Source organism: Macaca mulatta, chromosome 3, assembly GCF_049350105.2.
Source record: "Macaca mulatta isolate MMU2019108-1 chromosome 3, T2T-MMU8v2.0, whole genome shotgun sequence".
In the NCBI taxonomy this organism is placed as follows: Eukaryota; Metazoa; Chordata; class Mammalia; order Primates; family Cercopithecidae; genus Macaca; species Macaca mulatta.
Genome location: NC_133408.1, coordinates 45,818,903 through 45,890,311, shown reverse-complemented (window position 1 = coordinate 45,890,311; position 71,409 = coordinate 45,818,903). Strand labels below are relative to the sequence as shown.

General features: G+C 48.2%; 1 protein-coding gene across 1 annotated transcript; it reads right to left on the bottom strand.

Annotated features, from left to right (window-relative positions):
• Window positions 1–51,212: 51,212 nt before the first annotated feature.
• NPTX2 (neuronal pentraxin 2) lies at window positions 51,213–64,098 on the bottom strand. Its single transcript, XM_001111081.5, has 5 exons — window positions 63,496–64,098; window positions 61,588–61,804; window positions 56,262–56,506; window positions 53,756–53,935; window positions 51,213–52,636 (listed from the first exon to the last, which is right to left on the bottom strand). The coding sequence occupies exons 1-5, from the start codon at window positions 63,919–63,921 to the stop codon at window positions 52,409–52,411; spliced, it is 1,296 nt and encodes a 431-aa protein (XP_001111081.3). The 5' UTR covers window positions 63,922–64,098; the 3' UTR covers window positions 51,213–52,408.
• Window positions 64,099–71,409: the final 7,311 nt, after the last annotated feature.

Sequence of the window (71,409 nt, the reverse complement as noted above, 5' to 3'; positions counted from 1 at the left end):
ACACAGGAAGGTGGGTGGCTTGTGGATAAGGTCAAGCGGCTGTAAGTGTAGAGCTGGAATCATCAGGCTGAGATGAGAAGAGACCTGGAGCATTTGAGAGGGAGGGCAGTGCTAGGAAGAAAGAGCACAGAAGACCTGGGTTCGAATCCTGACACTGACCCGTGATGTAGGCTTTGGTAAGTCTATTTGTGTCTGGGCCTCAGTTGTCTAATCTGTAAAATGGGACCCTTTCATCCATCCTGATAATATTTACTGAGGACCTACTATGCACCATGATCTTTTCTAGATACTGGGGCTACAGTGGGAGGAGAAGGATATTATGATAACGTGTCAAGGTAAGTGCTGCTAAAGAATAAAGCCTGCAGCCGTAAAAAGGAATGAGTTCATGTCCTTTGCAGGGACATGGATGAAGCTGGAAGCCATCATTCTCAGCAAACTAACACAGGAACAGAAAACCAAACCCTGCATGTTCTCACTCATAAGTGGGAGTTGAACAATGAGAACACATGGACACAGGGAGGGGAATATCACACACTGGGGCCTGTTGGGGGATGGCGGGCAAGGGGAGGGAGAGCACTGGGACAAATGCGTAATGCATGCCAGGCTTAAAACCTAGATGACGGGTTGATAGTTGCAGCAAACCACCATGGCACATGTATATCTATGTAACTAACCTGTACATTCTGCACATGTATCCCAGAACTGAAAGTAAAATGAAATTTAAAAAAAAAAAAAGGAATAAAATCATGGGGCCAGGCACAGTGGCTCATGCCTATAATTCTAGCAATTTGAGAGACTGAGATGGGAGGATCAGTTGAGGCTAGGAGTTCGAGTCCAGCCTGGACAACATAGCAAGACCCTCCTCTGTACAAAAAATAAATAAATTAGCCAGATGTGGGGGCTGTGCTTGTAGTCCCAGCTACTTGAGAGGCTGAGGCAGGAGGATTGCTTGAGCCCAGAAGTTTGTAGTTCGAGGCTGCAGTGAGCTATGATGGCACCACGGTGCTCCAGTCTGGGCTACAGGGTGAGACTCTCTCTCTAAAATAAAATTTTAAAAAAGAATAAAATTGTGAGAAAGGCAGAGAGGGCGAAGAATAACTGGGTGGCTACTCTGCCTTAAGAGGTGACCCCTGCAGAATGAGAAAGGAAGGGCTCTGGCCACAGAGTTGGGAAAAGAGCATTTCTGCTCAAGGAGACAAGACGGCAGGTGCCAAGGCCCCAAGGCAGGAACGATCTTGGAGGTTAATGAGAAGCTCAAACCAATAAGTCAAGTCAGGGACCTGCTAGGAGGAGGAATGGGCTGATGGACAATTATCCCCAGGCCCAGCTTAGCCCAGAGGCTTCAGAAGAGGACACCTGTGTGCCAGGCAGTAGTCCTCCAATTTCCTCCCTGAATCCAACCCCCTTAGGTGGTGCTGATTTCCCAGGAGGGTCAGCTGTTTGGTGTCTGCTTGGATTGACCTTTTAGGACACTGATACTCCAAATTTAATTTTTCCTTCGTGTCTCTTTCCAATTGATGAACTCTGAGTCATCTCTAAAAAAACAAACAAACAAACAAACAAACAAAACCAAAAATCATCCTAGAGGGGAGAAATCAGCAGATTTCAAAGCAAAATCAAGAGCTGCATTCAGCACTTGACCAGGGCTGTCTCTAACACTGGTCTGGCCCAGGGCAGCGCATGCAGTCGGTGCATTATGTATGCTCAATATGCATGAATGGCTTCACCAGGCAGGATGTCCTGTTGAGTCTCTCCTAGGCTTCCCTGCTGCCGGAGTACTGGGAAGGAGACAGGCAGCCCCAGGAGGACACAGGACAGATGGACACTCGTGTGAGCAACACTAGCCAAGCCCGGTCAAGCCAGCTCCATACCATCCGTATGCAGATTTTGGAGTGGCACCTGGCATCTCCCACCCATTTCTGGGACATCTGTGCTTCCCTAGACGTTGCACCAGCTCAAATGACCCACTCAGGACCCAAGGGCTGAGCTGCTGCCTGCACAGGGCCCTGGGACATGCCCACGTGACTTTCCCAAAGCCCAGGACTGATAGGGCTCCTTGGAGACCAACCTCAAGCAGAACAGCCATGGGGGAGGGGGGGCCATGGGGGTCTTGTCCACTCTCCTGCTTGTGGACCATGACCCTCGGAGGCTCTCAGAGTCACCTGGGCTGGTTAAACAAGGGCTGGAACCTCCTCTGTGCAGAAATCTGTCTACTTGACCTTTCCAGTTTTCATCCCCATGGGACACCAGGAACTGGGGCACCCCCTGCTGCAGCCCCCAGCTCCAAGGTGAAGCCAGCTCAAGTGATGGTCCCAGCTCTCAACGTCTGCATATTCACCTTGCAGCCCGGCCCCCCCACCTCCAGCTTCCATCCACTTTCTGTATGCTTAACAACCAAAACGATGCATCACAGAAAGTGGGTGGGGTGGGGAGAGGGTCCCAGCTCCACCGAGGAGAGGGCAGCAGGTGAAAATCTGAGTCATTACAGTTCTGGGAAGTCCCTATCCTTGCTTGTCCTGGCAGAATCACAACCTTACCTAGGCAGAGCAGGCTCCTGGCTGTGGCCCTGTGAGCTTCCTGGTCTACCTCCCTCCTTCTCGATTTATTCCCCCAGTGGGCTCTTCTGACAGGCTCCAAAGAAAACAGATTAGCAATTTCCACCTTCCTCAGCCTCAGGACTCTTCAAGTAAAACTCTAAGCTACCTCTGCAAGGATGGTAGAATATATTTTGGAATACATTTCTGTATAATTTGGGATAGTTCAGTAATTTTCCAGAATGACGTTAACTGGGGCTGTGCCTGCCTTTTTATATAAATATTGTTTCCCTATTATAATAATTGCAATGAGATTTACCATTTATTAAACTCTTACTGTATTCTAGGCACTGCAACCCTGGGAGGGAGATACTCTTATTGCCCTCATTTTCCAACTGAATAAGCTGAAGTTCCAATAAATAATATATGCAAGGTCACATTCTAAGTGGTATTGCCAAATCTGCCTGTCTTGGGTAGACGGCAAGGATTGGATGCCCAGTGCCATTTCCAACTCCCTTTTCCTTATCTTCCTCTTCTAGACATGATGGAAGCCTTATCTTGCCAGACTTCCTTGCAGCTAGATGTGGCCAACTGACCAGTTTGGGCCATGAAGACGTAAGTCAAAAAGGGAGAGGCTTTGGAACAGATTCAGCCAATCAGATTCCTCCGTTTATTCTGCCTGGAATACAGATATGATACCTGGAGGCACAGCAACCTTTCTGTGGCCATGAGGCAGTCAAATCCACATGCCAAGGATGGCAGAACAAGGAGGTAGGGGTAATCTGGGTTTTGATTACATCCATGGATTGTCTTCCCCCGTCATTATCGCATGAGGCAAGTAAACTTATTTAATATACCATTCATTGGGTTTCTGGTTTCTCACAGGCAAATACCACTGATATAGTTTGGATATGTGTCCCCTCCAAATCTCATATCAAAATGTGATTCCTAATGTTGGAGATGGGATCTTGTGGGAGGCGTCTGTGTCCTTAGGGTCAATCCCTCATGAACAGCTTGGTGCTGTCCTTGCCGTAATGAGTGAGTTATTGCTGTGTTGCTTACCACGAGATCTGATTGTTAAAAGGAGCCTGGGGCCAGGAACAGTGGCTCATACAGTGGCTCAAACCTGCCTTGGGAGGCCAAGGCAGGCGGGTCACTTGAGGTCAGGAATTTTTGACCAGCCTGGCCAACATGACAAAACCCCGTCTCTACTAAAAATACAAAAATTAGCCAGGTGTGGTGGCAGGCTCCTGTAATTCCAGCTACTCGGGAGGCTGAGGCAGGAGAATTGCTTGAACCCAAGAGGCGGAGGTTGCAGTGAGCTGAGATCTGAGATCGTGCCACTGCACTCCAGCCTAGGTGACAGAGTGAGACTCTGTCTCGAAAAAAAAAAAAAAAAAAAAAAAAGGAGCTTAGCATCTCCTTTTCTCTCTCTCTCTTGCTTCCTCTCTTGCCATGTGACATGCCTGCACTCCCTTTGCCTTACACCACAATTGGAAGCTTCCCGAGTGTCCTTACAAGAAACACATGCTGGCACCACCCTTCCTGTGCAGCTTGCAGAACCATGAGCCAAAACAAACCTCTTTTCTTTATAAATTACCCAGCCTCAGGTATCTCTGTATAGCAAGGCAAATGGACTAACGCAGCCATCGTAACTGAGACCTGACCTCCAAAGTCCATGGTATTGACCCAATTTGGGGGCTGCCCATGAATCAGGGGGCTTTGGGCCGAGCCCTGGGAAACAGCATTAGAATGAACCTTGATTTGTCAAAAGCCAAGGGTTCATACCCACAAACACCACTGGAAAATGTCCAGGGAGTTTCAAGGGTGGCAGCGAGCGTTTCCTCAGTGGGCCACAATCATCACCGTTGTTTCAAAGACTTTGAGATCCCCCATGAGTAGCTACTTCCCACAGAACTGGGGTCTCCTGGTTGGAGCACAGTCAACCCACAAATCTTGTCCTGATTTTAGTCTGTGTGCTGATTGACTGCCTTCATCCCTGTCCCTGTACTACTTTGGGGAAACTGAGGCAGTACCATGCTTTCTGGCCTATCTGGGCCCAACAGACATCGGGAAAATCAGGCACATTACTCAGCAAAGAGAATGCCATGGTGCAGTCCCAGACAGCTCTGGGAGATGCCAAGAGGCTTGGAGACTGTTCCCTGTTATCCTCATGAATGAGGTTCTCCTGGAGGTAGCACTGGAGGATTGGTGGTACAGACCTCAGGTAAATCACTTCATTTCTCTGAGTCTCAGTTTCCTCTTCTATAAAATGTGTATGAAAAGAATGCCTGCCTTATAAGATTGCTGTGAGAGTTGAATGACTTAACATGTGCCATGCTCAGTACAGCACCAGGATGTCAGCAGCCACCTTGAGTGTGTTATGACTATTATTGTGATTACCAGCTGTGGGAGGCATCAGGGCTACTCCCCATCATCCCCACCATCTTCTCTGTCTGGATCCAGGGATCTTTGCACCTCCTTCTTCCTTTGAATCGGGCACGGATAGGTGGATTGTTGGGAAAACACATAGAGGATTGTCCTGAATAGTCACCCAGACCAGCAGTAAAATGTGCATGAACAAGAAATAGACATCAACCGAGTGAAAGTCATGAGACTTGGGCATTGTTGTTACTGCAGCAGAGCATAGCTTAACCTGACTAATACCTCTTTCAGGTCAACTACTCAATAAACTCATAAGCAAGATCTACAATCAGGACGGGGTAGCTGCTACAATTGAGAATGAAACTTTGCTCTAAGCCTTTTGCTTAGAGTAAAGGTGGGACAAGATGATCTTCTTTTCCCAAGAGGGAGGGTTGAGGACAAGTCAAAAGAGAAATGTTGGTTCTAAGCCTCCCAGGATTCACGTCTGTAGTCCCAGCACTTTGAAAGGCTGATGTGGGAGACTTTCTTGAGGCCAGAAGTTTGAGACCAGCCTGGGTAACATAGTGAGTCCCTGTCTCTATGAAAAATAATTCAAAAATTAGCCAGGCGTGGTGGCATGTGCCTGTAGTCCTAGCTACTGGGGAGGCTAAGGCAAGAGGATCTCTTGAGCCCGGGAATAAAAGGCTGCAGTGAGCCAAGAATGTGCCACTGCACTCCAGCCTGGGCGACAGAGTTAGGCACTGTCTCTAAAGAATAATAATAATAATAATAATAATAATAAGCCTCTCAATAGGGCCCTCCCAGGCACACAAAAGGTGGCAGTTACAGTAGGTGCTGATGCCCAAGATGCACAGAGCCACCACCAATGGCCAGCCCGGCCAGTGAAGAGCATTGCCCAGGGAGGCTCTTGTGGGTGTCCAAACCCAGTGGGCAGATTCTGGTGTCCAGCTCAGGGCAGAGATGGAATTCCTGTTCCTGGGAGATGGAGCAACAGGGCTGTGTTTTCTGGGCCAAGGAGCTAGGGGAGGGCAGATGACAGAGGCAAGGGCACATTGTGCAATTTACTCTCTACACCGAGAAACAGAGACGAGGCAGTTGCTCCTTCTGGGTTTGTAGCATCATCACTGTGAGGAGTGCAGAGGCTTCATGAGGCAGGTTCCAGGAGCAGCCTTGGCAAAAGGCCCTGTAACAAGGGGCCACACAACAGGGTGAAACTCCCTTTCATGAGCTAGCTCAGAAGACGCTCCCATCTCCTCTTCCCAACCATGATCTCCAGATGAGCACTGGAGGAAGGGAAGAAATGACATCGTTGATTCTAATCAGAAGATGAGAGACTATACCAGCCTGTATCCTGGCCTCATCTCTGTTCATTTATTTTATTTATTTATTTATTTTTTGAGATGGAGTTTCACTCTTGTTGCCCAGGCTGGAGTGAAATGGCACGATCTTGGTTCACTGCAACCTCCGCCTCCCGGGTTCAAGCGATTCTCCTGCCTCAGCCTCCTGAGTAGCTGGGACTACAGGCATGTGCCACCACGCCCAGCTAATTTTATATTTTTAGTAGAGACGGTGTTTCTCCATGTTGGTCAGGCTGGTCTCAAACTCCTGACCAGTGATCCACTTGCCTTGGCCTCCCAAAGTGCTGGAATTACCAGTGTGAGGCACCTCACCCAGCCCATATATTTTTTTGAAGAGACAGGGTCGTTCTCTGTTGCTCAGGCTGGAGTGCAGTGGCACAATGATAGCTCACTGCAGCTTCCAACTCCCGGGCTCAAGCGATCCTCTGGCCTCAGCTTCCTGAGTAGCTGGAACCCACTGGGGCACAGCACCATGCATGCCACCCAGCAGTGGAAGCGCCCAGCACGTGCAGATGTCAGTATTTCTTTCAATCTCATGACACCCGGTAGCACACTCCACCTTCTCCATTCTACAGATGAGGACACCAAGACCCAGAGATGCCAAGTCTCTCAACCAAAGTCACATGGGCCATTTTGGAGGCTGGAATGGGGGCTTCCAGATCCAGCATATTCTCCTTCCAGCAGATGACTCGTGGGTGTCCAGGCAGATACAGGGCAGCATCCAGTCAGCCTGATACCAGGCTGGACAGCTGAGGAATTCCTACTTCAGTGGCCCAGGGGCTTGGCAGCAGGTTCAGAGAAATGACCACAGCCTCGAAGGGGGTCTCAGACAATAATGTAGGCATGAGTCTGAAACCCCAGTAGCATCCCCAGGGCTCTAAGTGAGACTTAGTTCTGGGGAGGCAAAGGAAAACCAGGAAGACAGAGTTGAGCGGACCCAGCCCAGGCTCCTGAAATCCTCCCTGCAGGGAAAACTTTGGCTCAGGCACCTGGCAAACCCTCCATGCCTGGCCCTTCTCCCAGGCCTGCCAGCCGAAGGCAGGACCCGTCTCCCCGGGTACCTTGGCATTAAAATATTGTCCACATATGGTGGGAAATTAAAGTCCTCTTTCCTTTTCTTGCTGTTTTAATGACTTAATATGCAACAAAAGGAGAGCTTTTCTCCTGGGAGTTTCCAGCAGATGTTGCTGTTTATCCTGGCTGTGCTTCCCCTTCCAGCTGCCCATCCCAAATCATGCGGATGTTCGAACGGGAGGCTCCACATCAGAACACAATTGAGATGTGGCCCAGCCATGTGACAGGGACCATTTGATCCAATCTGGGCTCTTTTGGAAGGGGGAGTTCAAGTTTCTGTCAAGTATTGCTGGTTTTCTCCCAGATTGAAATAACAGTGTAATCAACACGGGTGCCAGCTCATGACAGCCCTCTCAGGGACACTTCGTCTGGCTGGAGAAAGCTGCATACAGCCCTTCTGGCTTCCACTCTGGTCCCACCTGCAGCCTGTATCCCAGCCTCATCTCTGTTCATGTGTGTATATATATACGTTTGAGATGTATATATCCCAGCTCTGCCACCCAGGCTGGAGTGCAGTGGCACAATCTCGGCTCACTGCAACCTCAACCTCCACCTCCCAGGTTCATGCGATTCTTTTGCCTCAGCTTCCAGAGTAGCTGGGATTACAGGTGCCCGCCACCACGCCCAGCTAATTTTTGTGGTTTTTTTTTTCAGTAGAGACGGGGTTTTGCTATATTGGCCAGGCTGGTGTCGAACTCTTGACCTCAGGTGATCCACCCAACCTCGCCTCCCAAAGTGCTGGGATTACAGGCATGAGCCACCGTGCTGGCCTCATTTTTTTTTTTTTTTTAAGAGACAGGGTCTTGCTCTGTTGCTGAGGCTGGAGTGCAGTGGCACAATCAGAGCTCACTGCAGCTTCCAACTTCTGGGCTCAAGCAATCCTCGTGCCTCAGCTTCCCAAATAGCTGGGATCACAGGGGCACAGCACCATGCATTGATAATTTTTAATTTTTTTGTAGAGATGAAGTGGATAAGGTCTCGCTCACCATGTCTGGCTATGTTGCCCTGGCTGGTCTTGAACTCCCGGCCTCAAGCGATCCTCCCACTTCTGCCTCCCAAAGCACTGGGATTACAGGCTTGAACCACTGCAGCTGGCCCCTATTTGTATATTGATATTCTCAGTGACTTCCCTTTAAGTTCTTCTCGTGTTGCATTAGCAAGTATTTTGCTGCAGAGAGGAAATTTCATCCTATAGCAGCTCAGGGTGAGGGTTCTGAGATGAGCTCACCCAGGTTTCAAGTTCCCAGCAACTTTGCATGAATTCCTGTATCAATCATGTGTTTCGGATGCTTTGACATCTGGAGGCCTTGCTGACCCTGGAGAGACGGTTTCTCCCAGGGCTCCTTAATTCCTAGGGATAGTAAAGGACTGGCCTCTGAACTTGCCTTTCACATGCAAACCAACCACTCCAGAGCACCCGCCCCACCCCCTCCGTTGTGGGACCCTCACACTCTGAGCCACTACTCCCCTGCCCTAATCATTCCAAGGCCAGGCGCCAGACAATGATGGGCAGCCCCTAGACTCCAGAGCCCGAGGTTCTGAAATTTTCAGAATAACCAATCCTAAGCCTTCTTACTCTGCCTTGCTTGTTCCCTCCAGAGGAAGTCACAATAAAGGCTCTTGCTCAACAGGCTGAGTGCACTGGCTCACGCCTATAATCCTAGCTACTTGGGAGGCTGAGGCAGGAGGATCACTTGAGCCCAGGAGTTCAAGACCAGCCTGGGCAACATAGTAAGACCCCATCTCTACAGAGAATGTGAAAGAATTAGCCAGGCATGGTGGTGCATGCCTGTAGTCCCAGCTACTTGGGAGGCTGAGGCAGAAGGACCACTTGAACCCAGGAGTTCAAGCTGCAGTGAGCTGTGATCACACCACTGCACTCCAGCCTGGGCAACAGAGCAAGATCCTATCTCAAAATAAAATGAAACAAAATAAAGGCTCTTGTTCATGCTTTTCCCTGTCCTTCTGCCTCCTGCCTAACCCCAGTGCTTCCCTGCATGGCCCTGTGTGGCGTGGCAGGCCCCCTGCCTCTTGGGATCTGTGAGTAACAAACTATTTATCCAATGTCAATCTTCTCCTGATTGGTTGGCCTCATTGTACTTGAATAATAATCAAACCTATATTTTTAAATAGTTCCTTACCCATCTGCACCTTAATTTCCTCATCTTTAAAATGGTAATTAAAAAGAGTACTTGCCTCCTAGAGTTGTAACTGAGATCAAACGAGTTAATACCTGTTAGTGCTAAGCACACTGCCCTGCACATAGTAAGCGCTCATTAAATGTTAGTGATGATAGGCCGGGCGTGATGGCTCACACCTGTAATCCCAGCACTTCAGGAGGCCGAGGCGGGCAGATCACTAGGTCAGGAGATGGAGACCATACTGGCCAAGATGGTGAAACTCTGTCTCTACTAAAATTACAAAAATTAGCTGGGTGTGGTGGTGTGTGCCTGTAATCCCAGCTACTCAGGAGGCTGAGGCAGGAGAATTGCTTGAACTAGGGAGTCGGAGGTTGCAGTGAGCCAAGATTGCACCAAAGCACTCCAGCCTGGGTGACAGAGCGAGACTCTGTCTCAAAAAAAAAAAAAAAAAAAAAAAAAAGTTAGTGATGACAATTACAACTGATATAGTCACTGTGGTGGAATTACAGTAGAAAGGGCAGGATTCTGAGGTCAGAGGTTCAGTTCCTGACTCCAACACTCCCTAGAAGGATGACTGGGTTACTGAACTTTTTTTTGTTTTTAATTGAGACAAATTCTCACTCTGTCGCCCAGGCTGGAGTGCCGTGGCACCATCTCAGCTCACTGGAACCTCTGCCTCCCAGGTTCAAATGACTCTCCTGCCTCAGCCTCCTGAGTAGCTGGGGTTACAGGCGCCTGCCACCATGCCCGGCTAATTTTTGTATTTTTAGTAGAGATGGGGTTTCGCTATGTTGGCCAGGCTGGTCTCAAACTCCTGACCTCAGGTGATCTGCCTGCCTCGGCCTCCCAAAATCCTGGGATTAAAGGTGTGAGCCACTGCACCCAACCATGGGTTATTGAATTTTTTGGAGCCTCACTTCTTATAGGGAAGATGGAGATTAAAAATATCCAGTGCATAATATTGCTCAGAGGACTAAGTCATGGAAAGGATGCTGAATGCTAGCACTGAGACCTGTTCTTAGAATAAATAAGGCACTGGGAACAGGGTCTCTTTTTTGGCAAAAACCGAAGAAGAGGTTTCAAGTCCAAAATACTGATTGAGAAATTATTTGGATCTGAGCTCACAAGGAGAAGAGTTGATCCTTCTTTTATCACTGGGCCTGATTTTTGCCACTTGGGATTTTTGAAGCCAGACGGCTAAGGTGCGTGATCATTCCCACTTCACAACACTCTGTGGTTATAAAAAGCTCTCACCTTCTGTAAGAGTGACTCAGGCTGCTTGCTTCAAAAGCACTGGGACCTAGGTTCAAATGCTGCCTCCATCACTCTTCGAAGGGTGCTGCCCTGGGGAAAATGGCTTTATCTCACCATGCCTCTGTTTGTTCATCCATAAAATGGGCTCTTGGCCAGGCATGGTGGCTCATGCCTGTAATCCCAGCACTTTGGGAGGCCGAGGGGAGCAGATCACCTGAGATCAGGAGTTCAAGACCAGCCTGGCCAACAAGGCAAAACCCCGTCTCTACTAAAAATGCAAAAATTAGCTGAGTGTGGTGGTGGCTGCCTGTAATCCCAGCTACTTGGGAGGCTGAGGCAGGAGAATTGTTTGAACCCAGGAGGCGGAGGTTGCAGTGAGCTGAGATCATGCACTGCACTCCAGCCTGGGTGACACAGTGAGACTCTGTCTCAATAAATAATAAAATAAAATAAAATAGGTTCTGGTGAGGATCATACAAGACAGTCCATCCATCGTTATAAAGCCCTCAGTGCAGGACTGGTCTGTTACAGTCCCTTGCGAACACGTGTCATCATATTTTTCTGACTTTCTTGCTGTTCTGCAGAAACTCTAAGCTCAGAGAGCTGCACGGGGCCAACCTGGAGGTCAGCCTCCTGACCTAAGAGGGAAAATGAAGGAACTGGGGGTATTTAGCCTGGGGAAAAAAAAAAAGCCTTCTGGGAGAGACATTCTTGTCCTCCCACCCCAACCCACAAATATTTATTGAGCACCTACTATGCACTGAGCACTGTTCTGGGTTCCACAGATGCAGCAGGGAGTAGGATGAGCCCAGTTTCTGCTCACAGGGAGGAGATTTTCTAGTGGGAGAAGACATACAACAAAGAAACAAGTGAAGGCCAGGTGCAGTAGTTCATGCCTATAATCCCAGCACTCTGGGAGGCCAAGACAGGAGGATTGCTTGAGGCCAGGAGTTTGTGACCAGCCTGAGCAATAGAGCAAGACCCTGTCTCTACCAAAAAAAAAAAAAAAAAAATTAGCTGGGCATGGTGGCAGGTGCCTGTAGTCCCAGCTAGTACCTGGCTGAGGTAGGAGGGTCATGGGAGTCCAGGAGTTGGAGGCTGCAGTGAGTCAAGATCACACCACTGTACTACAGCCCGGGTGACAGAACAAGACCCTGTCTCACAAAGGAAATAAAGAAGAAAGAAAGAAAGAAAGAAAGAAAGAAAGAAAGAAAGAAAGAAAGAAAGAAAGAAAGAAAGAAAGAAAGAGAAAGGAAAGAAGGAAGGAGAGAGAGAGAGAGAGAGAGAGAGAAAGAAAGAGAGACAGAGAGAAAAAAAGAAAGAGAAAGAAAGGAAGGGAGAGAAAGAAAGAAAGAAAGAAGAAAGAAAGAGAGAAAGAAAGAAAAAGAAAGAAGAAAGAAAGAAGAAAGAAGTGAAACAGTCAAAAGTATCATAATGATGATGAGCTGTGGAGAAAAGAAAACTGGATTCTGATAGAAACGTAGAAATGTGGCCCAGTAGAGGGACTTTCGGATGATGAGATAAGCAAAGAGGATGGCCGGGGGCTGATGCTGGTACGTCAGCTAGGATTAGGAGTCTGCATTTTATTCTAAGCTTGTCCTAGGAGCACTGCGGGATCAGGCAGGCCAGAGCAGGGAGGCCGGAAGGCCCCAGGAGAGTGGGGAGAAGCCCCTCAGAGTTGTTTTAATTGAAAGATCGCCTCTTCTCTGTGTTCTCTGCAGGCAGCGGGGGCTTTGAATTAAACATGAGGAGTAATTTATTTATCAAGTCTTTGAAAAAGTCTCTCTCTGACTGTGATTCAGCATACTGCTCCAGTTAACCCTTCCCGGCGTTTGACCAAGGGTCTTGGAGCATCAAATGCCAAGTCCTAATGTAGAGAGGGGCAGGGAGGAGGAGATGGTGCAGACTCTCCTGGGCAGGAGGTGAGATGGGGAGGCGGCAGGCACAGGATTTGCCCTACTTCTTGCACATTGCCCCATCAGTCTCTACCTTCCCTGGGCTTCTGCAGCCTGGATCTGTGGACTGCTTCACCCCACTCCATAAGTGACTAACTTATTGGTCACAGTTCTGTACACCTCTGTGGGAGAATACACATTCACACTCTTGCTACAGCTTGATAACAGGTGGAGGGGACTTTACCACCCACTGACTTTGGGCTTGACCATGTGGCTTGCTATGATGCATGGAGTATGAATGGACATGAGACATCAGAGGCTTGGAATGTGCTTGTGCAGCTGGGTCTGCCACTGGTGTGAGGAGGATGCACCCAGCCTGGCCAGAGAATCAGACATGAGCTACGTAAAGCCAAGCTGCTCCCATGAGCCATGCACCCCTGAGTGTGAGAATAAATGGTTGTTGTTTTAAGCCACTAAATATCGGGGTTGTTTGTGACCAGCACCATCATGGCAATAGCTAACCAGTAGACCTGGGATCCATTGGAAGGCACTGGCAGATCCAAGGGCTGGAGGAGAGAGGTCAGGATATTCCTGCCCCATTGTTATAGGACCACCAGGTTTGTATGCCCGCATGCAGTAACAGGCTCATTATGCTGAGACAACAGGGTTTGCAGCAGAGAAAGTTTAATGATTGCAGGGTACCAAGCAAGGAGATGGGAGGAGACCCTCAAATCCGTCTCCCTGAGAAGTTCTGGGCTGGGGTTTTTAAGGGGATCATAAAGGGCGAGAGGCTGGAGAATTGGGGTTGTAGAATGATTAGGATGAGGGAGATGAAGGCATCAGGATGTGGAAACTGCATTCCTTGGTGGATCAGCTTCTTGTAGGATCCTCTGGACCAACTGATGTCAGTGGGATCATTCAGACCAGCTTGTGTTGGCAGGGTCCCTGAGACAAGGGAAGTCAATAGTTTCATCCGTATGCACGACCTGAAAGAATATCTCAAAGGCAAAACTTAACATTTCATAAGGTTCAAGTTGTTATCTACAGAGCAGCTAAGGGGAACTATAATCTTTTAACAAGATCTACATGATTCTAGAACAATAGGCATGAAACTAACGAAGAGGGTCAGAGAGCAGGCTGACCTCATGAGGAATGCTGAATGTGATGCAAACTTGGCAAATTTTTATTTTGCCCCCTCTCATCTTCCCTGATTAATTTCATAAAGTTTAGAGGTGCGGTTTCACCATTGCCAATGCCCCCCGCACCCACACGCTCTGTTTTGCTGTGGTTCTAGAAGCTACAGTTGCTGCTGGGCTTCCCTGAACACTCCCTGGGCTCTGCTGACCACCTTCCCTGTCCTTCCCTGTTTAGGCCTAGAGCTTCCCCCTCCTGCTCACGTCTGGGTAGATCACTACCCCGGGTGGGAAGCAGGTTCATCACACACTGCTTACCAACTTGTCTGAGTTCGGTGAGATAGGCCAGCCACCCACAAGAAGTGATGTGAAGTGGGTTTATTCCTTACAGATAGACAGCAAGGGATGATAGAAGCCTAGGATTCATTGAGAGCCAGGGCTCCAGGGCTCAGGAAAACTCTCTGGGGCAGATGGAGTCTCAAATGCACATGCTCCACTTGCACTGAAATTGAGGGACACTGAAAATCAGCCCATCTAGGGTTTTGTGCCCTGGAGAAACATAATACACTCAACAAAAGCATTAAAGAAACTAATGCAAGAACAGAAAACCAAACACCGCATGTTCTCACTCATAAGTGGGAGCTGAACAATGAGAACACATGGACACAGGGAGGGGAACATCACACACTGGGGCCTGTCAGGGAGTGGGGGGGTTAAGGGAGGGAGAGCATTAGGAGAAATACCTAATGTAGATGATGCGTTGAAGGGTGCAGCAAACCACCATGGTACGTGTGTATCTATGTAACAAACCTGCACATTCTGCACATGCATCCCAGAACTTAAAGTATAATAAGAAAAATTTAAAAAAAAAAAGGATTGAAGGACAACCTGTTTCTTGGGGCTGGGGTTTGGAACAGAGGCTGGGTTGCACCAGCTGGTTCCTCCTTGTTTCAGCTGTCTTTCCTGTACTCTGAGTGGGAAACAGGTCACGGGGGAGAACTGAGACCATCCAAGCCTACCCAGAGAACTGTCCCACACTGGTTGGTTTCTCCATCCGTCCCCCACCTCTGCAAATAACATCCCCACCCCTTAAACAGTCTCTGCAAAAATCCCGGCTTCTAGTGAAACCATCACCCAAATAGTGAACATAGTACCCAATAGTTAGTTTTTCAACCCTTGCCCCCATGCCTCCCTCTCCCCTTCCGGAGTGAGGGTGCACCTGTTTCCTGGGGGACCCTGAGTCACCCATGTGGTCTGTTGTTCCTCATCTCCACTCCCCAGCTGCCACCCCACCTGACAAGGGGTGCTGGGGCCAGGGCAGAAAGGGGCCATGCCAGATGTTCTCCCAGACTGTGGTGTCCCAGGCCACCTGGAGAGCTCAGGCTGTAGCCAGGGCCTTGGGGGAGCGTGTGACATTGTCACCCAGTGGTAGCCTTCTCTCCCCCAAAGGAGCCCACGAGTCAAGCCAAGAGCGGCACCATCTTGAGGGTGAGAAGGACAAGCATGAAGTTGTCCCGTGCATGTGAGAAGCTCAGGGCATGCTCCACTGGTGAGAGGCCTGGGGGACACTTGTGTTTTCGTCCCTGGAGCTATCCTCACAGGCTGCAGGACTCACGGGCAGCACTGGCCTGGGAGCCACAGACCAGCTGGGAGACCTCAGGCTCACTGCTCTCCCCTGGGAGTCTCAAGTCCCTCCTCTGTGGAAAAAGCTGAAGTGAAGGAGTGTATCGGTCAGTGCTCTTAAGTTGTAAGGAACTGAAACCTCACACATAACGTCCTTAAATAAAAAGGATCTTTATTAGCTCACAAAACTGAAGATTCCTGAATGGGTGGGCTTTGAAGTCAGGTTCAATTCAGCTGTTTGACAACACCAAGACCCTGGTGTCTTTGGTCCCTCCACGCTACCTCACCAGCATCAGCTTCACTGAAGGCTGGTTTCCCTCATGGTCACAAAAGGGCTGCCATTGCACTGGGGCTTCACTTCCCTCAAGGCCTCGTAGAATCTCCCATTGTGCCATCCTGGCTGGAGAAGGTCACCATTCTGATGGCTAGACCAATAGAATTTAATGAACTGAGTCAGGTCACTGTCAAACAGAGTCCACCTCAGAGATGGGGGAAGAGGGAGTCCTGGAACAGAAATCTGTTTGTTTGTTTGTTTTTTAGTTTGTTTTTGAGATGGAGTTTTACTCTTGTTGCCCAGGCTGGAGTGCAATGGCATGATCTTGGCTCACAGCAACCTCTGCCTCCCGAGTTCAAGCAATTCTCCTGTCTCAGCCTCCTGAGTGGCCGGGATTACAGGCGCCCACCACCATGCCCGGCTAATTTTTTGTATTTTTAGTAGAGACGGGGTTTCATCATATTGGTCAGACTGGTCTCGAACTCCTGACCTCAGGTGATCCACCCGCCTCGGGTGTCCTGGCTCTAATGCCTTGGTCTCCCAAAGTGCTGGGATTATAGGCATGAGCCATCGTGCCTGGCCAGAAATCTGGGTATTTTAAGTTGGGAGGCTGGGCGCACAGGCTGGGCAGCACCCCTAACTATGTCTACTGTGGAATCTGAAAAGTCCCTGACAGCTTGAATGCTGTTGCCAACATTGTTGAAAGTGCCAACAAAAGAATCATGAAATCTATATTATAAATTTGGTAAGGAGACTTTCTTTTTAAAATTAAATTACTTTTTTTTTTTTTTGAGCTGGGGTCTCACGCTGTCTCCTGGTAAGCCTGCTTTCTGACTCTGAAAGTGAACCTGCTTTCTGACTCTGGAGTCAAGTGCTCCAGAAACCATGGGCCTCTGCCGTGCCACTTGAGCAAGTTCTGGATGTACTCAGCACTGGCATCCACAGAGACTGAGACCCATATCACTCACCCCTACAAATAAGAGGGCTGGGCTTCCAGGAAGCCTGTGGGTTGGTGGAGGCCAAGGGCCGGCAGCCCTGTGTCATTGAGCAAAGGTGCTCACCCTCCAAGGCACACAAAAGCCAATGCCATGGTCACAGCTTTAGAGAAAAGCAAGGGTTTTATTGTAAGACAAGGAGACAGGAGGCAGACTCAGATCTGTCTCTCTGATTTGGAGTCTGGGGCAAGTTCTAAGTGATCAGAGAGCAAGAGAAAGGATTTAGGAACGTGGGCATGGCAGGGTCTGGTTGGAGGGCTTCAAATTGGACAATTAACAGTCAGGTATGTTGAGGTGGATTTTAGCCCCAGACCTTCTGGGCCAACAGACCCTCGCTTGTGGAAGAATTTCAGTGTTTAGGGTTTTCATCATGTCCCAGTCTTCTTGGCTCCAAGGGGAGGAATTATTGATTCCCAGTGTTGTCAGAGGTCAAAACTTTTTCTTTTGTTCCTTCTTTCTCCCACCACCCTTTTTTTTTTTTTTTTTTGAGACAGTGTCTCACTCTGTTGTCCTGATGTGATCACAGCTCACAGCAGCCTCAACCTCCCTCCCAGGCTCAAGTGATCCTCCTACCTCAGCCTCCCAAGGAGCGGGGAGTACAGGCATGTGCCACTACTATGCCCAGCTAATTTTTAAAATTTTTGAGGAGATGGGGGTCTCACTACATTGCCCAGGCTGGTCTTGAACTCCTAGACTCAAGCAATCCTCTTGCCTTGGCCTCTGAAAGTGTTGGGATTACAGGCATGAGCCACCACACCCAGCCTAAAGCTTTTTCTACCATTCATGCCTGGGCTACATGACTTACAGCTTTTAGCTATTGTAGCTACAAGATAAAACTTGACATTTAGCTATCAACAGAGTAGGCCCAGTTTGGGCAGGTCCCGTGGCTCCACCTACAACTCCAGAAGGTGGTCATCCTGCAAGTCCTTGTTTCTTTGCTGATTGTCTCTCCCTGGCTGAAATATGAGCCCTGGGAGGCCAAGGGACTCATCTGGATGACCTGCCGCCTAGAATGGCAGCAGGCGCAGAGCATAAGCCCCAGAGATACTGAGCCCTAGAAATACTGGTGAAAGAGCAGGCCTTGCTCAGCCAGTGGCGGCTTCTTGGTTCCTCTTTCTTTCTTTTCTTTTCTTTTCTTTTTTTTTTTGAGATGGAGTCTTGCTCTGTTGCCCAGGCTGGAGTGCAATAGTGTGATCTTGGCTCACTGCAACCTCTGAATCCCAGGTTCAAATGATTCTCCTGCCTCAGCCTCCCGAACAGCTGGGATTACAGGCATGAGCCACCACACCTGGCTAATTTTTTGTCTTTTTAGTAGAGATGGGGTTTCTCCATGTTGGTCAGGCTGGTCTCGAACTCCTGACCTCAGGTGATCCACCCGCCTCAGCCTCTCAAATTGCTGGGATTACAGGAATGAGCCACTGCGCCCACCTTGGTTCCTCTTTCTATGTGTGTGCAGCTCTAAGAAAAAGAGGTGTGTGTGTGCTGATGGAGGATCCCAGCCAAAGCTGTCCCTGACCAGGCATGGGATGATGTATTCCCAGCACCCCTCAGGGACATGCCAAGCCCTCCCGTCCAGTTACCTGGCATCTCCATGCTGTGACCTCAGGGAAGCCACTGACACCCCCACTCCCAAACACTTCCCACCTGGAATCGCATTGATCAGGCGGGCCAGATGGTTCCCAGAAACAGCAAGACACGGCTGGACAATTTGATTAACTTGCCTAATGAACTCTGAATTCACTCCATTTTTTTTCCATGACAACTGTATTTTCTCTCTAAAATTGTTATTGATTCCTCATATGTGGAGACGTAGGTGGGGCAGGAAAACACATTTTGCACATGGAGGACCAGAAACCAAGATGTGGAGGTGGAGAGAGGCGGAGGTGGGCAAGGGCAGGACTCAGTGTTTATCTGGAGCCCGCGGTGGTCTTGCGGCCCCTTCAGAAGACTGTCTTGCACCTGGTCATTAATCATCAGTGGAGGGGGCAAGTTAAGGGGTGGGTATGGTTGCCAGATTCTGCAAATAAAAATACAAGATACCCAGTTAAATCTGAATCCAGGGCCAGGTGTAGTGACTCATGCCTGTAATCCCAGCACTTTGGGAGGCTGTGGCTGGAGAATCCACTTGAGCTCAGGAGTTCGAAACCAGCTTGGCCAATATAGTGAGACCCCCATTTCCACTTTAAAAAAAAAGAATTAGCCAGGTGTGGTGGTGCGCACCTGTAGTTCCCACTACTGGGAAGGCTGAGGTGGGAGGAGCCCAGGAGCTCTAGACGGCAGTAAGCTGTGAACGCGACACTGCACTCCAACCTGGGCAACAGAGTGAGACCTGGTTTCAAAAAGATTTTTAAAAATCTGAATTTGGATAAACAAATAATTTATAGTATAAGTCTATCCCATGTAATATTTGGAATATACTTCCACAAAAAATGATTTGCCGTGTATCTGAAATTCAGATGTTTCTGGGCATCCTGTATTTTATCTGTCAACCCCAAGAGTGGTGAGGTGTTACGTCCTTGGGTGCTCAAAGCTGGGCTGCAGCCCACAGACACCTACTCCCAGAAAGCTGGTCCAAGCAGGGACTCAGATGCTACGGGATCCGCCAATGCTCTAACTGCTGTTCCTTCTTTCTGTCCACCCCATTCTTCAATGCACGGGTCGGAACTCTTCATCCCTGGTGGGTTTCACGAATCAAGTTCCCGCCTGGGTCCTGTCTCTGAGCCAGGAGTAGAAGGACATAAACATTGCTCGTTACTGCAAGAGATTATCCTGAGCTTGGCCTGCGGGCAGCAGCGCATGTGCCGATTAAACCCGCACACCGCCCGGATGCTGTCCCGTCCATTTATCTGGGCTCCAAGCGGGAGGGCGCTTGCTGGAAAGCGGCAGAGCAGGACTCAAACCCAGTCCCCTGTCCCCGGCTATAGAGCTCACGTCTAGAGATTTCCCCAGGAAAGTCACCAGGGTCCCGGCTCTGATGCGTCAGGGTAGGGGCGGGGACACAGGGGATGAGGCAGTGTGGGATCAAGGCCTCAACCTTCTGGCTAAAAGTGGTCTCTAGGGTGGCCTGGGTAACCGGAGAGGGACTCTTAAGTAGCCATCTGTGTTCATTTGCTAGGGCGGCTGGGACAGAGTACTGCAAGTCTAGATGGCTTAAAACACCAGGAATGTGTCCTCTTACAGAAGTCTGATATTGTGGTATCAGTGGGGCCGCGCTCCCTCTGAAGCAAGAGAGGGAGGCCCCTTCCTTGCCTCTTCCAGCTTCTGTTGGCCCCAGGCCATTCCTGGCTTGCAGATAGGTGGCTCCCATCTCTGCCTCGGTCTTCCCATGGGGCCTCCCGTCTATGTCTCTCTGTGTGTCCCGTCCTCTTTTTACAGCGACACCAGCCATTGGATTGGATGAGGGCTAATCATCCTAATCCAGTGTGAGCTCACCTTAATTAATTACATCTGCAAATGCCCCATCTCCAGGTAAGGGCTCATGCTGCAGCTCCAGGTGGACGTGAATTTGAAGGACACTGTTCCACACACTGCACCGTCTATCTATCTATCTCTATCTATCTATCTATCTATCTATCTATCTATCTATCTATCTATCTATCTATTGTCTATCATCATTCTATCCATCCATCCGCCTATCTATTCATCATCTACCTATCTATCCATCTGTCTATCTATTCATTGTCTATCCGTCCATCCATCTATCTGTCCATCCGTCTATCTATCCATCATCTATCTGTCCATCTATCTATCATCCATCTATCAATCCATTATCTATCTTCTATCTATCTATCTATCTATCTATCCATCCATCTATATCTATCTATCTATCTATCTATCTATCTATCTATCTATCTATCTATCTGATATGGTTTTGGATTTGTGTCCCTTCCCAAATATCATCTTGAATTGTAATCCCCAGTGTCAGGGGAGGGGACTGGAGGGAGATGATTGGATCATGGAGGTGGATTTCTCTCTTGCTGTTCTCTTTTTTTTCCAAATGGAGTCTTGCTCTGTTGCCCAGGTTGGAGTGCAGTGGTGCAATCTCAGCTCACTGCAGCCTCTGCCTCCTGGATTCAAGGATTCTTCTGCCTCAGCCTCCCAAGAAGCTGGGATTACAGGTGCCTTCCACCACACCCGGCTAATTTTTGTATTTTTAGTAGAGACTGGGTTTCACCATGTTGGCCAGGCTGATGTTGAACTCCTGACCTCAAGTCATCCACCCTCCTTGGCATCCCAGAGTGCTGGGATACAGGTGTGAGCCACCTTGCCCGGCCGCTGTTCTCATCATAGTGAGTTCTCAGGAGATCTGGTTGTTTAAAAGTGTGTAGCATCTCCCCCTTCTCTCTCTTCCTCCTGCTCTGGCCATATAAGATGTGCCTGCTTCCCCTTCTGCCATGACTGTAAGTTTCCTGAGACCTCCCTGGCCGTGCTTCCTGTACAGCCTGCAGAACTGTGAGCCCTCTTTGCTTTATAAATTACTTAGTCTCGGGTAGTGCTTTATGGCAGTGCGAGAATGGACTTCATAGCTGTGTGAGATATACAGTCGGGTGCTGGCTGGTGGCACCAGATCTTTCTCATCGCTGAAATGCTCCTGAGGCTTGTTTTCCAGGACTCTATTCTGCACTGACCCTTTATCACCTGCCACACCTGCATGGTCCCTGCTCCTCTCCTGACCCTAACCTGGGAGTGTCCAGGCTTGGCACCCTGCCCTTTGCTCCCTGGATGACCTTATGGCTTAAATTCAACTTCCATGCCTGGGCCCTGACACGTTCTTGTCCCCAAATCTGACCACTCTCCCAACTCCAGGCTGATGTGCACACCTGTGCACACCTCCACCTGGTGTTCACAGACACCTACAGCTCTAACGTCTAAACCCAACCACTATATGTCCCCCAGACTCCCTTTCCCTGGTGCTCCAACTCAGCAAATGGCATTGCCGTCCCCCGGGCTCTGGCCCAAACCCTGAGTCATTCTCATACCTCTCCTCCTCTTGCACCCACGGCCAATCTGCCGGGAACCCCTGTCAGTTCCACTTTCAGAACAAACCCAGAATCCAACCCCTTCTCACCACCTCCACTGCCAGCACCCCGGACTCAGCCCCCACCGTTTCCCTCCTGAATTACTAGAATAGGCTCCTAGGCCTCCTTGCTTTCTTCCAGGGCCCCTACACTGTCTTCCTGCAGTAGCCAGGATGCTGCTGTTACAACCTGAGTCAGACAATCATTGTCTTGAGCTACCCTCCAGCAGCTGTCCACAAACCTAGAGTGAAATCTGAGTCCTGACCCAGGACATCCAGGCCCCAGAAGCTGCAGCTCCAAGACCTGTCTTGTCTCATGTCTCACCATGTTTCCTTGGATTCTCCTGCCTCACAGACCTTTCCTACCCCAAGTTACTCTGAGAATGTCTCACCTCCGTCCTGACACTTGCGATTCTCTCTACCTATATATATTGTATTAGTTCTGTTTCTCTGATACAGTCACCGTGTGACTAATGCAATCATCATGTGACTTTCTACACATTTTAGTAACTATGTTACTAAGAAAATAGATCGATAGGTAGATAGTGTGTTAGTCCATTCTCATGCTGCTATACAGAACTGCCTGAGAGTGGGTAACTTATAAAGAAAGGAGGTTTAATTGGCTCACAGTTCTGCAGGCTGTACAGGAAGTATGGCTGGGGAGGCCTCAAGAAACTTTGAATCATGGCAGAAGGGGAAGCAGGCACATCTTACATGGCCACAGCAGGAGGAAGAGAGAGAAGGGGGAGGTGCTATACACTTTTAAACAACCAGATCTCATAAGAGCTCACTATCATGGGAACAGCAAGGGAGAAATCCACCCCCATGATCCAATCACCTCCCACCAGTCCCCTCCCCAACACTGGAGATTACAATTCAACATGAGATTTGGGCAGGCACACAAATCCAAACCATATCAGATAGATAGATAGATAGATAGATAGATAGATAGATAGATAGACAGACAGATGGATAGACGATAGGTAGATAGATGACAGATAAACAGATAGATGATAGATAGATAATTGACTGATTGATAGATTGATAGATGATAAATAAATGATAGATTGACAGATAGATGATAGATAGATAGATAGATAGATAGATAGATAATGATAGGCATTTAGGTGATAGATAGATGATAGATGATAGATAGATGATAGACAGATAGGTTATAGATAGATGATAGATGATAGATAGATGATAGACAGATAGGTGATAGATGATAGATAGATAGATGATTGATAAAAGATAGATAGATAGATGATAGACAGATATGTGATAGATGATAGGTGATAGATAGATAGATAGATAGATAGATAAATAGATAGATAGGTGATAGATGATAGATGATAGATAATAGGTGATAGACGATAGACAGGTGATAGATGATAGATGATAGGTAGAAGATAGATAGATAGATAGATAGATAGATAGATAAATAGACAGATAGGTAGATAGATAACTATACACATATTAAGACACATGTTAAGTTTATATTAAGTTGCAGAGTCAAACCCATCCTGGTGTCAACCTGCTTTTAGTGCTTCCAGATTCCTAAGTCAAGAAATCCTCCTTCCTGCTTGCACCAGTTGGCAGTGGGTTTTCTGGCATTTGTACCTGGTATGTGTAGCAGGTGGGTCGGGTGTGGTGGGAGTTGGTGGTGGGAGTGGGGAATTGTTCGCCTCAATCTGTTCCCCTCATATGGCTGCAGCTGCTCCAGGCCCTACACCAGTACCCACAAAGTCCAGAAGAGGAGTGAGATGATTTTTGTTCCCACACACTGAGTGAAATCTCCAAGGCTGATTTTGATCGAATGTTCTCAATCCAGGGGAAAGGCCTATGCCTTCCCAAGGTCATACACTTCAAACCTCCTGCATCTGGTGACTGAACAAGGCTAGAGAGGTCTGGCGATGGTGCACTCTGACAGGCCGTCCTCTCTCCAGGGTCCCTCCAGGTCAGCTGAGGCTTTGTTGGACCTGTGGTTACAGCTCCTCTTTTCCTTCAGCTCAGCCCTGCTTCCTCCTCCTTCTTTTCACAGCTGTTGCTTCCTGATGAGTCCCTAGTTCCCCAAACTCCATATTAGCACCTGCATCCAGAGAACCCACCTGCCACGTGTGCTTTTTTCTTCCAGCTTTACTGAGGTATAATTGACAAATAAAACTTGTGTATATTCAAGGAGTACAGTTTGATGTTTTGATACACGTATGCACTGTGGGATAATCACCAGCATCAAGTTAATTAACAAAGCCATCGACACTCCCTGTTACTGCCTTTTTTTTTTCCTTTTTGTGGTTAGAACACTTGAGATCTATATCTTAGTGAATTTCAAGTATACAATACAGAGTATTAACTAGCATCACCATGCTGTACCCGAGCTGGAGTGCAATGGTGCGATCATAGTTCACTGCAGCCTCAAAACCCCAGGCTCAAACAATCCTCTTGCCTCAGCCTCCCAAGTAGCTGGGACCACAGGTATGCGCCACCATGCCTGGCTAATTTGTAAATTATTTGTAGAGATGGGGGTCTCCCTATGTTGCCCAGGCTGAGCTGTTTGGAACTTGTTTGTCTTGCATTATTGAAAACTTCTACCCTTTGACCACATTCTCCCCATTTATTTTTCTTCCCTCCCCCTAGCAACCACCATTCTACTCTCTGCTTGAATGAGTTTGAAACATCCACATCTGAGTGAGGTCAATGCCGGTGAATAGAGAGACAGAAGGAAAGAGTTTCAGGATATCCTTCAAAATAGCAGCACCTGGCAGATCCTACCTCACACCTCAAGGGCCTGTGTGGGGTCCTAGGTTCATCCCTGATCCATCTCAGAGGTGAGGCGATCACTGATTCATCTCAGAGACCTTTGAGCTTGGACCTGACATTTGCCACTTCCTCTCCTCCTCACTGGAGACAGAGTGCAATCTGTTTCTGCAAAGGAAGAGCATTTTAAGAGGGTGGAAGGGCACTCACCTGTGTCAGGGTCATGTGTGTGTGTAAATCTCCCAAGGTCATTGTCGAGAGAAATGCTACTGCAGAGGCCAGGCAAGCATGTGCCGGCTACCCTCACACTAGCACATAACATACGTCAAGTCACCTAAAGGAAACCTGAATGATATGATCAGAGACTCTAGGATTGCATAGGATTACTAGCGGTGCCCCGGGTTGAACATGGAGGTCTCCAAGGCAGGACCAGCCATCATGGCAATAGATGCCCCATGCAGATAAGCCCTGTGCATGAAAAATCTAGGATTTTGGAACAAATTGAGAAGAAGGTCAGGCGTTCAAGACCAGCCTGGCCAACATGGTGAAACATCGTCTCTACTAAAATACAAAAAGTTAGCCAGACGTGGTGGCGGGCGCCTGTAATCCGAGAACTTTGAGAGGCCAAGGTGGGTGGATCACATGAGGTCAGGAGTTCGAGACCAGCCTGGCCAACATGGCAAAACCCCATCTTTACTAAAAATACAAAAATTAGCTGGGCGTTGTGGTGCACTCCTGTAATCCCAGCTACTTGGGAGGCTAAGGCAGGAGAATCGCTTGAACCCAGGAGGCGGAGGTTGCAGTGAGCCGAGGTCGCTCCATTGCACTCCAGCCTGGGCAACAAGAGCGAGACTCTGGGGAAGAAAAAAAAAAGTTACTTACAAAGATATCGCTGTCAAGGCAACTGTATTCTTTTTCAGGGTCAGCATTCTATATCCACACCGGGGTGATCATGAACACGTGCCTGTTAGACTTCCCACTGCAGGGAGGACAACTGGCCCACAGCCCCAGCTGCCTATTCTGAAATCCATCACCATGTTCACACCAAGGCCATATGTCTTGCAGGCTGCTCCCAGCCCATGATGGAGTGTGCCGGGAACACTGAGGCAGGCCCGTTCCTGGGCCATGCAGGACTCCTCTGATGGATAACTTTGCCAAGGACACCCCACCTGCTTTGGCAAAACTTTCTTAGTTTAAGATTTTTTATTTTTTATTTTTTTGAGATGGAGTCTTGCTCCATCCCCCAGGCTGGAGTGCAGTGGCACGATCTTGGCTCACTGGAACCTCTGCCTCCCCGGTTCAAGTGATTCTCCTGCCTCAGCCTCCTGAGTAGCTGGGACTACAGGCACCTGCCACCATGCCTGGCTAATTTTTGTGTTTTTAGTAGAGACGGGGTTTTACCATGTTGGTCTCGAACTCCTGACCTCAAGTAATTGGCCCGTCTCGGACTCCCAAAGTGCTGGAATTACAGGCATGAGCCACCTCGCCCTGACCTAAGATTTTTCCTACTTGTATTAGTTTCTTTTAGGTGCTGAAACACATGACCACAAACTGAGTGGCTTCAAACAACAGAAATGTATCATCCCACAGTTAGGAGGCCAGAAATCTGAAATCAAGTTGTGGGTGGGGTTTGTTCCCTCTGGAGGCTTTCAGGGAAAATCTGTTCTGTGCCTCTCTCCAGCCTCTGGCAGCTGCCCTCCATCCTTAGAGTTTCTTGGCTCCTCCGCCTCCATCTTCATATGCCTTTGCCCCTTTGTGTTTGTGTGTCTGACATCTCCCTCTCCTTCCTCTTATAAGGATGCCAGTCATCGACGTTAGGGTTGACCCCAAATCCAAGATGATCCCATCTTGAGATTCTTAATTTAATTGCATCTGCAAATAACCTATTTCCAAGTAATGTCATATGCACGGGTACCAGGGATTAGGAATTGGATACATCTTTTTTGGGGGACAATATCCAGCCCTCTTTGTGACCCAGCCATCCTTCCTTTTACTCCTCCATAGGGACTGTCCATACCCCCAGCTTCCTCAATGCCCCTCCTCCCTGCCATCTTTCCTTGCAGGCATTTTCTGCAATAAATGTCTTGCGCATCGAATCCCATGTAATTCCACATTGCAGCCTGTTTCTCAGAGGACCTGAGGTGACACAGATAACACAGATGTGATTTTTACTTAAAAGGGATTATATGTATATTGTCCCGAAGCTTGTTTTTATTTCACTACCGAGTGTCTTGGACATCTTCCCATGTCAGTACATGCAGATCTACTGATTGTTTGGAAGAGCTGCAGAATCTTCCATCTTCGTTTTTTTTGCAGTGTTTCTCGGTGCACATCTCTGTCTAGTTTTTGTAGTGGTTGCCCTGGGTATTACAATACACACATGTAATTTATTATAATCTCCTAGTAAGACCTCATTTCAATTTTGGTCTTTTTCTCTTTCCCACTTTTAAATACCTTGGTCTTGGGTATTGGATGGTTTCATAATTTTTGTTCCAATCGTCCAATATGATTATAAAGCTCAGGAGGAGAAGGACAGTCTATTGTATGTGACCCAGATCCCTGCTCTCCTCATTGCTCCTTCTCCCTTCTGATGCTCCAAGATCCTTCCCTCCCTCCCTTCCTTCCTTCCTTCTCTCTCTCTTTCTCTTTCTCTCTTTTTCTCTTTCTCTTTCTCTCTCTTTCTCTCTTTCTCTCTCTCTCTCTCTCTCTTTCTCTCTTTCTCTCTTTCTCTCTTTCTCTCTTTCTCTCTTTCTCTCTTTCTCTCTTTCTCTCTTTCTTTCTTTCTTTCTTTCTCTCTCTCTCTCTCTCTCTCTCTCTCTCTCTCTTTCTTTCTTTCTTTCTTTCTTTCTTTCTTTCTTTCTTTCTTTCTTTCTTTCTTTCTTTCTTTCTTTCTTTCTTTCTTTCAACAGAGTTTCACTCTTGTTGCCCAGGCTGGAGTGCAATGGCACGATCTCAGCTCACTGCAACCTCCGCCTCCCAGGTTCAAGCGATTCTCCCGCCTCAACCTCCTGAGTAGCTGGGATTACAAGCATGTGCCACCATGCCTGGCTAATTTTTGTATTTTTAGTAGAGACAGGGTTTCACCATCTTGGCCAGGATGGTCTCGATCTCCTGACCTCATGATCCACCTGCCTCAGCCTCCCAAAGTGCTGGGATTATAGGTGTGAGCCACCGCGCCTGGCCAGATTCTTTCTTTTATCATTTTCTTTCTGTTACAAAAACTTTTTTCAGCTAAATATTAAGGGTAAGTCCACTCGCAGCACATTCTTTTTATTTTCCTTCATATGAGAATGTCTTTGTTGCCCCTTCATTCCCAAAGGATGGCTTCACTAAATATAGAACTAATGGCTGACCTCAGACCTTGTTATTGTTATACCTAGAAGTACAATATGAACCTTTTTTGGGTATATCACCCTTATCTCTACCTAAAATGCTCAGTCTTTTCTCCAGCTTCTTGAACACATGGAACATGACCTTTTCTGGCCATTCTACAAATTCTGGCTCAGCATTAATTGGTTGCTTTTTGTCCTCATTTTTGATTGTATTTCTCTGCTTCTTTGAATGTCTGGTCATTTTTGACTGGGTGCCTGGCATTGTGAATTTTACCTCACTGGGTTCTGGATAATTTCGTATTACCACAAATGTTCTGTTTTATTTGGGGATATCTTTAAGTAGTTTGGGGGCTCTGCATGGTGGCTCATGCCTGTAGTCCTAGTGCTTTGGGAGGCTGAGGTGGGTGGATCATATATATATATATATATATATATATATATATATATATATACACACACAAAAATTAGCCAGGCATGGTGGTTGTATGTCTGTAGTCCCAGCTACTCGAGAGATTGAGGCCAGAGAATCACTTGAGCCTGGGAGGTTGAGGCTGCAGCAACCTCATGCCACTGCACTCCAGGCTGGGCGACATAGCAAGACCCCATCTCAAATAACTGAATAAGTAGTTTGGAAACCATTTTGTTACCAGAAAAGGGGTCTCCATCCGGACCCCAAGAGAGCATTCTTGGATCTCACCTAGGAAAGAATTCAAGGCAAATCGCAGAGTGCAGTGAAAAGGGAGAGGTTACTGAAACCTACTTCCCTAGGGAGTAGGGCGTCCTCAGAAAGCAAGAGGAGGAATGCACTGTCTTTGTTCTAAGTTTTTCTTATATAGAAGTCTTGTCTATGTAAAGACTAAAGCAAGCTGTGTCTACATGTGGGCGGGCAAACAGCATGACACAATTCTATTGATTTAAAGAAAACTATCCTTGACATTTTAGTGGATAAGTACATCAAAGCATAACTGTAATTATTTTGAATGCAGGTATTGTTATGGGTATTGGGACATCGGGACTTTCTGTTGTTGTAGGTATTTGTCCTTGCAGGCATTACTAATCTGCTTTCTCAGCTGTAAACATCTTATGACCATGGGTCGTAACTGGCAAGGAACGTGCCTTGTTAGTCTCAAGATGGAGCTGAACTTTTAAAATGGCGCTACTCTGGCTCTCTGAGGCTCTCGCTTCCCTAACCATCTCATCCTTTCAGGGCTTGCTCTTTAAGATTTGGTAGGTAGAATCAGAGAAGTGTTTAGTGTGGGGCTAATTTTCCCCCACTACTGAGGCAAGACCCTTCTGAGTATTCTTCCTGATATCCTGTGAATTATGAGGATTTCTACTCTGGCTAGAGGGAGCAGAAAGTATTCCCATTCCTGCGTGAGCTCCTTGAATTGTTCTTTCTAATCCTTTTGGGTGATTCTTCCCCTGGCCTCAGGTAATTTTCTTTCTTTTTTTTTTTTTTTTTCTTTTTTTGAGAGAAATCTCACTCTGTCGCCCAGGCTGGAGTGCAGTGGCATGATCTCGGCTCACTGCAACCTCCACCTCCCAGGTTCAAGTGATTCTCCTGCCTCAGCCTCCCGAGTAGCTAGGACTACAGGTGCCCGCCACCATGCCCGGCTAACTTTTGTATTTTTAGTAGAGACGGGGTTTCATCATGTTAGCCAGGATGGTCTCGAACTCCTGACATTAGGTGCTTCTCCTGCCTTGGCCTCCCGAAGTGCTGGGATTACAGGTGTGAGCTACCACGCCCAGTCAGTAATTTTCTCACATACATGTGCTGGCCAGTACTCAGCTAAAGATGGCTAGAATCCCTCCTCTCTCTCTTGTTTCCTTGTGCCTGGCACTGTATTCCCCATGGGAAGGCCTACTTATTTAAGGGACAAAGAATAGCTCTTGGCTGCCTTTGAAACCAAGAAATTGGTCTTTAACTGGAACAAAAACTGAGACCAGGGCAGATAGAGCATTGTCTACCCACTGCGGGTCCAGGAGCTTACTGTGGAAACAAAGAGACCCTCCAATAGGGAGAAGGAAGGCTGAACCTGGGCTTTAGACATTGCCCGGTTGCTGGGTTGGGAATGGAAGGGGCACGGATCCGTCCTGCAGGCCGTGTGTGATGAGTAAACTGAGCCAGAGTTCATGGCTGAATTGCCCAAGGAGACATAGCTGGAGGGGACAGAGTGAGGCCTGACCCAAGCAGCCTCACTCCGGGGCACCTGCTCTTGGTCCCACAGCAGACAGCCTCTCCGAGAGTGCACGTTGCCATGTAGCCTTGGTATTTCACCAAGCAGCCTCTGCCGTCATCCCCATAGGTCTCGGCTGTTTGGGAGGCTGAGGTGGGAGGATGGCTTGAGCCTGGGAGTTCAAAGCGGCAGTGAATCAGCCTCAGAATCATCTTGGAGTTCATAAGCAATGCAGAATCCTGGGCCCCCACAGATTCCCTGAGTCAGAGTCCCCAGGACGTGGCCTGGAAACCTGTAGGCAGGTTATTCTGGGCTGCGCTTTGACAGCAGCTGGATCTTAGCCAGTGTGCTTCATGGTGCAAAAGACAGAACGCCCGAAGCTCACATGGAATCGGCTCAGGGCCTTCAACCAGGACCGGGCTGCTGGGCGTGGTGGCTCACGCCTGTAATCCCAGCACTTTGGGAGGCTGAGGCGGGCTAATCACTTGAGGTCAGGAGTTTGAGACCCGCCTGGCCAACATGGAGAAACCCCACCTCTACTAAAAATACTAAAATGAGCCAGGTGTGGTGGCACATGACTGTAATCCCAGCTACTCAGAGGCTGAGGCAGGAAAATTGCTGGATCTTGGGAGGCAGAGGTTGCAGTGAGCCGAGATTGCACCATTGCACCCCGGCCTGGGCGACGAGACAGACTTCATTTCTAAATAAATAAATAAATAAAATAAAAATTAGACTGGTGTGGTGGCACATACCTGTGGTCCTAGCTACTGGGGAGGCTGAGGCAGGAGGATCACTTGAGCCCAGGAGTTGGAGGCGTCAGTGAGCTGTGATTGCACCACTGCACTCCAGCCTGGGCAACAGAGCGAGACCCCGACTTTAAAAAGAAAAAAAAAAAAAAAAAGAATGTGGAGGCCAGTGGTGTCCAGCACATACACACTATTAATTGCTATGCCAAGGTGGGTGAGAAGTCAGCCGGGTGGTCAGCCTGGAGGAGGAGGAGGAATGAGCTGGGGCCTGAGGATAGGGGCAGAATACAGACAGATGGAGAAGAAAGGGCATCACCATTGAGCCACAGCCTGAGCAGAGACTGATGTCCTGGGATATTTCCAGGGACCTCCCCCAGCAGCTAGTACACAACAGGCACTTAAGAATTACACAGCTGGCAATGGCGCCCATGTCAGCAGGGGAGCCCCTTCATTTCTTCCTGCTGAGCCAAGTTGTTGCCTCATATTTACAGTTAATCACTCACATCCACCCAATAGAATAGCCTGGAAATCACTCTTGGAGCAGGGCTCCAAGAAAAGACGTGAAAATTTCCATGTTCCTGCAGAAAACATGATTGACATTCCAGTTGGGCTGGCATCAGTCTCATCTTTTCCTCTGCTTCCCAGCTCATTAGAATTTAATATTGGGTTCATCCTTCCCTCAGCCTTCGCCTGGGCGTGCTTCTGAATCTAGCCGGATCCGGATCAATGGAGATGGAAATGGGGAGGACATACTTGTGCTGAAAAGGAAAGGTCGTCTGGGTCTGAAATTGCAGCTGGAAAAGCTGACCTGGCCTCTGGTCTCCAGGCACTGGGGAGCTGGAGCCTTAGGGACTGTGCTTGCCTGGGGCTCAAAATAGAATGGCCACTCCAGGCCAGGTACGGTGGTGGCTCATGCCTGTAATCCCAGTACTTTGGGAGGCCGAGGTGGGCAGATCTCTGGCCAACATGGTGAAACTCGTGTCTCTACTAAAAATACAAAAATTAGTTGGGCGTAGTGGCAGGCACCTGTAATCCCAGCTACTCGGGAGGGTGAAGCAGGAGAATCGCTTGAACCCAGGAGGCGGAGTTTTTAGTGAGCTGAGATCGCACCACTGCACTCCAGCCTGGGCAACAGAGCAAGATTCTGTCTCAAAAATAAAAAAGACTGGTCAGGCGCGGTGGCTCACTCCTGTAATCCCAGCACTTTGGGAGGCCGAGGCAGGCGGATCACGAGGTCAAGAAATCGAGACCATCCTGGCCAACATGGTGAAACCCCGTCTCTACCAAAAATACAAAAATTAGCCGGGTATGGTGGCAGGTGCCTGTAATCCCAGCTACTCAGGAGGCTGAGGCAGGAGAATTGCTTGAACCCAGGAGGCAAAGGTTGCGTTGAGCTGAGATTGCGCCACTGCACTCCAGCCTGGTGACAGAGTGAGACTTTGTATCAAAATAAATAAATAAAATAAAAAAGACTGCTCACTCCCTCAGGCCTCTTAGCTGCTCCCCCAGCCTAGAAAGTGAGTGTCAGCTGGATTGATCTAGGGGTCATTTTCCCTCTTCATTCTCCTCCTCCAGATACTCATGGGAGAAGTTGCTGAGCCCTGGCACCGGGCTGGGCTCAGGGAGTGCACAAGGAACAAGGCAGACCCAGTCTCTGCTTTCAGTCCCACATATGGGGACAGAAAATACACAAGTAGGCCAGGAGCGGTGGCTCACGCCTGTAATTCCAGCATTTTGGGAGGCTGAGGCAGGCAAATCACCTGAGATCAGGAGTTCAAGACCAGCCTAGCCAACACAGAGAAACCCCATCTCCACTAAAAATACAAAAATTAGCCCGGCATGGTGGCGTGCACCTGTAATCCCAGCTGCTTGGGAGGCTAAGGCAGGAGAATTGCTTGAACGAGGGAGGTGGAGGTTGTAGTGAGTCAAGATCACGCCACTGCACTCTAGCCTAGGTGACAGAGTGAGACTCCATCTCAAAAAAAAAAGAAAGAAAACAGAAAAAAGAAAAAAAGAATACACAAGCAGTCAAGAGACACACCAGAGGCCAAGCATGGTGGCTCACGCCTGTCATTCAGCATTTTGGGAGGCCAACGTAGGAAGAGTGCTTGAGGCCAGGTGTTCCAGACCAGCCTGGCCAATGTAGCGAGATCCCAGCTCTGTAAAAAACACAAAAAAATTGTCTGGGCGCAGTGGCTCCCGCCTGTAATCCCAGCACTTTGGGAGGCCGAGGCAGGTGGATCACCTGAGGTCAGGAGTTCAAGACCAGCCTGGGCAACATGGTAAAATCCCGTCTTTACTAAAAATATGACAATCAGCTGGCACAGCAGCATACGCCTGTAATTCCAGCTCCTTGGGAGGCTGAGGCAGGAGAATCACTTGAACCTGGAAGGCAGAGGTTGCAGTGAGCCAAGATGGTGACAATGCACTGCTGTGTGACAGACTGAGATTCCATCTCAAAAAAAAAAAAAAAATTAGTTGGATGTGGTGGTGTGCACCTCTGGTCCCAGCTATTTGGGAAGCTGAGGTGGGAGGATTGTTTGAGCCTGGGAGTTCAAAGCTGCAGTGAACTGTGATTACAACAGTGCACTCCAGCCTGGGCTACAAAGTGAGACCCTGTCTCTAAATATAATAATAGTAATAAACACACCAGATGATGATGGGAAGTCATTGTGCTCTAGAGATCATAAAGCAGGTGTGGTAATAGGGAGGGAAGGATGGGGCACAGGAGAGCGGGAGGTCTGGGAAGGCCCCTCTGAGGCTGTGTCCCCTGAGCATTTTCCTGGGTGGCAGGAAAGAGGGAGTCAGTACATGGAGATAATCTCATTCTAGGCTCTTTGCACCTTCCAAGTGCTTGGCTCCAAAGCAGGTGAATGAAGCAGTGGGAACCCAGGTGAGTAAGGAGGCAATCAGTGAGGTGCAGCAAAGGAGACAGCTCAGGAAACCCCACAGGGGGTGTGAACAGAGCACATAGGACTGGATTCTTACAGGGTGATGGCAGCTTCGGAGGGAAATTCCAAGGACAAGAGTGCCCAGGGTGCCCACTCTACCCACTCCAGATGCCTCCCTGCTCTGCGGGGCAGGGACAGGCAGGGTGCAGGGTTCAGCCGGATTCCCGGCCACTGAGTGACTCGGGCTGCCCTGGCTCTGAGCTGGTGGCCTGGCTTCTGCAAGCTCGTATCCTCTCTGGGGTCCTCCTCCTGCCGCTTCTCCACCTGGCACGGCAGGGCTGGGCACCAGGTCTCTTTGCCTGGTCCAGGAAATGTGTCTCCATTGGGGCCTGAGGTCCCACTTCTGGGTCTGGTCTCTTCTCTGCATTTCCTTCAACCCTGAGGCATTCTAGGTTCTGGAGTTGTGTACTGTAGAATAACTGTGTCATCTCCCATACACTGAGTATTTGCTGTATGCCGGGTCCTGGGGGAGTCCTTTCCTTACCATGATAGCCAACCTTACAGCAGGAACTGGGGGCCAGAGATGGCCTCAGCCGTCTCTGCCACCTGGTATTCACAGCCTCTCACATATTGTAATAAGGTTAGTCTGTGTGAGCGGTACAAGACAGCAGAAGTGAGGGCGTGTCTTCCAAGGTTAGGTTATAAACCACATTACGCTTTCTCAGATCGCTCACCCTGGGAAGCCAGCTGCCCTGTCATGAGCAGCCCTTTGTGCGTGTGTGTTTTTTTTCTTCTTCTTCTTTTTCTTTTTAGAGACAGGGTCTCTCTCTGCAGCCCAGGCTGGAGTACAGTGGTGCAATCACGGCTCACTGCAGCCTCAACTTCTGGGCTCAAGCGATCCTCCTACTTCAGCCTCCTGAATAACTGGGACCACAGGTGCTCCACCATGCCTGGATAATTTTTTACTTTTTGTACAGATGGGGTCTCCCTGTGTTACCTAGGCTGGTCTGGACCTCCTAAGCTCAAGCGATCCTCTCGCCTCAGCCTCTTAAAGTGTTGGGATTACAGGCGTGAACCGCCACACCCGGCCATGAGCAGCCCTTTGGAGAGGCCCAGGTGGTGAGGAACTGAGGCCTCCTGCCGACAGCCATGCACAGAAGCCATCATGAAAAGGGCTCCTCCAGCCCAGTCCAATCTTCAGAGACTGCAGCCCTGGCCAACTTTTTTTTTTTTTTTTTGAAATGGAGTCTCACTCTGTTGCTCAGCCTGGAGTGCAGTGGCACAATCTTGGCTCACTGCATCCTCTGCCTCCCAGGTTCAAGCAATTCTTGTGCCTCAGCCTCCCAAGTAGCTAGAACTACAGGCTTGCACCACCATGCCTGGTTTATTTTTGTATTTTTTTGTAGAGACGGGTTTTCACCATGTTGGCCAGGCTGGTCTTGAACTCCTGACCTCAAATGATCCACCCACCTCGGTCTCCCAAAGTGCTGGGATTACAGGCATGAGCCAATGCATCTGATCCTGGCCAACATTTTGATTGTGACTTTATGAAAGATCCCTGAGCCAGAACTACCCAGCGAGACCACTCCTGGACTCCTGACCCACAGAAACAGTGAGATATTAAACATTTGTTGTCTTTAGCTGCTAAGTTTTAGAGTCATTCATTACGTAGCAACAGATAGCTAATATGCTCAGCTCCTTCAGTCCTCAGGAGAAGCCTCCGCTATGCAAAACGATTGTTCTCCCCTGGTCCAAGCAGAAAATGGCAGCTCACAATCACCCAAAGAGGAAGTTGTGCAGAGAAATACAAACTTGAGGGTTTGCATCTGTTGGAGCCAGTGCCGCATCAGATCTCTGGGCTTTCCATCCATCAGCAACCACACCACCCTACTCAGCAAGCGTGACCTGGGCTGAAGGCTTAACTCCTCGAAATAAGCCCACAAGGGTTCATCGCCCTGATTTCACAGATGAGCAACCACATCAGACCACCATGACTCACTCAGAGTCGCACAGCTCGTGAGGAGGGGCGCCCTGCAGGAACCCAGTCACCTGGGGTTATTGGAGGCTGGTGCCCTGCTGTGCAGGAGTGGCACCTCTTCAGGGCTGGGAGGAATGCTGGGGTGTCTCCCCAGAGTGGGTCTTTGTGGTCTCAGGCTGTCCCCCAACTCCAAGGCTGCCGGGCCTGGTGAAAACCTGAAGCTTCCCCTTCCACTTCCCCAAACCCTCAGCTGGCAAAGAGCCTACAGTCTGGGGTGATGAGATGTGGTCACCTGCAGGACCGGGGTTTTAAAAAGCAGCTGTTTACCGTGGTCTTGAATTTTAAAGAGGTTTCAAGTCCAACTTGGACCCTCAGATCCGGGGATGCCTGTAACCATGGCAGCAGCTCACAACAGCAACAGCAAATATTTGCCGAAAGAGAAAGCAGGGAGGGAGGGAGACAGCGAGGGAAGCAGGAGGAGGGCTCAGCCCTGGGCACCTGCAGATGGCTGGGGGGCTATTCCTGGGTTCCCAGGGGGCACTCAGATGCCTCCAGTAACAACTCCTCTACCATCCTGTGCCTGGGTGGAGGGTGTGTCTGTGGGGGTGTCAGGATGTCTCATGCCCCGTCTTAAGCACTATTTCTCCAAGGTCTCTGCATAAAATATGCCCTCAGAACAGCATGTCCAGAGCCAGACCTCAGGTGGGCCTCCCTTGACGTAATTGTTCATGTGGACTTAGACAAGTCCTTTCTTTTACCAGAGCCTCAGTTTCCTCATCTGTGAAATGGGAATAGCAAACTGGCCTGTGTTTTCAGAGGTGTGTGGCTAAAGTGAATTCCAGGCCAGGCATGGTGGCTCAGACCTGTAATCTCAGCACATTGGGAGGCTGAGGCCAGAGGATTGCTTGAGGCCAGGAGTTTGAAACAAGCCTGGGCAGCAAAGTGAGACACTGTCTCCATAAAAAATAAAAATAGATTTTTTTTTTTTTTTTTTTTAAGAGGGAGTCTCACTCTGCACCTAGGCTGGAGTGAGTGCAGTGGTGCAATCTTGGCTCACTGCAACCGTCGCCTCCTGGGTTTAAGTGATCCTCCCGCCTCAGCCTCCCAAGTAGCTGGGATTACAGGTGCCCACCACCATGCCTGACTAATTTTTGTATTTTTAGTAGAGACAGGATTTTGCCATGTTGGCCAGGCTGGTCTTGAACTCCTGGCCTCAGGTGATCCACTTGTCTCGGCCTCTTAGAGTGCTGGGATTACAGGTGTGAGCCACTGTGCCTGGCCAAAATAAATAAAAATTTAAAAAATAAAATGAATTCCAGCCATCGCCGTCTAGAGCATCCTGTTGAGGGATTGCTGTAAAGACCCCATGGCTGGCTTCCAGGACAGAGTGATGTCGTGAGCTCCAGGCCACATTCCAGATAGCCCAGAGAGGGAAAGTGGCTTGCCCTGGGCCACACAGAGAGTGCAACGGGACCCAGAACTTAGCTACCTCATCCTGCTGCCGTGTCAGGCCATGAGGGCGCCTCCTGCCCAGCTGTCACCAGCTGTGTGGTTGTGAAGGATGGCTGAGCCAGGCTTCCCTGCAGATGTGCTCAGGGCTTAGCTACTATCTGGGTCAACGCCCTGGGTGAGCCACGTGCACGGACAGTGTCTGCTGAGCAAATTTCAGCAGAGAGGAGATGGAAATAGAACCCTGTAGGCCTAAGCCGCCGGGAAGGGACCTCGGGTTCTCCCAGTGGGGTGGTCCCTACCACCACAGGTTTCCAGGTTAACTGGTTCACATACAGACTTTGATGTATAAATAGGCCAGATGCTGTATTTATATTTAAATTACATCTCAGGGGTGAAAAATAGACTACATCTTATTATTAAGAGAATGAGGTATGCAGAGCTAGCATGTAGAAATACTACGGAGAGATCCAGGACGGAGCATCCATTTTTTCAGAAGTCTGGGGCCTTGGATCCTCACCTGTAAACGAGGGTGGTGTCCATGCTCCGAATGCCCCCCAGCTGGGAGTGACTCCAAATATTCTCATGACACACTGGTCTGAAAGTCTCCTGGGAGGCATCTCCATCTGCCTCTTCTCTGCTGAAAGCTTATATATATTTCTCGTTTTCATTTCTCTGTTTTTGCACTGGACATCCCTAAAATAGAACAGGGAGGTAGGGCTGTGAGGAGAGATCCCCAGGCACAGACTCTTCTTGGAGGTCCCCAAGGAATGGTCCAGGCTTCAGGAGCAGGAAGCTGTTTGATGAGGCTTCAAATTTACCCTCCACATCCATGTCATAGAAAGACCTGCAACAAAGTGGCCCTTTCCACTGCAGAATTAAACCGACAGCCCACTAGGGGTGGGACACCCTCCTCATCTATGCCACATCTGGATTCCTCAGCTCTACAGGAGGCCCCTGCTTCTAACAAGCAGCTTGGGGACCAGCTGAAGGGCTGCCCTGGGGAAAATGAATACCGTCTGCAGCAACTGAGCTAGTTCTGCACTTCAGGGTTGCTTGCCTAAGATGCTAGGCATGGTCATCTCCTGGGACCTCCCTACCACACAAGGCCAGCTCAGAACAGGCAGGAGATCCGGGGCCTATAGAGCATGCACCCTGAGGAAGGACATCAGAGAGTTCCTCCACTCAAGCCCACCACCCTTGGGGGCAGACAGCTTGCTCAGTCATTTCACTGTCCCTGGACAGATGTGCAGATGCAGAGTAAAAGATGGCAGACAGACCACACTCAGTTGAGGACTTATCCCCAGACTGGAAGCCACTGAACACTTGCTGGGATAAAGCTCCTGGAAGCCTCTGTCAGGCCCCTGGGGCAGGTGGCAGCTGGCAGACCTCCTCCCTGGTAGGGCTCTGTGGCCTCAGCCAGACCTTCCTTGCCTGCTGGTTGGGGCCTCAGGCCCCACCAGCCAGCTGACCTCAGCCACCTACCACCTGAGAGTGGAACTCTCTCAGCCTATCTCTGCCCCATTCAGCTGTAACACTGACCCAAGCCTTGACCAAAGGCCAACACACATCTTGACAAAGACATCATTATTGATTTGCCCAAAACCAGTAATCAATAAGCACAATAAGTGTAAATGGTCTAAATTCCCCAAGTAAAGGGCAGAGTGTGTCAGATTTCAACCCAGCCATTGCACTCCTAGGCACTGACCCTAGAGAAAATTTTTGCACACTGCATTAGTAGATATGCACCATCCAACAGTCCCTGAGTAGGAGAATGGATAGAGAACCATAGTATATGCTGTCAGAAAAGACTAGATAGCAGTGAAAAATGGTGAATTACAGCTACACACATCAGCCTGGAGAAATATCAAAAACATAATATCAAGAAAAAGAAAAGCAAGTCACAGAAGAACTCATAGAGTTTGATCAAGCAATGATATGCATGGCCAATTCTCTTATCTCCATCAAGTCTTGGATCAAATGTCATCTTCTCAAAGAGTCCTCCTCCATTGTGAACCCCCAACAATCACATTTCCATTCTCCCTTTGCCAGAGCACTTGTCATCTTCTAACAAATTACATAATTTACTTACTCATCTGTCTAGTAGTTGTCATCATTCTCCTTCCTCCGGAATGTTAGATCCGCAAAGTGAGGAGTCTTTTTCTTTTTTTGTTCATTGATTTCAACAAAGTACCCAGCAAAGTACCTTGTATAAAATAGGCACTAATTAAATATTTCTTAAACTGAGTCATTGGTACACAAACATTCGTTTATGATTATTCTTTCAACTGTGCATATGCGTATACTTGGTCTGTTGTATCTATAATGTCTCATAATGAAATATACTTTAAAGATGATAAATAGGTGTGATATTTCTTGCAAGATCTGAGTCTTGAGCTGAGACACAGACTCTCCACAATCTATGCTGCCCTCTTAAGCGCAGAAAGCCAGAGTTGACCATATTATTCCCAAAGGGCATGATGGCTTGTGTATGATGATGAGTGACAAGGAAATGTCAACCCGCCCCCCAGCTGCAGTCTTCTGCGATTTATTTCTGCTTGAACAGGGTTTTAAAATGTGCCTGTGAATATTTGCACTGACAACTACAGAGAGCAGAATCGCTTTGTAGAGAAAAGTAAAACAACCTGGTAAATTTGTCTTGTGCTTCTTTGAGAAAACAATGGGAAGCTCGCCGTTCGTCAAGGCCAAAGTCATATAACCCAACGTGCACGATCCCAGCCTTGACAAGCTTCTTTCCATGTTGAAATTCCCAGGAACAATCAAATCACTTCCGTGTGACTGCTCAATACCAACCCCTTGCAGAGTCATCAGCTGCTCTGTGAGCCACCAAGGTTGAGGTCAACAACTCTTCTTGACTAGTTCGGTGTGTAGCTGAAGGTAGAGCTATGGATGATTAAAGAAGTCACTATGGAAACTGCCCCTCCCTCAGCCTTAGCCAGGTGAAGACCTTCTGATATAGCAATTTGCTTAATTGGCTTCACTGTCTGTCTCTCATACTGGACTGTGAAGTGAAGACTGTGTCTCATTCGTGTAGACACTACACACAGTAGGATAATGCATGTTGAATTAAATTGGCTTATGCCTGAATGTGCTTCCTACCAGTGAGCAGTCAATGGTCTAATAAGGATGAACATGTCTGTGTCTGTGTCTTTACTTTCAAACTGTAGGGAGGCTGGGAGTACCTAGAGGCAAGGACTATGCTTTTAATCCAGTTTTCAAAAATTCATCTTTTATTTGTTTTAGAGACAGAGTCTTGCTCTGTTATCCAGGCTGGAGTGCAGTGGTATAATCGCAGCTCACTGCAGCCTTGACTCCCTGGGTCAAGTCATCCTCCCGCCTCAGCCTCCTGAGTAGCTGGGACTACAGGCATGCATCACCATGCCTAGCTAGTTTTTGTATTTTTGTAGAGACAGGGTCTTGAAATGTTGCCCAGGCTGGTCTTGAACTCCTGGCCTCAAGCGATCCTCCTGCCTTGACCTCCCAAAGCCCTGGGATTATAGATGTGAGTCACTGTGCCCAGCCTACCCCATTTTTTATCTCTCCAGCCCTGACCTCTTCCCAAATCCAATTACCCACTTGACAGTTACACTAAAATACATTCTCACACTGAAGTCCAAAACAGAACTCTTTCTTTTTTCCCACCCCAAAACCTGCTTTTTGCCCGCTCCAACTCCCCATCAGTAAATGTCATCTACCCACCTGGTCCAAAACCTTGTTTTAGAAAATGAGACTGTGTCCAGTGGCTCATGCCTGTAATCCTAGTGCTTTGGGAGGCCCAGGCAGGAAGATAATTTGAGGTCAGAAGTTAGAGACCAGCCTGGACAACAGGGCAGAGACCTGTCTCTACAAAAAATTTTAAAAATTAGCCAGGAGTGGTGGCACACATGTGTAGTCCCAGCTACTCAGGAGGTTGAGGTGGAAGGATCCCTTGAGCCCAGGAGTTCGAGGCTGCAGTGAGCTATGATCACATCACTGCACTACAGCCTGGGTATCAGAATGAGAGTCTGTCTCTAAAAACAAACAACAACAACAAAACCTGAGATATAATTTACATGCCATCAAATTCACCTTTACTTTTAAAATGTATAATTCAGTGGCTTTCAGAATATTCACACCACACTGGCCCTGTCCTCAAACTACCATAAAAAACCCAAACCAGACTGCTTTTCCTGCTCTCTCAAGCCATTTTTGGACCTTCCTGGGACCCACCTGCTCTACTCAGAAATCCTCATTACGTGAGTGTATTAGTCAGGGTTCTCTGGAGGAACAGGACTCGTACGATAGATGTGTATATGAAAGGGAGTTTATTAAAGACTATTGACTCACAGAATCACAAGGAGAAGTCCCACCATAGCCGCCTGCAAACTGAGGAGCAAGGAATCCAGTCTGAGTCCCAAAAACCTCAAAAGTAGGGAAACCTACAGTGCAGCTTTTAGTCTGTGGCCAAAGACTCAAGAGCCCCTGGCAAATCACCCACTGGTGTAGGTCCAAGAGTCCAAAAACTGGAGAACTTGGAGTCTGATATTTGAGGGCAGGAAGCAGCCAGCACGGGAGAAAGATGGAGGCCATAGACTCAGGAAGTCCAGTCTAGGCCTTCCACGTTCTTCTGCCTGCTTTTATCCTAGCTTCGCTGGCAGCTGATTAGATGGTGTCCACCCAGAATGAGAGTGAGTCTGCCTCTCCCCACTCACTGACTCAGATGTTAATCTCCTTTGGCAACACCCTCACAGACACACCCAGGAACAATACTTTGCTTCCTTCAATCCAATCAAGCCGACACTCAATATTTACCATCACAGTGAGTAATCAGCTTTTTCACACTCTCGTGGTGTGTGTACATGTGGGGTCATCAGACTCAACATCTGAACACATTATTTTTTCCACTGAGTGTTCACACCAGCAGTCTATTTTTTTTTTTTTTTTTTTTTTTTTGAGACAGTCTTGTTCTGTTGCCCAGGCTGGAGTGCAGTGGTGCAGTCTTGGCTTACCGCAACCTTCACCTCCGGGATTCAAGCAATTATCATGCCACAGCCTCCCCAGTAGCTGGAATTACAAGCGTGTGCCACCAGGCCTGGCTAATTTTTGTATTTTTTAGTAGAGATGGGGTTTCACCATGTTGGTCAGGCTGCACACCAGCAGTCTTAACAATATTAAGTCTTCCATTAAGTAAACATGGATAACCTTCCATTTATTTTGGCCTTTAATTCTTTTTAATAATGCTTTATGGCTTTCAGAGTACAAATCTTTCCCTGGTTTTATTAAATCTATTCCTGGCTGGGTGTGGTGGCTCATTCCTGTAATCCTAGCACTTTGGGAGGCCAAGGCAGGAGGACTGCTGGAACCCAGGAGTTCAAGATCAGCCCGGGTAACATAGCAAGACCCCATCTCTACAAAAATTTTTTTTAAATTTAGCCAGGCATGGTAATGCTAACCTGTAATCGCAGCTACTCAGGAGGCTGAGGCAGCAGGATTTCTTGAGCCCAAGAGGTTGAGGCTTCAGTGAGCTACGATCACGCCACTACACTCCAGCCTGGGCAACAGAGTGAGATCCTGTCTCAAAAATAAATAAATAAATAAATAAATAAATAAATAAATAAATAAATGCATTCCTAGGTATTTGAATTTTTGACACTGTTGCAAATAGAAATGCTTTCTTAAGTTAATTTTAAGAAATTAAAATTTAAGATTGTTCATTGATCATGTATACAGGAGAAATACAGTAGATTTGGTATATCGCTCTTATTTTCTGCATCCTTGATAAACTTATTTATTAGCTCTAGTAAGTTTTTTTGTGGATTCCTTATGATCTTATAAAGAAGATAGTTTCACTTCCTTTACTTTTATATGACAAGAAAATTGTTTTACTTCTTATTTACAATCTGGATGCATTTTATGTATTTTATTTTCTTGCCTAAGTTCCTTGACTAAAACCTCCAATGCAGGAACAAATAGAGGTGATGAGAATAGAAATATCTGGTTTAATTCTGTTTTTTTTTTTTTTTTTTCTTTTTTGAGATGGAGTCTCACTCTGTTGCCTAGGTTGGAGCGCAGTGGCGTGATCTTGGCTCATTGCAACCTCCACCTCCTGGGTTCAAGTGATCCTCCTGCCTCAGCTTCCCAAGTAGCTGGGATTACAGGGGCCCACCACCACGCTCAGCTAATTTTTGAATTTTTAGTACAGACAGAGTCTCACCGTTTTGGCTAGGCTGGTCTTGAACTCCTGACCTCAAGTGATCCACCCACCTTGGCATCCCAAAGTGCTGGGATTACAGGCGTGAGCCACCATGCCCGGCCTCCTGATCTTATAAGAACAGCATCCAGTTTTTCACCATTAAGTCCAATGTTAGCTTTGGGTTTTTCCATAAATGCCCTTAATCATATTGAAAAGTACCCTACTTTTCCTAGTTTATTGAGTGCTTTTCCCATGAAAGAGACTTGGATTTTGTCAAATGTTTTTCAGTGTCTATTGAGATTATCACTTGGTCTTTTTTCCTTCTTTTTATTAATGTAGTGTATTACGCTGATTGATTTTCTTATGTTGAACCACCCTTGAATTCCTGGAATAAATCCCACTTGGTCATGGTATACTATTTTAATTCCTATTAGGTTCACTTTGCTAGCATTTCATTAAGTATTTTGTGTCTATATTCATGAAGGATATTGGTCTAGAATTTTCTTTTCTTTTTTTTTTTTTTTGAGATGGAGTCTAGCTCTGTCGCCGAGACTGGAGTGCAGTGGCACGATCTTGGCTCACTGCAACCTCTGTCTTCCTGAGTTCAAGCAATTCTCCTGCCTCAGCGTCCTGAGTAGCTGAGACTACAGGCGCAGGCCACCATGCCCAGTTAAATTTTTTTGTATTTTAGTAGAGACCAGGTTTCACCATATTGCCCAGGCTGATCACGAACTCCTGAGCTTAGGTAATCCGCTCACCTTGGCCTCTCAAAGTGCTGGGATTACAGGCGTCAGCCACCACGTCTGGCCTAGAATTTTTTTCTTTTTCTTTTCTTTCTTTCTTTTTTTTTTTTTTCTTTTTTGACAGAGTTTCGCTCCGTTGCCCAGGCTGGAGTGCAGTGGTACGATCTCAGCTCACTGCAAACTCTGCCTCCCGGGTTCAAGTGATTCTCCTGCCTCAGCCTCCAGAGTAGCTGAGATTACAGGTGCCCACCATCATGCCTAGCTAATTTTTGTATTTTTAGTAGAGACAAGGTTGCACCATGTTAGCCAGGCTGGTCTCGAACTCCTGATCTTAGGTGATCCACCCCCCTCGGTCTCCCAAAGTGCTGGGATTCAGGTGTGAGCCACATGTGCGGCCTGGTCTAGAGTTGACTTGTAATATCTTTGGTTTTGGTATCAGGGTAATGCTGTCCTCATAGAATGAGTTAGAAAGTCCTAACTGTCCTCTCCTACTTTTCGGAAGACTTTGTGAAGGATTTGTGTTAATTCTTTGATTGGTAGAATTCACCAGTGAAAACATCTAGTACTGGGCTTTTCTTTCTGGGAAGTTTTAAAATTACTAATTCAATTTATTTACTAGGTACATTCAGATTTTTTTTAAGTCAGTTTCAGTAGTTTATCATTCTTAGAATCTGTCCATTTTATCTAGGTTAGCCAATTTATTGGCATATAATTATTCATAGTATTCTCTTACAATTCTTTTTATTTCAGTAAGATCAGTAGTACTGCCCCCTCTTTCTGATTTTGGTTGTGTCTTTTTTTTCTCTTTCTTTTTCTTTTTGAGGCAGTCTTGCTCTGTCACTCAGGCTGGAGTACAATGGCACTATCTCAGTTCACTGCAACCTCCACCTCCTGGGTTCAAGCGATTCTCCTGCCTCCGCCTCCCAAGTAGCTGGGATTACAGGCATGCACCACCACGCCTGGCTAGGTTGTGTCTTTTTTCCTGGTCAGTCTAGCCAAAAGTTTGCCAATTTTGTTAAATGTTTTCAAAGAACCAAATTTCAATTTTGGTGTTTTCCTCTATTGTTTTTCTATTTTCTATTTGATTTACCTCTACTTTAATCTTTATTATTCTCTTTCTTCGGCTAGCATTGGGTTTAGTTTGTGCTTTTCCTAGTTCTTTACTTTCTAAATATAGGCTGCTGATTTGAGATCTTTCTTTTTTAATGTAAGCATTTATAGTTATAAATTTCCCTCTTAGCTCTGCTTTTGCTACGTTCCATAAGTTTTGGTATGTCATGTTTTCATTTTAATTTCTCTCTAAGCTTTCTGATTTCCTTTGTGATTTCTTCTTTGACCCATTGGTTGTTTAAGAATGTGTTGTTTAAAGCCAGATGCAGTGGCTCACGCCTGTAATTCCACACTTTGGCCAAGGTGGCGAAGGTGGGAGGACCACCTGAGTTCAGGAGTTGGAGACCAGTTTGGCCAAAAGTGGTGAAACCCTGTTCTGCCTTTTAATTGGAGTGTTTAATACATTTACATTTAATGTAATTACTGATAAGGTAGGGTCTATATCTGCCATTTTGCTATTTTCTATTTGTCTAATTAATGTGTTTTGTGTTCCCTTATTCCCCATGACACTCTTCTTTTATGTTAAATGAGCATTTTGTGGTGTAGTATTTTAATTCCCTTGTTGTTTCTTTTAATACATTCTTTCAAGTTATTTTCTTAGTGGTTGCCTGAGGTACAATTAACATCTTAATTTATAATCATTGAACCTAGATTAACACCAACTTCATTATAATAGTAACAAAAAATTTGTTTTTACATAGCTCCATCCCCTCTCCACTCTTTTGTTCTGTTATTGTTGTACAAATTGCATCTTTATACATTTATGCCCATCAATGCAAATTTATAATTATTGCTTTATGCAGTTGTCTTTTCTTTTTGAGATAGAATCTCGCTCTGTCACCCAGGCTGGAGTGCAGTGGCATGATCTCGGCTCACTGCAACCTCTGCCTCCTGGGCTCAACCAATTCTCCTGCCTCAGCTTCTGGAGTAGCAGGGATTACAGGCGTGTGCCACCATGCCCAGCTAATTTTTGTATTTTTTAGTAGAGACAGGGTTTCACCATGTTGGTCAGGCTGGTCTCGAATTCCTGACCTCGTGATCTGTCCACCTCAGCCTCCCAAAGTGTTGGGATTACAGGTGTGAGCCACCGCGCCCAGCCTACAGTTGTCTTTTTTTTTTTTAATACTTTAAGTTCTAGGGTACATGTGCACAACGTGCAGGTTTGTTACATATGTATACATGTGCCATGTTGGTGTGCTGCACCCATTAACTCATCATTTATATTAGGTGTATCTCCTAATGCTATCCCTCCCCACCCCCCTCCCCACAATAGGACCCAGTGTGTGATGATCCCCTTCCTGTGTCCAAGTGATCTCATTGTTCAGTTCCCACCTATGAGTGAGAACATGCGGTATTCGGTTTTCTGTTCTTGCGATAGTTTGCTGAGAATGATGGTTTCCAGCTGCATCCATGTCTCTGCAAAGGACACAAACTCATCCTTTTTTATGGCTGCATAGTATTCCATGGTGTATATGTGCCACATTTTCTTAATCCAGTCTGTTACTGATGGACATTTGGGTTGATTCCAAGTCTTTGCTATTGTGAATAGTGCCACAATAAACATACGTGTGCATGTGTCTTTATAGCAGCATGACTTATAATCCTTTGGGTATATCCCCAGTAATGGGATGGCTGGGTCAAATGGTATTTCTAGTTCTAGATCCTTGAGGAATTGCCACACTGTTTTCCACAATGGTTGAACTAGTTTACAGTCCCACCAACAGTGTAAAAGTGTTCCTATTTCTCCACATCCTCTTCAGCACCTGTTGTTTCCTGATTTTTTAATGATTGCCATTCTAACTGATGTGAGATGGTATCTCATTGTGGTTTTGATTTGCATTTCTCTGATGGCAAGTGATGATGAGCATTTTTTCATGTGCCTGTTGGCTGTATGAATGTTTTCTTTTGATAAGTGTCTGTTCATATCCTTTGCCCACTTTTTCATGGGGTTGTTTTTTTCTTGTAAATTTGATTGAGTTCTTTATAGGTTCTGGATATTAGCCCTTTGTCAGATGAGTAGATTGCAAAAATTTTCTCCCATTCTGTAGATTGCCTGTTCACTCTGATGGTAGTTTCTTTTGCTGTGCAGAAGCTCTTTAGTTTAATTAGATCGCATTTGTCAATTCTGGCTTTTGTTGTCATTGCTTTTGGTGTTTTAGACATGAAGTCCTTGCCCATGCCTATGTCCTGAATGGTATTACCTAGGTTTTCTTCTAGGGTTTTTATGGTTTTAGGTCTAACATTTAAGTCTCTAATCCATCTTGAATTAATTTTCGTATAAAGAGTGAGGAAAGGATCCAGTTTCAGCTTTTTACTTATGGCTAGCCAGTTTTCCCAGCACCATTTATTAAATAGGGAATCCTTTCCCCATTTCTTGTTTTTGTCAGGTGTGTCAAAGACCAGATGGCTGTAGATGTGTGGTATTATTTCTGAGGGCTCTGTTCTGTTCCATTGGTCTATATCTCTCTTTTGGTACCAGTACCATGTTGTTTTGGTTAGTGTAGCCTTGTAGTATAGCTTGAAGTCAGGTAGCGTGATGACTCCAGCTTTGTTCTTTTGGCTTAGGATTGTCTTGGCAATGCGGGGCCTTTTTTGGTTCCATATGAACTTTAAAGCAGTTTTTTTCCAATTCTGTGAAGAAAGTCATTGGTAGCTTAATGGGGATGGCATTGAATCCATAAATTACCTTGGGCAGTATGGCCATTTTCACAATATTGACTCTTCCTATCCATGAGCATGGTATGTTCTTCCATTTGTTTGTGTCCTCTTTTATTTCACTGAGCAGTGGTTTGTAGTTCTCCTTGAAGAGGTCCTTTACATCCCTTGTAAGTTGGATTCCTAGGTATTTTATTCTCTTTGAAGCTATTGTGAATGGGAATTCATTCTACAGTTGTCTTTTAAATCAGATAGAAGAAGAAAAGAGTTATAAACAAAAAAATGCACTTACACTTTTATAATTACACACACAGCTACCTTTAACAGTGCCCTTTATTTCTTCAAGTAGATTTGAGTTACCGTCTAGTATCCTTTCACTTTCGCCTGAAGGACTCCCATTAGTATTTTTTTGTAGAGCAGATCTACTAGTGTCAAATCGTCAGTTTTTGTTTATTTGGAATGTCTTAGTTCTGCCTTCATTTTTGAAGGATAGCTTTGTCAGATATAGGATTCTTGGTTGACAGTCTTTTCCTTTCAGCACTTTGAATGTGTCCATCCCTCTGCCTTCTGGCATCCATAGATTCTGATGAGAATTCAGCTATAAATTTTATTGAGGATTCCTTGTACATCTCTTCTCTCTTCTCTCTTGCTGCTTTCAAAATTGTCTGTCTTTAGTTGGTTTTCAACAGTTTATGATATTTCTAGGTGTGAATCTCTCTGTTTATCCTACTTGGAGTTTAGGTTTTTAAAAATTGTATGTTATTTCTCTCCCCAAATTTCCAAATATCAGCAAGTCAGGATGACTACTCCCAAGTATATCCTAAATCCTTCCACGATTTTTTCTGTCTCCCCTGCTACTTCCCTAGTCCAAGCCATCATGACCTCTTACCACGACTAGTATAGTAACCTCCTCATGAGTCTCTCTACTTCTCTTTACAATGCTCTACAGTTTATTCTTCATCCACCAGGAAGAGTAGTGGGCTAACAATATTAATCACATTATCACATTCATCTGCTTAAAACGTCCAGACTTCCCATTTCACTGAGATCTCAACACAGGTTCTTTGTGATCTGACCCTACAATCTCTTTATCCCATCCACCCCTCCCCTCTCCAGTGAATGCAGCCACCCTGGCTATTTCTTCTCTTGAACATCCAAGCTCAGCTCTACCTTAGGCTTTCACACTTCCTGTTCTCTCTGTCTGTGGGTTCTGCCCACGATTGGTTCCCTCTCTTCAATTAGGTCCCAGCTTAAATGTGACCCTAGAAAGTAGTTCCCCAGTTACTCCCTATCACATCACCAGCATTTTTCTTGTTTATATATTTGCCTTCTATCTACACTTCCCACTGAAATTAATCTCCATTTAAAAGCAGAACTTTGCTATGTTGCTCACCATTGCATCTTGAGTGCCTGGAATATTTGCTGACACAAAGTAGGTGCCCCAGATATTTGTTGATAGAATAAATTATAACATCTGTGCTCAAAAGGAAGTCATCTTTTCTTTCTGAGAGCTTCTGTATAAGGAGAGCTGATGTCAAAGCCCCCAGAGGCTGGGCAGGATCTTGGTCTGCCTTTCCTATTGGTGGAGACGTGGTCCCAGGCTGCCTTTGATTTAGCTGCATTTTATTACTTTTCAATTCATTAATCATTGATCATTTGGCTACAGTTTCCATGACAACCCTTAACCAACCTGAATATTCCAACATCCAGGACAATCTCTACCCCACCCTTCTTGGAGAACCCAGTTTGCTATCAGTATTTTTCCAGCCTTGCACAAAGGATAGGAGTTTTGAGGCCGAGCATGGTGGCTCACGCCTGTAATCCCAGCACTTTGGGAGTCCAAGGCGGGCGGATCACGAGGTCAGAAGATCGAGATCATCCCGGCTAACATAGTGAAACCCAGTCTCTACTAAAAATACAAAAAATTAGCTGGGCATGGCAGGGGGTGCCTGTAGTCCCAGCTACTCGGGAGGCTGAGGCAGGAGAATGGCATGAACCTGGGAGGCAAGGTTGCAGTGAGCCGAGATCACACCACTGCACTCCAGCCTGGGCAACAGAGAGAGACTCCGTCTCAAAAAAAAAAAAAAAAAAGTTTTGAGTGGGGGAAACTGAGGCCACAGGTCTCCTTCACATGGGAGGATCAAGGCATAAGGAACTTGCTGGATTGCATAAATGATTCTTGTTTCTGCTTGTATGTCAGGAGGACCAAACTGCCAGCAGGAGGACTGGTGTGCAGCTACGATATGGAGAGGTAGTTCTCATCTTCGGGTCAGATCAGCAAGGAACATTTTGATCCCATGTTGTGGGCTCAGAGCTCTTCCAGTTGCAGGAAGTTATCTGGTTCAGCAGGGTTTCCAAAGCCCTGATGCAAAGCGATGCTCTTGGGGGAGGCTGCGCCTGGGAAGCGAGTTGGGCCGGCTCAGCGCCTGGCATGCATATGAAATGAGGAAACCCCTCAGCACCTTTCAGGGGGAGATCTGAGTAGCTGGTGTTTCCAGCATGAAGGGGATTCAAAACAAACTGCTCTCCACCTGGTCTCAGCACTTTTGAGTTTCAAAGGTCCCTGAGCGGGATATCTGGCCTCATTTCATGCTCTACCCAACACCAGTGGTTTTCAGTTCTTGCCAAGTTATATTTCACAACATCAAAAATAGACTCCAGGAACCTCCATGACCTCCCGGTCTTGGTTTTAGAGGTTACGGCTTCCATTTCAGCCTTGGTATCAAGTACATCTGGCGCACGGTGTCAGTTGGCTCCAAGATTAGGCTCTGCTCTGCGATTATAATAGAAATTGACATTGCTACTTGGAAAAAGGACAAACTAAGTTACATTCTGCAGCTACCAAGACAGAGTAAAGCTACAAAAGTGGAAAGAGGTGGTGGTGGTGGTAGGGGGGAATCTAATGCTTGTGGAGGAGGAAAGACCGTCAACACACCTGCCAGGGCCAGGTGGCCACAGAGAGGCCGATCTGGGAGGACACAATGGCACTGGGCGCCTTGGAGTGAGCAGTGGAAGGGACAGAGCCCTCGGAGCCACGGGCCGGCTTTGAGCCCAGCTCCATCCTCTACCGGCTGCATGATCCCAAAATAGCTTTAATTGTTGTGTATTCACCTGTAAAATGGGATTCGCTCATTCAGGGAGGATTCAATGAGATGATGTCTAAAGAACACCTACACAGAGTAGACGCTAAGCAGGTACCACACCTGGAAGGCGGCTGCAGTTCTTCTAGCTAAGCTGGCTTTCCTGATTGAAAAGACAAGGGTGGGCTGGGGACAAGAAGCCCGGGCACAGCCTGCCAGGCACCCGCAGCGTGAGCCAGGCATTGAAACAGGAAGGATGGACGGCCGGACCACACCCTCCTCTAGCCATCCTCAGCGTCCCCAAACCCACCAGATGCAGGCTCCGGCAAACCAGAGCCATCATCCTTCTGCCAGAAGTTGCAAAGCCCTACCCCTTCCCACCTTCGCCCTTAGAACATGAGGAAGACAAACACAGAAGCATCTTTCAGTGCACTTTAATCGAAATTCCGTCATCAGAAGAGTTCTCGTAGCATACAATGTCAGGATGGGCATGTCGACTTGGTCCTACAAATGGAATATCCACAGATTTGCACTTCGAACATGTATGAAAAATAAAATATATAATATTTAGCTTTATAAATTTCCCCACTTTGTCACTTTATCTTTAAAATAAATGACCACCCCTGTCTAATACAGTGAGCAGCTTGGAGTCACTCAGCCAGTCTCCAGGCAAATGATCTGTTTTCTTGAGGAGTTCTGTAGGGAAATAGTTGATGAAGACAGTCCACTGCTTACAGGAATCAACATAAATTTAAAACAAGCACACTCTTCACAGTGTGCGGAACATCAGAAAATGGGAGCCTTCTTCTAATGGCTGTTCTTTTCTGTTGGGGAAAAAAAACAAAAAACAAATCCTCCGAACCACACCGGATGGTTGTAAAAAGCTGCAATGGAACCTTTGGCACCAGATGAGAAGAGAGACCTTTTAATGCCATAGCTAGTGATGATTCAGTCAAAGCATCCGTCTAAGGAAGAGATGATGGGGGAAGGGGCCGGAGATCACAGCCCTTCTCCTTTCTGAGCCCCGCCCCTCTGCTTTGGGGAGGGCAGGGCTTTGTCTGGGCAGGCTGGGCGTTCTTCAGATGGGAAGATTCACAATGTATGGAACACAAAGGGAGAGGCCCTTTTGCAGATCGGGGGGCAGCCGCTTGCCGCAAGTTTAGTCATCAACGGGGACGCACTCAATGCACAAGGGACACGGCCACTCCAGCGGGATGGCTGCACAGCCGTGAAAGGGGACAGACAGAAGGGGTGCACGGGACACCAAGGAACTGGAGGGCGACAGGGCTCAGGCTGCGATAGCTTTACATGGGCTCTGAAGAGGGGCTGCTGGAACTGCCTCCACTTGTAGCAGGAGGGCAGAGATCCGCCCACTCGTGGCTTGGGGCATCTTCCCAGGGGACCCCGGCACTACTTCAAACAGCAACAGAATCTTGGTAGGGAACAAATCAGCCAGTGACAGACACTGCCCTAGCCCCGGTCTTAGAGATTCCTGGGGAATGAGCTCTGGCGACCCTGAGCCCCGACTGGCAAAAGTTTAAGTGGGGGAGTCAATGGCCCTGAAGTTCCATGGCAACAGCCTGATCCCGGCCTCCTGGACAGAGAAGAAGGCGGCTACAAGTCAAGGAGACGCTCCTCGCACGTCTCCACGGGCCACTTGGAGGCCCCCCCGAAGACATCGACGTTATTGTCCACCCACGGGATGATGTTGCCCGGCATGTTTGTGGAGCAGTTGGCGATGTTGACAATTTCTTGTGCGCGAAGGACGCGGTCCCATATGTTGAACTGGCTGAGCTCCCCGACAAACGCCTGAGTGGCATCAAACCTACCCCCCACGGTGTCCTGGGGAATGGGAACAAGAGAGCTGCGTCAGGGCCGGCTCACAAGTCCCCCTGCACACAGGGTACAGACAGGAGATTTGGGCATTTCTCTGATGCCCCTCCAGCTCTGACCAACACTACCTGTTTCTGCAGGTTCTGAAGCTCCCAGGCCTGTCAGAACTGGGGGGAGGTGGCATTGCTCAAATCTCCCCATTTTACACAGGGGAAACTGAGGCTGGTAAGGGGAGATACTGCTCAAAGTCCCAAAGCCAGGATCACAGCCAGGTCTCATGACTCCCAGTCCCTCCCAGAGGAGATGTAGTAGGGGAAATTGAGGGGGGAGTGGGCCAAGGAGGAACCAGACTCAAAGCCCCCCAGTGCACCTGGCATCTACTCCCCACTGTCCATCATCAAAAACCCACACACAGACTGAAATGCCAACACTTATTTGTTCTAGACCAGACAGCCAGCTCAGCCATTCCCTCCCCTAGATGGTAAGTTTCTTGAGGGCGCTTTGAGGTGCCACCCTTTCCTCCCTGTCTCCCCCATGGGCTGAGCACCCAGCATGGATTACCTAAGTGCCCCTTGCTGGGTATCAGGGTGGAGACCCTGAGCAGGTACTCCTGGAAGACACCAGCCCCACAATCCTGAGTCAGTCCCACGAGCACTCCAGGAGACTCCCTCACTCAGCCTCCTCCCAGACAGAAGCTGGAGCCTGTGTCACGAGATGACCCATGACCACAGGGACACTCACACCCCTCTGTGCCAGGTTCTATTTGGAATCTGTTTGAACCACACCCACCTGGTCCCTCCCATGCAGGCCATGTCCCCACGCCCAAACTCTGACCACAGGACAGCAAGGGCCAGGCTGCTGGGGTTCTCGCTCCCCCGACCTGGCTGTCAGGACACTGTGGCCAGGTCTGTGGGGCCAACAGCTGGGGCCAGGAGCGGGAACAGCTGCAGGCCTGGCCTCGTGCTGCTCAGTTAGCCCCTCCTTGCACCATTCCTGGAAGGGTGCACGGCCACCCTGCACCCACCTGCGCCCACCTGCACCCACCCTGCGCCTACCTGTGTCCACCCGCACCCACCTTGCACCCACCTGCACCTGCTCTGCACCTGCCCTGTGCCCACCTGCACCCACCTGCTCTTGCCCAAGGATCAGCACTCCCCCAGGCTTGATGGGGTGCCAGGGAGCCAGGTTCTCCCCAGTGCCCAGCTTCTCTCCATCCTGGAACGCCTCCCACATGCCATCCCGTGTCGTCCAGGTGACACAGATGTGGTGCCACTTGCCATCACTGACAAACAGGGGCAGCTGCGCAACCTGCAGGCAGCAATGTGCAGGTAAGGACCTGCTGGGCCCATGCCCTCGGGGTTCGCCAGGGCAGGAAACAGGAAGGACACCCCGCAATCCCCCTGGGCCACACTGCTCCTCTTGTCACCTGGGGTCATACGTGGAGAACATGAAAGGGGGCAGCCTCGGTGGAAACCCTGACCCCAGAGCGGCCCTCACATTAATGGGATACCCTTGGTGCCTGGCGTGGCTGACAGCCGAGCAGATGTGAGGGTCAACACCCCCACGCTGGCCCCGAGCTCTCCATGCCAGAGAACCTCGGGAAGTCAGGGCTCCACTGGGCCAGTCTCCTTGGAAAACAGACCAGAGATCCTCATTTCTCATGCCAAGTCCCAAACCTCCATGGTGGCATGCAGGGATCTGTCTGTGTGCTGGGGGTGTCCCCTGTCCTCCCTGCATAGTGGCATGTGTGAGTATCTGTGTGAGCAGGGAGCTCACAGACAGCACGAGGAACTGGGGGGAGGACGCTGCCACAGGCCGGATCCCTGGCGGTCCTGCAAGCACTTTCCATGCGGGCTCGCCTGTGAACCAGCCTGTGAACCACCGCGTTGCTGCCGCTGGTCTCCTAGCAACCTGAAGCCTCCCTCCCAGGAATTCGATGTTTACAAGCAGTCCAAACCCAGAGGATAACAAGGCTCTCAGCCCCACTATGTCCTAGGGTGTTATTTAGAACAATTAACTCCTGGTTTAGGCAAGGGGGTCTATCTAGGAGGAGCCCAGCAGGCTGATGCCACAGCATTTCTTAAACTTCGACAAACTCCACCCAGGACAGTTCAGTGAAGACAAACAGAGTGAGGGACTGAACTGCCCCCACCTCCACCAGGGGTGGTCCGGGTGGCAGGGAGTTTGCATAGTCACTCAAATGCCCAAATCAGGCCAAGTTCTGAGAATCCTCTTTTTGTTATATGAAGTCTGCCATTAGAATGAAAGTTTGGAAGTAGGGCTGTGAGAGGTCCCCAGGAGGCCCAAAGTGGACTTTTTTTATTTTTTAAGAGACAGGGTATCACTCTGTCACCTAGGCTGGAGTACAGTGGTGCGATCATAGTTCATTGCAGCCTCGACATCCTGGGCTCAAACTCATCCTTCTGCCGCAGCCTCCCGAGTAGCTGGAACTACAGGTGCACACCACCACACCTAGCTAACTTTTTAATTTTTTGTAGAGAAGGGGTCTTGCTACGTTGCCCAGGCTGCTCTCGAACTCCTGGGCTCAAGCGATTCTCCTGCCTCGGCCTCCCAACGCACTGGGATTACAGGCATGAGCTCCCATGCCCGGCTCTTGGAGCAGATCTCTCGAGAAGACCGCTCCTGAATGCCAAAACCAAGCAGTCTATTAAGAAGGGGCATTTGCTTTGGAAAGGCGATACTAAGGGTATATATAACAGGTCAGCAGTGGCCATGGGCTGGGGCTGCGATCAGAGCTAACTATGAAGGGCTATAAGGGGGTTTTGGGGGGCAATGGAACTGTTTTATATTTTTTCATCGTGGTGGTGGTTACACAACTGTGTGCCTTTGTTAAAACTTCCTGAATTGTACATTAAAATGGGTACATTTCCTGTAATCCCAGCACTTTGGGAGGCTGAGATGGGCGGATTACGAGGTCAGGAGATCGAGACCATCCTGGCTAACACGGTGAAACCCCGTCTCTACTAAAAAATACAAAAAACTAGCCGGGCGAGGTGGCGGGCGCCTGTAGTCCCAGCTACTCGGGAGGCTGAGGCAGGAGAATGGCGAGAACTCGGGGGGCGGAGGTTGCAGTGAGCTGAGATCGGGTCACTGCACTCCAGCCTGGGTGACAGAGCAAGACTCCGTCTCAAAAAAAAAAAAAAAAAAAAAAAAAAAAAAAGGGTACATTTTGCTGTATATAAATCATATCTCTAGAAACCTGATCCCCACCAAAATATGCTCGTGAGGAATGTCTTACACTGAGACACACATGCCCCCTTAATCAGTGTGGACCTGGGGAACAGCCCTCACTGACGGGCCTGAGGTCCTCTCTCAATCCAGGCCGCACACGGAGACCTGCTCCTTCTGCCCTTCCACAGCCTAGGTGCCTGGACCTTCTGCCGCTTCGTGGTTGGACTCACAGCTCAGACCCCCACAAGCTGCAGCTGCCCCTCCCTGCCCCGCTCCTGTGAGCCACCCAGCGTGTACAAAGCTATCCCCACCTCCAGGAGGACAGCCCCGCAGTCCCACGTCTGGGCCCGTTCGGTGTGGCGAGGATGGCCGGGGTGGGGACTGTGGCTCCCTCTGCCGCGCGATGGGTTCCGGGGAGGGTGGCGGTGCAGGCGGGCCTCACCTTGTCATTGATGAGCAGCTCGATGGGGTTGTTACCCCACTCGATCAGCACGATCTCGTTGGCCTGCCCCGGCACCGCGTAGGAGAAGGGGGTGCCAATGCCCGGTGAGGCGCTGGACCGCAGCCACAGGCAGATGGTGAAGGCATACAGCTCGGGCAGCGTCTTCTTGATCTTGCCGTATAAGTAGTTGGTGCGGAGCGGGAGGGACACCTTGAACGCATCTGGCGACTTAAAGGCGCTGTTGCCTGGGGGTGGGGAGGAAGAGAGGCCAGCAGCGCGTTAGGCCACCCACTCCCCCCACCCACCAGCACTGCCCAGAGCCACGTCTTGCTAGATCCTCAAGAAGGTCCCTCACACAGCCTTGCTGGACCCTCCAGCAAGTGACCAAAGACCGCTCCATGCCAGCCACTGATAAAAGGCTGAAGTCCAGCAGGATTCAGGACACTAGAAGGAGTCCTTGTCCTTAGGGAGCTTACATTCGGGCGGGGAAGGTGACATGAAACCAGCAGCAGGTATGCGAGGGAAGGCCAGGCGGGGGCTCCGGCTAAGACGGGGAGTGGCCGGGGGAGGGAAGGCAGAGGATGCAGGGAAGGCCTGGAAAGACCTGCAGAAGAGAACCCCAGACCCCAAGGACGCCCAGGAAAGGGAGGAAAAGGAAGATTTGGTGGGCACTGCGTGGGGCACGTTAGAGAATTTAGCTCCATCTTTTAGGACAGGAAAAGAGGCCTCTTGAAATCTAGAAGAAAAAATGTTCTTGGATGGGTGTGGTGGCTCACACCTATATAATACCAGCATTTTGGGAGGCCGAGCAGGAGGATCGCTTGTGGCCAAGAGTTCGAGACCAGCCTATGCAACATAGCAAGACCCCGTCTCTACAAAAAATTTAAAAATTAGCCAAGTGCAGTGGCTCATGCCTATAATCCCAGTGCTTTGGGAGGCTGAGGTGGGAGGACTGCTTGAGCCCAGGAGTTCGAGAACAGCCTGGGCAACACGGCAAGACCTCATCTCTACAAAAAATATAAAAATTAGCTGGGCAAAGTGGCACACACCTGTGGTTCCACCTACTCGGGAGGCTGAGGTAGGGATCACTTGAGCCCAGGAGGTCCAGGCTGCAGTGAGCTATGATTGCATCACTGCACTCCCGCCTGGGTGACAGAGGCTCTGTCTCAAAAAAAGAAAAGAAAAGAAAAGAAAAAGCTCTGGTTCCTTCTAGTTAATACTCTCTTTTCACAAGTCATATTAGATGACTAGAAAGCTTGAGGAAGGAGCAGAGGAAAGGTAGATTTAATTTTCTTGTGTTAAGCCAGAAACTGCTTCCTTAGCCACATCTTATCACTTCAGATACTTGCTTGAAATCTTGGCAGGATCTAGGAACTCTGGACTTGGGCTTAGAAGAAGGAAGTCTTACAGGGATCCAGGAACCCAATAAACACTTGTCGAGTGAGTGAGTCTGTGTCACTCCTCACAGGAAAGAATTACCACTGCCGAGGTGAAGGAGTCAGACTCCCGGGTCTTGACTCCACAACTTAACTCAGAAGTGGCTTTTTGCTCTAAATCCCTGACGAAAAGCACTTGGTCTTTTCCTCCTCAAGAGAAGATTGAGTTTGTTGATCATTTCCTGTCGTCTGGAGCCAGTGGGAGGCAGGGGAACCAAACCGCAGGGTGTCTGTCCTCATTTAGGGGGACACACCTGGCCAGAGCCTTGGCCCTTCCAGACCTTCCTGGAATTGGTGAGAATCTACCGGCCACCCCTATGTCATTGGCGCTTCTAAAATCCTTGAAAACAAATTCTAGAATGGGTTTACATAATTTCCAATGCAGCCTTGGTTGAAGTTCAAAATTAAGTAAACCACAGCAGTAGCCCTTATCCAGGCATCACAGATCCCAAAGTTTGTAGGACACCGTTTGATTGTGCCAGCTGTCATGGCAAAGGCTGCCCTCTTATTTGAGAACCAGACCCTGCCGTTGAAGGAATCTAAACGCCCTTCACTCATTCAACAAGTGTTGGTTAAGCATCCACAAGGGCTCAGACAGTCTCTGAGGCCATCAGAGACAGGCGGGCTCTCTCAAGCCAGAACTGCCTGTGTCACTGTGGAGTTAAATCAGTCCCTTCTGCAGAACATGAGCCAGAATAAACTTTTCTCCACCACAATCCCCCAAGCTCATTTTCCCTCAGAGTGAATAATACACATTAAAGGCTCTCAGGGGCCACAGTTCACATCTATCTAAGGAGGGTTTCTGCAAAGGAGCACAGCAGAACCCACTATCCCCTTTCTAACTTCTCTGGAACAGGCAGTGTACATTCTAGAATCTGGGCTTCACATGTTGCGTGTACTCACATCTGCCAGTGGTGGTCTCCTGATTGCTCCTGACCTCCTAAGGATGGGCACCTCTCGATGCCACTGCGGAGCTGCTGGGCACCTGGTGAGGGCTAGGAAGATCTGCTCACCCAAGAAGCCAAGGGGCCAGGCCAGAGTGAAAGCTGGGACTAGTCCCTCATTAGGCTGAAAAGCAAAACTGAGAGAGAGAACCAGAATGTTCCTACTCTCCCATTTTTGCAGGTTGCATAGTTGAGGCTCGGAGGCTCGGTGAAGTGAGGTGACGTATCCAAGGTCACACAGCTAGTGAATGACAGGCCAGGGGCCACAAGTCCCTCTTTCTAAGACACGTAGGCACTTGCACTTAATCTTCAAGTGGCAAATGACCATGTCCTTAATGAAGGCATCATTGTCTAATAAAGAGAAATGGCTGCTATACTTGCGGGAGGGCAGCCTTGCCAATCTGATACGACTGTGTGGGTAATACTGTCAGCTTGGTGACAACAGATAGGTTTAATTAGAGCTGGGAGAGCCGAGGGGCAGAGGAGGGGGCCTGTACCCTGAGAGCCAGTGCCTTTTATTTAAATAAAACAGCTTGGTGATTTGGAGAAAACTTGGTTAAAACCAATTAAGGAATTAAAAGGCCTGACCAATAAATCAAACACTGCAGGTGGCGGAAAGGTTCAGCAGGGGGTGGGCAGCCTGGGGCTGGAAGAGATGCAGCTTTGGTTTTCTCAGCAGCAACATTTATTTCAACACTGAGCCAGGCGGTGCCTGGACAGCTGGCCCGGACTCTGGAGGCCCTTGCAGAGGAGCAGGTCTTGCAGCACAGAAAAGCAAGCAACCCTGGGCCCCAGGCGGCAGGGGCGTCCATATGCCAGGGGTCAGGTGTTTGCTGGGGGCTCCAAGGAGCCTCGATCCAGCAGGGCTGAGGCCCACACACCGCTCCAGGCTGCAGCCTCCGTTACTCCTCTGTGGGCTCCACCCACTTCACTCCCAGCTCTGCAATCTGCTGGCGACGTGAACGCAGGCATCACTTCAGCTCTCTGACTTGAGTCCCTCGTCTGAACTAATACCTACCTTGCAGGGTCGTGGCAGGGGTTACAAAATGCCAAGTGTGCAACTCACAGCTGAGCATCTGGTCCCCAAGGGGTGGAGGCTGATGGACCAAAGGCCAGAGTCTCCCCACCAAGGTCCCCTGCCTGTCATGAGGTTGAGGTCTAGCTACTCGGGATTCAGCTGGATGTGTCTAAGAAACTTGGCATCGTTTCCAATCATAGTACATTTGGGGGGCTGGGCGTTTACACATCTCTCTACAATTGTCACAAACAGGACAAATATAAACTCAGAATTGCCCAGAAGATAAACTGGTCTGCAGATGATCACTTTCCTTAAAGCACATCCCAGAGCTGAGTTGGTGGAGCTTACAGGAGGATTCTAGATTTCCCATGGCAGGGTGAAGAGAGACTGAGCTGCCTCTCTGGGGTGCATAAATGGCCAGTAGGGTTTTTGCCCTCGTAGAGGTGAGCTTCCCCTCTGTGCCAGACGAGCTCTGAGGGCTTTCTGGGAAACTAAAGGATCAACAGTCAGGCTGGCGGGGTCTGAGTCCGGACTGTTTCTTTCTGGCTGGTAACGGACAGGCTGGGGACGAAAGGGACAGTCACGAAGTGGCAGCTTCTGGGTGGCCAAAGCCGTGATGATTGCTTACCTTAGGAGTAAGCCCAGTGAAATGACATCGGCCTTAAGTCAGAGAAAGAGAAGGGAGAGGTGCAGGTTGATGTGATTGTCACTGTTTACCAGCTAGTGGCCCAGGCCCCACTTTGGGCCCCTCTCCCCAAAAGATACATGTCCCGCTGAGAACGGATTGTTTTTCTCATCTATGAAACGGGTATACCAGGAGTCTGAGCTCCCGCCTGGCATGACTGAGGCTCTGGCTCAGGATTCTGCTGTTAACCCACCTCCTTGTGGCAACTTGGCCACTGTGTAGAGGGAGATTTACAGCCATCAAAGTCTCTCACAGAGCCCTCCTCCCGTTCCACAGCTCCCCTTTCGAGAGACAAACTACCTTTAGTGTACCAGGTCCATAGCCCTGGCCGTCTTGAGGATCCACTGTGGCTCAGGCAGGGTCCACGGAGTCACGCTCACCTGTGCCTAGATGCTCCCTCCTCCTGTCATGGGAGGAGGGTCACAGCGGCGACTACTTTACCTTCAGGGATGGCTCCTGAGGCCACCCAGCAACAGAGGGGAGACAGAGAGGAAGATGTTTTGGAAACTCAAGAATCTAACAGGTAAGCCATACTCACCTTTTTCTGAGAAGGGCAAGGAAGAAAAGATGGGTTTTTCTGGAGGACGAGACTGGGAAAGGGATGAAAGAGACCTGTGGCTTGTGGATGCTGGCTGTAAGATGGAACAGTAACACCAGCCCCTTCTCCATCTGCCCCACCACGGTCAAAGTCATTGGATGTTCTGCTATTGGCCATCCTCCTATCAGTGGATGGAACGGAGTCACGGGGAAGTGGCTTCATCAGGTTAGTGCATCTGGGAAAATGCCAGTCCTATAAACACCCACTACGGGCAAACCTACAACTTCACAGCCAAGCCACCCAGTGGTTTGGGGGTTGATGATGCAATCTGAATTATCCCCAATCCCTCCCTCTCTGTCTCCTGTAGGAGAAACTTACTCACCACAGTGTGAGCAGAGAAGAGAAAGATATGCAGAATCTGCTGCCAGGACTAGTTAAGAAGGGACTGAAATGCCCCTGTGGTTGCTTATCGAAGTTGGTCCCAGGCACATTCGCTTTTCCCTGGATAATGCCAGTGGGGCTGGGGGCTGGCAGCTCATTCCTGAGATGACCATGCTCAGTCACCTTTATTATTTGCTTACACACCCAGGAACCAGGCCCATGTGGTGTCACAATCCCTGCTGTCCGTCAACTGGAATCACATGTCTGACCACAAGTGGTGAAAATCAGGCCACTCCCAGACAGAGAAACAGGCCAGGCACACACCTCGCTCCAGCTCGGTGACCCTCTGCAGCAGCGCGTTCAGGGTGCTCTCGGTCTTCTGCCGGTGAGCAGACGTCTCATTGTGCAGCAGGGACTTCTCGTCCTCCAGCTCTGCCACCTTGCGCAGAAGCTGCCTCTCCAGCTCCCCCAGCCGCTGCTGGAGCACCTCGCGGAAGTCGCCGGGCAGCCCAGCATTGGACACGTTTGCTCTGAGCTGGTGCTTTCAGCCACCGGGGAGAAGGGAGGAGCACAGAAACAGTTAAAAAGAAATTGTGAAATGTGGCTGTGATGGCCCGACCACATAGGGAGAAGCTTCCAAAACTAAGAACTGAATCGTGCCACTGGCAGGCAGGGGAGCATCTCACTGATGCTTTTTTGGTATGGAAAAGATTTCAAAGTCAGACAAGAATTACTTTGCTGCAATATTTGAAACTTGTGAATCTCATTTTCCCTTCTCAAAAAGCCGTTTTTCTCCTCTTACTAAAAAGTCAACATTCTAACCAACACCTATAATTCTATGTTGGGTAGAGACCAAAACGCAGTTCTAGGATTTTTTTCCTTTTTTAAGAGTAAATCGATGGTTACACAAAGCCAAGGAGCTTTCACCTACAAATGAAAACAGCCCCCAAGTTCCGGTCTGGCACGAAGGTAAATAACTATGCATGCAGAGATGTTTCTGGAAAATGACAGATCTAAAACGTTGCTATTCTGAACTCCAGCAATCTTTGTTTTTAATGCTGTTTCTAAATCCTCACTTCCTATTTCTTTTTCTCCTCTACCATCATGTGGTTCTGGAGGCTGTGGCAGGCTGCCTGCCCATAAGTTCATGGCAAGCTACTTACCCTTCTCCACAAAGTGTTCCAAATTGTGAAATGCACATAATGGGATCTGCCTCGTGCCATTCATTGTTCCAAGGATTAAAAAATTAAATAATGTGCCTGACTGTTATTTAGTGCTCCAGAAATGTTAGCTGTTAACAATCACAATGAATCAGGGGATATACAGATGCTGGAAATACTGTATTCAGCTCTCACACCAAAAGAAACCCTCCAGTCATTTTTGCAATAATTACCACCTGTAATTTAAACCTAGTTTTGCTGAGAAGTATTTTCACAAAGGCTATTAGCAGCAATGTCCACACTTCTTAAAAAGGGTGGAGCCTAAAGATTAAAAATAATTGAAGATTCTTCTCTCAAAGTTCCAAACTGCACGCATCTTCCCTCCGTGGCGGGAGAGAGAGAGAAGGGAATAAGGTCCCCTCCCCTGAAGGGACCAATCCGGAAGAGCACCTTAATGTGACCCAACTCGTAGGCAGGGGAGTCTTTGAAGTTAACCAGAGGTTACCTCTAATGCGCGCTCTGGGGTCTCCGATGAACCCCTGCGCTCGCCTCCCTGCAACCCCCACCCCCAGACTTCCGCCCCCTCTAGTCCAGCCTGATCTGATTTATAGAAAGAAACACCAGATGCCCGGGGCAGCTGACCTCTCGCGGCAGCCTCGCAGCAACCCGCACGGCCTGCGGCAGCGCATCCCGGCTCGCAGAGATTTGGACGTTTGCAAGAGGATAGAGGCTACCGCGTCCCCGGGTATTTGGCGCCCGCGGCTTGGCCGTCTGGGTTCGCCAGCCCGGACCTCGGGAAGTGCTCCGCGGATCCCGCCGGCAGTCCCGGCGCGCGGGGGTGGAATTTAAACGTTTCCTTCCAGCAAGAGCAGCGGTGTGGGAAGGGATACCACGCAGCGGAGTTCCCGAGCTGGATCTAGACCCCCGCCTTTCACCCTCAAGTCCAGCTCACCCCACGGACGATCACAGCCTCCCCAGGGCCAGGCCCGCTTTCCCCATCCTCCCGAGTCTTCCGCCCCCGACTCGGGAGCGTCCCCATTCCAGGTCCCCCGCACTCCCTGCGGGCCGCTACCTCGAGGCTCTCCAGGCGGTCCTTGAGGGTCTGCAGCGAGCGGCTGAGCTGCTCCACGACGTGGCCGGGGTCCCGCGGCAGGTCGCCCATAGTGTCCTTGCCTGTGGCCCCTGTGCCGCGCGCCTTACCGCCCGCCAGCCCCTCGCAGCGCGCTAGCTTGCCCGTGAGCTCGCGGATGGCCTCGCGCTGCGCGCCCAGCGTCTCTTTCTGCTGCACGACGGTCTCGCGCAGCTGCAGCACAGCGGCCCGCAGCTCCTCCTCGGGACTCAGCGCGCCCCCCTGCATGGGCATCGCGGGCAGCGGGCAGCCGGCGTGCACCGCCTCCTGGGGCAGTGCAGTGCACACGAAGCGGCTGCCGGGCGCCGGGCTGTCCTGGGCCCCGGCGGCCACGGCGAGCACCACGATGGCGGCCAGCAGCGCCAGCATCCCGCTGCCGCCGCCGCGCTCAGCTCCGCATGGGCTGGCGGGCGCCGTCGGGGCGCTCCGCGGCAGGCGCCTTCGCGGCTGCCAGTAGTCGCGCTGTCGTCTCGAGGGTCGCGTGCACCACCCGGCCGACGTCTCCCGCCGTCTCACAACCTCACCCTCCGCGCTGCTCTGCGCTCTGGCCCTGCCGGGTCCGCGCGCCCTTTCTTAAGCTGGGGGGCGGAGGGGGCCGGCGCGTGGGGCGCGCGCCACGAGCTCTGATTGGCTCGGCCGGGTGCGCGTCACGCAGTGGGCGGGGCGGGGCGGGGGCGCTTCCCGTTGCGCGCCTGGCGGCCGGGCGGGCGCGTGGGCCCGAGCCTGAGGCAAGAGCGCGAGGTCCCGCGCCCCACCTCAGGAAAGGAGACCTGAGGTGGAAAACGACCTTGGGGCTCTCGAGAGCCTCGGCTGGCTGTGCCCGGGCGCCCCTCGAACCCTCCCGAGGACGCGGGCGTCACAGGCTGAGGAGAAAGTGGGAACCCCTCGGTGCCCGGTGCCACTTCCTCAGGGTGGCTTCCGGCGCGGCGCTGGGCCTCTCTGTGCGTTCGCCGCGGCCCACAGGGAGGCGTTTTCTCCAGCAGGAGCAGCCCACCAGGCGGGACTCGAACCCCTACTGCCATCGCGAGCCACCCCCGCGGCAGGCGTGGGCCACCTCGTCAAGGCCCGGCCGCCTCACTCTCGAGGCGGGAAGGAGCCGCACGACGGCCGCCTCCGGATGCAGCGGTCCCCGGGACGCGCTCCATGGCCCCGCCTCCATCCCCCGCGCCGACTCGGAAAACGCTCGGGAAGAATCCCCGGGGCCTCGGGGACCGGGACCAGGACCAGGCACCGGACGCTGACGGAAAGGCGGGGACACCCGGAGTTGACAAAGTCACAAGGCCACTCGCAGAGTCCTCGCGCGCGTGTTCATCGACTGCCCCCTGGGCGGTGACCTTATTCAGCAAGACCTGAGCTCGGGGAGCGGGTGACATCTAACTGGAGTCATGGCGATGGAGCCACGTGGTTAAACAGTGCCCCGTCCTTGTAACCAGGGGGCCTACAGTGTCACCACTTCCTCAAAGTGAGGCCACTGACCTCAGCTTCTTGGAGACAGTAGATATGAGCAGAAACCCCCAAAAGTCAGGAGCAAATTTGTTTCAGAATCTCTCTAAATCTGTGGCTTAAAACAAGTTCAGAGGGATTTTGATGCACAGCTACAGACTGAGCTGGTTTACTGCACATTTATAAATGGAAATCTTTATTTCTTTTCCTCTCTCTGTTTTTAAGAAATCCTGTTGCAAGGTCATTAATCACGTTATCCATTATACCAGAAACAAATGGATTTGTCACTTGTGCGCAGAAGCCGAGGTTGATTCTGAAAGCAAATTGTATCAAAATAAATGAAATTATTATGATAATATAAACTAGACTGCAGTGATTAATCTCTAGAAGCCAAATTCTGACCTGCTTTGCACATTAAACAATAGCTTCTGTTATGTAAATAGTTGTGGGGTTTACAAGTACATTATTGCTAAATTACAAGAAAAGTTCTATTCATGAAAATCTCTTCGTGGATAAAAATGAGAGACAGGAACCTGGTCTACAAGGTATCCAAAGCAGAGGACAATGGAAGTAATGATGGTCCAGGTAAGAATATTCATTAGCAGAAAAAGGTATGGATGGGAGATTTGGGGTGAGTAATGGGCTCATGTTTCTGTTAGCCTGCATCCCCAGGAGGTGTCAGTTTCACCTTGTAAGTATGACCTTGACTGGACTCATTCTTCCCACATCCTTTTTCAGCTGGATGAAAACTTGAAAAAGTTCAAATAAACCTACATATGCACAAATTACAATAATGAAGGCAACAGGGTTGCAAAGCGCTTTATGCCTTGTTACATTTCAGATGATTCATAAGGCACCAAATCCAGACGTTTTCAAAATTATTCAGATAACGATGTGACTTTTCCATTTTCACTCATAGCTTTGATGTTCGTCTTTACTTGTAGACCTAGGTGGCCCTTAATTGGATGTGACAATAGAGTATTATCATTCCTATATTGTTCCATATATCTTTTCTTGACACACAGACTGATACATTCATATTTGCAACTACTTGAAATAGAAGCTTGTTCCTTTAATAATTAAACAAAATCAAGTGTATTTCCAGAATTCTAATTTCCTCCTAAACAAAGAAAGCAGTGTACAAGAGTAAAAATAGCATATATCCCAATATAATTACTCCTAAACGTCTTAAAAGAGATTCCAGTATGAGAAGTGATCAGTGAAATTGCCAAAACTCAAATGGAAAGACCCAGACATTTGAAATGTTATTTTCTTTGGAGGCAGTATAATTAGAGGCTTAGTTAACAGAGTACCATGCTATTGACAGTTTTATCTTCTTGGTGCAATGAAAAGCCTGCTGGCTTAAGAATGAGGGATCCAGTGCTAATTCTAACTCTGTCACTAGCTAATTGGTTTGGGGCAAGTCATTTCTCCTCTCTGGACTTCAGTTTCCTTGCATATAAGATAAGGGCGGGGGTGGGGGGCCAGGCACAGTGGCTCACGCCTGTAATCCCAACACTTTGGGAGGCTGAGGCGGGCAGGTCACAAGGTCAAGAGATCGAGACCATCCTGGCCAACATGGTGAAAACCTGTCTCTGCTAAAAATAAAAAAATTAGCTGGGTGTGGTGGCACCCGCCTATAGTCCCAGCTACTTGGGAGGCTGAGGCAGAAGAATAGCTTGAACCCGGGAGGCCGAGGTTGCAGTGAGCCAAGATTGCAGCACTGCACTCCAGCCTGGCGATGGGGGGTGACTCCGTCTCAGAATAATAATAATGATAATAATAATAATTTTTAAAAGGTAAGATGATAAGACTCAACTGTCTAAAGGTGCTTCAGCTGTACTCAAGAGCTTGGTAGTTTGGAAAAGAAGGAATCACTGTTGGTGTGAGGAACGTTTCGGAAACTTGTTTTTTCTGTGTGTGTTATGAACCACCTGTAGCCAAAGGTGAATGTGGAAAGGCAGGGTCGTTGCGTAGTATAGCAGGTAAACCTTCATATGCGGAGATGCTGTAGCTGTGGTTAAAACCTGCTCTCCACGACATGAAAGCTCATACTGGATTTACTCACAACACAACAACTTTGTCTACCTGAAAGATCCTGCATGTGTGACTCATGCTACCCATGAGGATGGTTATGTGAGTGGCAGAGACCAGGGCCCACAGATTTTCCTCCACTTGAAAAGTCGTGCAGATCTGCAGCAGTGAATCAGCTCCACCTAATCTCTTAGTGTAACTGATGCTGCAGCATAGTAACCACCCACTCATTCACTATGTCGGCTGGTCCCAGGTCAGCTGTGAGCCCAGTATGGACTTAAACCGTGTGCTGGGAATCCTGATGAGCTCATTCCGCCTCCATTTTATTGCCCCATCTGTTTGGTTCTCTTGTTCTTCTCACATGCATTTTTATCTTGGTCTTCTGGGAAATGTGCTAATTTCCACCATGGTGTGAGAGGATCCCATCTCATACTTTCTTACATTTCCTCCTGTCTTTCTCAGTGCCACTTGGGAAGTCAAGAATGAGAGTGTGAGCTCTAACAGAATCCAAGGACAGCTTCCTGCAAACATGAATCGGGAACTGTCCTCGGTGCTGAATTTCAATAGGAAGGGGGGAAATAAGAGACCTGTGTGTGTGTGTGTGTGTGTGTGAAATTCAGTGCAGATAAAACAGAATTTGGAAGCTCCAGACGATCCTTACTAACACACTTTTATGCTTAAAATGCTAAGACGCTTTCAAGAGTGATTTTTTTTTTCACTAGATTGAACTGCATGATAGTGTAGAAAGGGCTTGAACTTCGGAGTCAGACAGCTTTACTTTCAGTCCCAGTTTTATGACTTGCCACTTTATCTTGAGAGAGTGATTTAACCTCTCCCCGCCTCAGTTTCCTCATCTCTAAAATCAAAGCTAAATTTACTACAAAATATTGTTAGGCTTGAGTGAGATAATGTAAGTGAACATGTTTGGCATATAGCCAGTTTACAATAGATGATAATTGTCCTTTTCTTCCCCTTTTCTCCATTGAATTTAGACCAGAATTATGTAAGTCCCTTTAAAAACAAAGCTGAAGAAAATTCTTCGCTTTCTGCAATATTCTTTAGAATTAAATAAGGCAAGAATACTTGAGAAAGAACAGGCCAACCTCCCAAGAGGAAAGATAAGGGACGAAAACTTCAGGAAAATATACTGGTGTCTCAGCAAGATAAAGATATACTACTTTGTGGGGTTTTTTGTTTTTTGTTTTTAAAAAAAGCATAAAGCATGATGTTATTGAACTTTAATCAGAGAATTCAGTCAAAGTGAACTATTTCACACCTCCACTTGGGATATATCACCAGACTGTGTGCCTGGACCCCACTAAAACATTTGTGATATTTAACATCTCAATGGTTCTGAATCTGTATTGCTACGAGATCCAAATAGATAGAAGCCCCTCAGATAAAGCAAAATGTTCTTTCTTCAGTGCATCTGGGTTCTTCTTGAATAACATATTTCTGGCTAAATTTTGGGAGCATGTGAGATGAGACACTGAGTTTCAGGAAGTGGTGTCCCTGTACAAGTATATTATCACATGTGGCTAGAGAGCCGTGATTTAGGGGAATTGGTTGTTCATATTACTCAACTGATTCAACAAACCAAAAAAGGCTTTTGGTGGCATCCTCTGATTTCAAGCAATAGAACAAGTCACCGGATATACCAGGGATAATGTCTTACCTCAGTTTTTAAAAGTAAAAAGATAATAGACTGGGAGTGGGAGGAGGCTGAAGGAAGGAACATCATCAGCTTGGTTTGCTTTGAGAAAATCTTCATGAATGTAGTCTCAATTTCTCTATATTAGGAAACACTAAGAAAGTGCCCCACTTTCACACAAGTTACAAGTGGTGAAATTGGCCTATTTCTGATAAAGACATGTGGCTCAATATCTCTGTATGATTCAGGCACACAGGTAGCTTGTATGAATCTTTGAAAGTGAGAGTTTGAAGATATTTTATAGAATTTTTAAGACTAGGAAACAGTTTGAGAAAGGTTAAAAAGTCATATGGCAGCTAGATAGGAAGATTAAGTTCTGGTGTTCCACAGCACTGTAGGGTGAGTATGGCTAATGATAATTTATAATGTATTCTCAAACAGCTAGAAGAGAGGATTTTGAATGTACCCAACACGAAGAAATGATAAATGTTTGAGGCGATGAATATGCTAATTACCCTGATTTGATCATTATGCATTGTATGCATGTATTGAAATATTACTCTGTGTCCTATAGATAGGTACAATTATTACATGTCAATTAAAATTATTTTAAAGTAAAGACTTCCCCTCCCCACAAAATAAGTTCAAAACCATGCTTAAAAGATCATATGGCTACTTAACAGCACGGCCATGCTGGAACTCAGGCCCTCTGGTTTCCAGTAAGGGCTCTTTTCTCTGTATCACTCCCTAACATACTCATTAACCTATTAGAATGCTTGGTTTCTTCTTCAATAACAACTTTCTTAAAAATCAATAATTTGCCATTAATTCCAATGACCCCTTTTCTGTCATTCTCCTGGAACTCATAGAGCATTGAACATTGTTGGCTAAGTCTTTTTTATTAGAATTTTCCAACATTGGTTTCTATGATATTGTATTCTTCTGGTTTTCTTCTTTGATTTCTGAACATTTTTTCCTTTATTTCTTATTTTCTGGATCTTCTTTCATTACCTGCTTCCTCAACACCCCTATTCAAAGTTGAACTGTCCATAGCTCTCTCCTTTCTCTCACTATACTCTCTACCTTAACAGTTTTAAGTTTTTAAGTTATATTAGTGATTCTGTCTTAGTTCATTTTCTGCTTCTATGACAGAATACCACAGGCTCAGTAACTTGTAAATAAAAGAAGTCTATTTGGCTCATGGTTCTGGAGGCTGGGAAGTCCAAGAGCATGGTGCTGGCATCTGACCTATAGTGGAAAGGTGGAGGGCAGAAGCAAGTGCACATATCTGAGAGCAACTGTGGGAGAGAAAGCACCAAGGGCTGGGCTTGCTTTTATAACCACCCACTCTAGTGATAACCCATTCCTAAGATGATTGCAATAATCCATTCATGAGAGCTCCCTCCTCATGACCCAATTAATCCATACTTGGCCCCACCTCCCAACGTTGTTGCTTTGGGGGTTAAGTTTTTAACACGTTAACTTTTTAAATTCTAATTTTAAGTTCTGATATACATGTGCCGGATGTGCAAGTTTGTTACGTAAGTAAATGTAATACAGGAATTTTGAGGGACACAAACCATAGCAGAAACTATCTATACTGAGTTCCAGATTATACTAAACCAATTGCATGTTGGACATCTCAAAGATAAACTACCCATACTTCTAACTCAATATGTCAAGTAAACTTATTGTTCTCTTTATTTTCCCTCTATTCTTCCTCCTGTTTCCTATTTCTTATGTCATTAATGCTTTCCAAGTCATTCAAATTCAAAACTTTGGAGACATCTGTATCTCCTCCACCCCCAATTTTATTCAAATTCTAGTTCATTTCTAAGTCCTAATTCTGCTTGTACAATATGCCAACTCTATTCTCACAGCTACGATCTCATTACTTCTGTTCTAAACTATACAGCTGCCTCTAACTGAACGTTCCAGCTCTACAATGTCCATTTCAGCTTGTATATTCTATTGCCAGGTCTGTTTTCCTGAAGTACAGCACTAAAGCATTGAGCTGCACTGCTCAGAAACCTTCATTATTTCTCTATGCAAATGTGTAAAACTCTTTAGTCTCCATCATTTTCCCCCACACCCTCCTATTCAGTCCAATTTTTACTATATCCTTTGATCTACCCTCACTCCAAAGTAAACTTATGCTTTTCACACATGACCCATATTTTTCATCCTCTGGCATTGGGACTCAGGTTGTTTCCCATATCTGGAGACAGATCTGGAATGATCTTTCTTCCATCTCTAGAACCACAAGACCCACTCATCCTTCACGGCTCTGCTTACACACTACTTCCTCCACAAAGCTTGCCCTGATTTTGTTCAGTTTGAAATGACACCATAACATTCTTTATTTCTCTTAGTACTTTAAGCCCTGTATTATAATTATCTTTTCTACTGGATTATGAGCTTTTTAATGGCAACATCTAAGTCTGATATACTTCCTTCTTTCAATAAATATCTCTTAGATGTCATTGTACACAGCCATAATAGCATTGTGAGAAAGAAATGAAGGTTTTGCTCAACATGTAATCAATCCATTCTGCAATTTCATAAGAACAAAGTCACTGTGTTAGAAAACAGGGGATATTTTCATGGAGAAGTTGGAAATTAGCCCTTGAAAAGGGTAATGGAGGGTATGGTAGATAGAAGGTGCTGGGTATCTGGAAGAGGGGGCAAAAGAAGGGAAAGTTGAAGCCATTAGAGAAAATCAAGATATG

Excerpts from the sequence above, each read along its gene's own strand:
- NPTX2 (XM_001111081.5), bottom strand. The coding sequence starts at position 63,921 with ATGCTGGCGCTGCTGGCCGCCATCGTGGTGCTCGCCGTGGCCGCCGGG. Across the intron at positions 61,805-63,495 it reads ACCGCCTGGAGAGCCTCGAG|CACCAGCTCAGAGCAAACGT; the intron begins GTAGCGGCCCGC and ends GGTGGCTGAAAG. Across the intron at positions 52,637-53,755 it reads TGATCCTTGGGCAAGAGCAG|GACACCGTGGGGGGTAGGTT; the intron begins GTGGGTGCAGGT and ends CCCATTCCCCAG.